The sequence below is a fragment of the Musca vetustissima genome, unplaced genomic scaffold (assembly GCF_032173495.1).
Source record: "Musca vetustissima isolate MV318-11 ecotype Yass unplaced genomic scaffold, APGP_CSIRO_Mvet_v1 utg16719, whole genome shotgun sequence".
NCBI lineage: Eukaryota > Metazoa > Arthropoda > Insecta > Diptera > Muscidae > Musca > Musca vetustissima.
In genome coordinates this window covers 47,753-119,841 of record NW_026889313.1, presented here as the reverse complement: position 1 = coordinate 119,841, position 72,089 = coordinate 47,753, and the positions used below count along the sequence as shown (strand labels likewise).

The window sequence follows — 72,089 nt, the reverse complement described above, 5'->3', positions numbered from 1 at the left end:
AGATTTTCAATGGGCTGGTAAATGAATACAAATGCTTGTTAAGGTTTGTAACTTTGCACATATATAATTGAAGATTTAAAAGAAAAGAAAAATAATTTACAAAAAAATTTGTTATTGTTTTTTTGTAATTAAAGAAAAGTCCTTATTTTTGATGGCGGGCATGATAACTCCTCACTGGAACATCGGAATCCGAAAATTCCAACGGTGTTAGAAAGAGTACATGTCTGGCTCTCGTATGAACTAGGATTATTGACTTCGCTCTAAAATTAACAAAATGGTGGACCTTTGAAAAAATATTTTTGGAAAATCGCCAAAAACCAAGTTAAAAAATAAGGAAGATCTTCACCGATTGGCTTTATCCTAGTTCATACGAGAGCTATACACTCCCAGAGAAACGTTGCAAAATTTGAAACCGATTGGATTATTAGTTTTTGAGTTATCGTGCCCGCCATTCGCAATAAAATGTTTAGAGAAAAACGCGTTTAAAGTTTGAGAAGCCCTTTAGCCGTCACTTGATGCTGACACAATAAATCGGCTATATCTTCAAGAGTTCTTGAGATTTTCAATTGAAATTTTGTAGAGACATTCTTTAATCAGTTTAGATTCGAATTATATCAAAAAAAAATTTTTTGACCCCGAAAATGGGGGGGGGGTCCCTTAAATGCAATACAAATAATTGTGTTCGTCTTTTGTTTTTTTTTTTTTGTAATTTTGGCGCAAATAAAATTGTTTTCTTGAATCAGCTGATTATTTGCTGATACTTACTAAATGTCTGTTTACTTTTCTCAGTATTATCGCTTTTTTTTTGCGTTGATGAAAAATATGAAATAGAAATAAAACCACAATTGTTTAAGAATTTTTTACCAAACGTAGATTTGGTTTTTTATTGATAATTGCTCGTGGAACAATGTGTATTACCTTTACTACAGGATGTTGGGGTTTATGCTTTTTGGTCGTGAACCAAAGAACGAGTGTAAATAAAAGCTAAGATGTCACAAAGCGGCGCTTTGACATAGTTACTCGTTAGATTTTGCTACTACCTTTTGTCTTTAGTACGAAATACTCAAAGACGTATATAAAGGTAGTGAACAAGATATAACGATGGGGACACAATTTACTTTAATTCAAAAGGAATTATTTCAAAATAATCAATCGCAAAAGAGAGTAAAAAACGGCTTACTCTCTGAACTAGAACTTACTGAGTAAATGTTACTGGAAAAGTAACCAGACACACCTTTTATGTCTTTTGAGTGGGGAAATCCTCATCCATTCTCACAACATGACCTAGCCAACGTAGTCGCAGCAGCTCAATCCGTCTGACTATGTCGATGTCCGAGAATAGATGGTATAGCTCATGGTTCATTCGACGGCCATATTCACCGTCGACGCAGATCGGCCCATCGATCTTCCGGCCAATTTTTCTTTCAAACACTCCAATGATTTTTTTTTAATTTTATGATGGATTTTGCTAAAGCTCATGTAGATAAGAGTGTAGCAAAATGGAGAACTGTTTTATTCAGCGATAAGTCTAAATTTAACTTGTTAAGTTCAGATGGAGTTTGCCACGTTCGAATGCCGAATGGTAAACGGCTACATTCGCGATATTCAAAAGCAACAATAAAGCGATAGTGTGGACTTGTTTTTCGGCCAGTGGAGTTGGCCCCTTTGTAGAAATACATACCGTTTACTTACAGGGTTTTAAAATATCCCTTCATATGTTTCAACATGCTGAATGGCAAATGGATGGATGTTTCAACATGATAACAACCCGAAACACTCAGCAATGTTGGTTAAGGACTGGTTATCTGCTAATGGGATTCGTGTTTTGGATTGGTCACCTCAGTTACCAGACCTGAATCCCATTTAGAACCTTTTTTTTAGCATTTTAAAAACAAACATGAACTGCCTAAAATTAAAGTGGGAAACTATACCAACAACATTGCTAACAAATCTTGTAGAACCTATGCCATAAAGAAGTGCAGCAGTAATAAAAAGTATTGAAAGTTGCTTAGGCTTCGAACAGCTGTTTTTGAGTTAATTTTGTTTTCATTTTTCTTTTTTTTTTTAGATTACACTGTGCGACACGAAAATTATTCAGGTGTTCTTATGTACCAATTCTGTTTAGTTGGAGTCCCTGGACCACGATTATTAATATATATATAACAATACACCATGTATTGTTACATGTCCATCAGTAATTAACTTCCTCCAAATCATGTTCCTCCCATATTTTAAACGCCTTATTGGTAATTACCTTATGGTTTGGGTAATTTCCTAAATTATAATTACCTCAAATCACACAGTGGCCTTTAATTATCGCCTAATTTTCGGCTGGTTTATTAGGGTAATGGACACCTTGTTCGGTATTCCTGGTTAAGTAAAAAATAATAAACGATCTTCCACTTCAGTGATGCCGTTGATGGTGGTCACAAGTTGATTTCGGGTGTACCACTTGGTCATTAATCACGATGCAGTTAATGAAGACTGAGTTGACCTTTTTCGGGTTTTTGATTTCTTCATTTTTTGTTCACCATGGTTCCCATGTTGCTGGTTTTGTTTATTTTTTTATTTATTTTCAAAAACAATTTAACGCCAAACGTATGACCAACTGCTGCTGTTTTTGTTGCGGCAACATTTTCCACCATGAAAAGCCTAAAAAAGAACAATATCATCGTTGAAGATTGAACGATTTAATGGCGTTGATGATGATGATGGGCTAACCCAAAAAGAAGAAGTTAAAATAAAACAAAATGGGAATGAATAAATAAAAACGTTATAAGGTCACAACACGGTATTTTACAATGGTCTCTCGAATGTAAATAAGCGGAACAGTGGCTCCAATTCGTAATTCAACATGTCTGATTAGAATGCGTCGTTACATATATATATATATATATATATATATGCGAGGGCTAATATATACATATCTCTGACATTTTCATCGGATTATTTGGGATTTTTTTTGCAAAAACGAACTCGGTACGGTTTGTCGTACGATCATGTGATGCATTGTTTATTTACTTGCTGGTGGTTTATGACAGAACGGTTGTTCCACAAGCCGAGCTTAAAAAAGATTTCGAAGCGCGTTGGTCTTGTGCGCATCTCATCCAATATGAACGACCATTTTCCGAGATGTTGTCTTCTACTTGATCTTTCCATCAGATTCGTAGCCTTTCCCTTTGGCGTGAACCATCACTTGGCTCGCTTTTATATGCCTTTTGAGCTGGGAGATCTTCATCCATTCTCACAATATGGTCTAGCCAAAGTAGTCGCTTCAGTTCTACACTCCAAGAGCTGCCTCATCTGCTTGCGCAAGTACCAATGCTTCAGATCCAACAGCACGGGTAATATCAGCGTCTTGTAGAGTGTGTGAGTACCGAGGTATATACAATCGTTCACTACATTGAAGCTGAATTTTTCAATTTCCACAGTTGGTTCGAGTCTACTGGACGTCTTGAGCGTAGACACCATCAGCTTGGTCTTTTCGCCATTTACTGCCAGTCCCACTTAGGCAGACTCATTCTCAATTCGTTCAGAGGTGGCTGTTACTGCTCGCAATGTTACAAACAATATGTCGATATCGTCTGCGTAGGCGAGTAACTTGTGGTGTTTGGTGTACAGATTGCTACTTCTGTTCAGATTTGCATCTCGTATGACCTTTTCCAGCAGTATGTTAAACGGGTCACACGACAAAATGCACCTTGTCTGAATCATCGTTCGGTATTGAAGGGATCCGAGAGGTCTTTCCGACTTTAACTACTGACATTGACCAGTTAAAATTATTCTGCATAGCCGTATTAATTTTGCAGGAATGCCAAACCAAGACATGGCTTTAAACACCTCTGAACGGATAGGGCTGTCGAATGTGTTTTTATAGTCGACGAATAGGTGGAATGTGTCGATTTGTTTTTCGTGTGTCTTTTCCAGGATTTGGGGCAGTGTGAAAATCTGATATAATAATGTCATTGAATATTGTCTTCAGCCTTTCACACAGCACGGGGGATATCACTTTATATGCGATGAGAAGGAGACAGTTTCCTCTATAGTTGGCACATATCATTTTGCCTCCTTTTTCGTGCACGGAGGATGCTGAAGTTCCAATCATTGGGCATGTATTCCTCTACCCAAATTGTACTAATCAGTTGGTGCTTGCTCCTGACCAGCATCTGAGCACCTGTCTTGAATAATTCGGCTATTCATGACCGGTGGTCTAGTGGCTAGTGGTATACACCGTCATCTCTTATTGGTTCTGGGGCATCTTCCTCACTCCCGCTATTTGATAACAGAAGCTTTTCAAAATGCTCCTTCCAGGTCCTCAACACGCTATCTGTATCTGTCACCAGGTTTCCATCTTCATCTTTAGATGCCGTACCACCTTACCACGGCGGTTTTTGGTACCCAAATGTTGCTTTTGCTGCATTGGACAGAGTGGGCAATTCTTTGCCATTGTGTTTCTATATTGTTATCGTAAGTTAAGTCGAGTAGGTTTCTTCAATCTGTTGTGTTTGCAGCTTTTCGACGACGAGTTTCCGTGTTACATTAGATCGCACCTTTGATGCTACATTAAGACGAGTGCGAAACTTGCTCTATCGGTTCACCCAAATCTGAATTGTACCAAATTTAGTACCATTTTGTTGTACATATTATGCTACATTAAGACGAGTGCGAAACTTGCTCTATCGGTTCACCCAAATCTGAATTGTACCAAATTTAGTACCATTTAGTTGTACATATTAGTCAAATTTTATAAACTACCTAAATCACACAAACAATAGAAATCTTATGTCCCGATTTCAGGATTCTAGTCCTATTGGTACACTCAAATTCAAATTGTACCAAATTTAGTACCATTTCATACACACAAGTACGAATTTCCAAATTTTCCTATATCATACTGCCAATTGGAATCTTATTTCCCAATTTCAGGATCCCAACCCTATCGTTTCACCCAATTCCAAATTGTACCAAATTTAGTACACATTAACATAAACTTTCACATCTACAACAACAATCCAATAGAAATTATAATTTCAAAAATCCAAATTGTACTATTTAGTACGCCAATCACACACCACACTTTAAATTTTCCAGTTCTATCGGTTCAACCAAATTTCTGATTGTGCCAAATTTAGTGCCATTCAGTACACATAGGTACGAATTTCTAAAACTACCTACATATATCAGTTCTAGACTCCAACAGTAATGTTTATTCCATTTCATATATTATTCCCATCCAAATGGTATAAAATGTAGTACTATTTAGTACCCATAAGTACAAATTTCCAAAACAACACCTATACCCCAGTCCTACACTCCAACAGTAATTTTATTTCCAAATTTCAGTTTCCAGCCCTACCGGTACACCCAAATATATAATATAAATTGTACCAAATATAGTACGATTTAGTTACTTTCGTACAGATAAGTGGAAAATTTCCAAAACAACGTTAATATCCCAATCCTACATTCCGACGAGAATGTTATTTGTAAATTTCAGGATTCCACCTGCATCCATTCCTCCAAATTAAAATTGTACCAAATTTAGTACTGTTTCTACACTGCATCAGTGACCATTATTCAAAATTTAAGAATTCTTGTCCTACCAAATTCAAATGGTACCACGTTTTTAGCACTTATTGTGCCGTTCTTCAAAAAGCCCAGCACCGCTCCTTACCCAAAATTTCAATCACTACTAGATTTTTTTTTTTGAGATCCACTGTACAAAATAACGGTGACCGTCGTATTGTTGTTGCTGTTGTGTACACTTTCCAGCCATTCACTGTGCCATAGAATGATGTTGGTAGTATTTAACAAATTTGTAACGATTTATAAGCGAGAACATAAAATATTCCCTAACTAATGCATGGATGGATGGATTGAGTCCAATGAGTACTTGGTTATATTTAGTAGTGCATACAATATTATCATGCTCATATTTTCAATGCCTACGTAAATGTGTTTCGGTTATCTTTAATGGCGTATCGTATCATGTACTTGTTTGTGTGCGTGTGTGGATTGTGTGTGAATGGACTTGGCAGCTGTATTGATGGTCGGTCGTTGCGTCGAAAAAGGTGTCTTAAATAATAACATGAATAATTACCGGCTATTTGGGTTATTAACGCCTCTCGTAATTCAAGTGTAAATAGTATTTTAAATGTCTGTATGTATTTAGGTATGTACAAATAAATATTCACACACAATTATGGTCATTAAGTACACAACCCTAAATATTACGATTTAGGTTAGAGTCGATTTCTACGAATTTCATCAAATGCTTTTGTAGAAAACAGATAATAAATACATCTGCAGGTTTTTTTTCGTGGAAACGTTTTTTTTTTTTGGTCGAACACGAAATAGCAAATTAGAGGCGACCTTCTTGAAAAATTGGGCTAGGTGGGAAAATGGGGTGAAAATTCTTTAAAATATGGAGCTTATATGCCGGAGCTATGCAAACATCATAAGAGTGGTAGAAATTTATATGCAAAATGGCAAAGCTCTATTTTATTTAGCTCCATCGCATAGAGAAAGACGGACATTACTCTATCGACATAAAATTTTATTCTCATCAATAACACTATGGTACAAATCGACAAAAATTCTCGCAATTTTAATAGAGACCTAGTACATCTTGTGCGCCTTAAAAAGCTGAGTAAAACTGCATTTTTAGAATTTTCAATACACCCTCAAAATCTGAAGTTATGGCCAAAAAACCATTTTTTGTGCTTTTGTAAACAATCTGCAATATCTCCGCTAAAAAACTCGATTTGCATATTTTTTTTATTTTACTAGGAAGAGGAAAGATGGGCCTATCCAACGGTATTTTTATACCCTTCACCACACAGTGGTACAGGGTATTATGTCTTTGTGCATATGTTTGTAACAGGCAAAAGGAAACGTGATAGACACATGGTTCCTTTTGAAAATATGCATAGAATCACTTTCTGAGTCGATTTATGCATGTCCGTCCGTCCGTCCGTCTGTAGATGTTAAATTGTAAACAAAGTACAGGTCGCATTTATGATCCGATTTGGATGAAATTTGGCACAAGTCACTTATTTGGCCTAGGAACGAACCCTATTGAAATTGGGAAAAATCGGATCAGATTTAGATATAGCTCCCATATATATTTTCGTCCGATTTAAGGTAAATGGGGCACCAATGTCCCTCTATATCTTTCGATTTGCATGAAATTTGGAATAGTGTACTGAATTAGGTGCAGAACGATGTGTGCCAAGTTTAGAGAAAATCGGTTCAGATTTAGATATAGCTCCCATATATAGTTTCGTCCGATTTAAGGTAAATGGTGCACCAAAGTCACTATATATCATTCGATTTGCATGAAATTTGGCATAGAGTACTGAATTATGTCCAAAATGAAGTGTGCCAAGTTTCGGAAAAATCGGTTCTGGTTTCGATATAGCTCCCACATATACATATATATTCGTCCGATTTTACATAAATTGTGCACCAACCTTCTAATGTTTGTCCGATTAACACGATTTTTTGCAAAACGTATCAAGTTGAGACTTGAATAACGTTATTGCGTTTTGTTGAAATTGAAGTGGATGCTGTCATAGCTTTCATATGTATTTCGAATGGATGTCTGAATGAAATTAAAATTTTAACAGTGCGGCGACCGAATAGCGTGTATTATTTTTGCTATGAAATTAAATTTATCATAGGTTGCAGAAAGACTTGCGTATGTTCCTTGGAGGGGATACATATGTACAATATACCCAAAGTGGTGAAGGGTATCATATAGTCGGCTCAGTCCGACTTTACTGCTTTCCTTACTGGTTATTATATTTTTTTAGTAAAAACTGATGAAACGACAGATGAACGAAATTCAAATTTTCAACTTTTTTTAAAACCCAACTTCGGTATTGTTCATCCAATTTTATCTAGTAAAATCTCAATCGGTGTAAAAATGAATTTACTAGCATCTTGAAATGCTGGCAAAAATATTCACTTATCTATAATCTATATATATAAAAGAGCTTAGTGTTAAGTGAGTGAGTGAGTGACTGAGTGACTGACTGACAGATCATCGCCCAGACGAAACGGCTAAAGCTAGAAGCTTGAAATTTTGAGTGTGGGTTGGTGTTGGTGTGTAGGCGTGAGATAAGGCTGGGTTTTTGGAAATTCGAACTAGAAGGGTACGAAAAGTACTAAAATGTACCAAATATGGTACCCTTTGTATTAGGCGAACGGGAAGAGCTAGAATTCTGAAATTTGGAATGTGGGTCACTGATGTAAAGTTAGGAAGATGTACAAAAGCGTTTTTGGAAATTCGTACTAGAACGGTACGAAAAGTACTAAAAAGTACTAAATGTGATACCATTTGTATTTGGCGAACCGGTAGAGCTAGAACTCTGAAATTTGGATTGGTGGTCGCTGAGTGTAGGATAGATGTACCAACGGGTTTTTGGAAATTCGAAATAGAAGGGTACGAAAAGTACTAAAATGTACTTAATTTTGTACAATTTCGTAGCATGTGAATTGATAGAGCTAAAAACTTGAAATTTGGAATGCGACTTAGGGATGAGATGTAGAGTCTATTTAAGGAGATGGTTTTGAAAGCGTGTACTCATGTGTACGAAAAGTACTATATGATACTATATTTGGTACAAATTTAATTTGGAGATACAAATCGAGCTGGAATCCTGAAATTTGAAATTAACATTAGGAGTTGGACATCTGAGTGTAGGATTGGGAATGTACGTAGTTTTGGAATTTTTTACCCAGTTTCAGTAATTTATATTCATGGGTACTAAATGGTACTAAATTTGGTACAATTTGAATTTTATGCGAACCAATAGAGCTAGAATCATGAAATTTGGAGTCAGGATAACTGTTGGGGTGTAAGATCGAGATATGTAGGAAGTTTTAAAAATTTTTACTAATGTGTACTAAATTTGGTACAATTTGAATTGTGGGTGAACCGATAGAGTTGGAATCATAAATCTTGGATTTAGGATCAGTCTGGGGGTGAAAGTTTGGGTTAAGTGGGACGTTTTGGAAATTCGTACTACTGTGTACTAAATTTGGTACAATTTGAATTGTGAGTGAACCGAAAGAGTTGTAATCCTGAAACTTGGATTTAGCATCTCTGTTTAGGGTAAGTAAGAAGTTTTCGAAATTCGTACTACTGTGTACTAAATATCGTACAATTTGAACTGTAGGTGAACCGATAGAGTTGAAATCCAAAAACTTGGATTTAGGATCACTGTGAGGGTGTAGGATTGGGGTCTGTAGGAAGTTTTGGAAATTCGTACTACAGTGTACTAAATTTGGTACAAATTGAATTGTGGATGAATCGATAGAGTTGGAATCTTGAAACATTGATTTAGGATCACTGTGGGGGTGTAGAATTGGGGTTTGTAGGAAGTTTTGGAAATTCGTACTACAGTGTACTAAATTTGGTACAAATTGAATTGTGGATGAACCGATAGAGTTGGAATCCTGAAACTTGGATTTAGGATCACTGTGTGGGTGTAGAATTGGGGTATGTAGGAAGTTTTGGAAATTGGTACTACAGTGTACTAAATTTGGTACAAATTGAATTAGGGTGAACCGATAGAGTTGGAATCCTGAAACTTGGATATAGGATCACTGTGGGGGTGTAGGATTGGGGTCTGTAGGAAGTTTTGGAAATTCATTATACTGTGTACTAAATTTGGTACAATTAGAATTGGGGGTGAACCGATAGAGTTGGAATCCTGAAACTTGGATTTAGGATCACTGTGAGGGTGTAGGATTGGGGTCTGTAGGAAGTTTTGGAAATTCGTACTACAGTGTACTAAATTTGGTACAAATTGAATTGGGGATAAACCGATGGAGTTGGAATCCTGAAACTTGGATTTAGGATCACTGTGGGGGTGTAGGATTGGGGTATGTAGGAAGTTTTGGAAATTGGTACTACTATGTACTTAATTTGGTACAATTTGTATTGAGGGTGAACCGATAGAGTTGGAATCCCAAAACTTGCATTTAGGATCATTGTGGGGGTGTAGGATTGGGGTAAGTAGGAGGTTTTGCAAATTCGTACTACTGTGTACTAAATTTGGTACAATTTGAATTGTGAGTGAACCGATAGAGTTGTAATCCTGAAACTTGGATTTAGGGTCACTGTGGGGTTGTAGGGTTAGGGTAAGTTGGAGGTTTTGGAAATTCGAACTACTGTGTATTAAATTTGGTACAATTTGGATTGTGAGTGAGCCGATAGCGTTGGAATTCTGAAACTTGAAATCAGGATCACTGTGGAGTGTAGGTTTGGGTTAAGTAGGATTTTTTGGAAATTCGTACAACAGTGTATATAGCTGGAATCTTGAACATATATAGCTGGAATCTTGAGATTTTAAATGGAATACAGGTTGGGTAGTGGTGTTGATGTACGGAAATGGTTTAAGATATTCGTACTTATGTGTATAAAAGTGTAAAATGGTACTAAATTCCGTACTATTTACCTTCAGTTGAGTGTGTAGAGATGGAATCTTGATAATCGGAATTAGCTTTAAAAATTCGTTCTAATTTGTACGAAACGTACTAAATGGTACTAAAATTGGATTTAGGTGAACAGATAGAGCTGAAGTCTTCAAATTGGGAATTAAAATGACTGTTGGAGTGTAGGACTGAGGTAGATTATGAAATTCGTACTTATTGGTACGAAAGGTATATATGGTACTAAATTTAGTACAATTTGGATGTTGCTTGAAATTTGGAATTAAGATTTCTGTTGAAGATTGAGCTATAGAGACATCTTTGGAAATCGTATTTATGTGTACGAAAAGTACTAAATGCCACTAGATGGATTTGGGTGAACGGAGAGAGCTGGAAACCCATAATTTGAACTAATGGTTGATGTTTGAATATAGAATTGAGATATGGAATCATATTACCTATGTGTACTAAATAGTACTATATTTGGTACAACTTGATTACGTGTGAACGGATAGAGCTGCACTCCCGAATTTTTTAATTAAAATTACTGTTGGAGTGTAGGACTGACATATTTTAATTATAGAAACAAAAAGTACTAAATGGTACCGAAAAGCTTACAAATGTGTGAACGGATAGGGCTGTATTCTGAAATTTTGAATTAATATTACAGTTTGAGTGCAGAATTGAGATATGTCGGTAATTTTTTAAAATTCGTCATTATGTGCACTAAATGGTAAACAAATTTGGTACAATTTTGATTCGAGTTAACGGATAGAGATAGTAAACGTAAATTTGGAATTAAAATTACAAGATTAAGGAAGTATTGGAATTTCGTACCTATGGATACGAGAAGACCTAATTGGTACTAAATATGGTACAATTCGTTTTGTGTGAGCGGGAATCCTAATATTTGGACTTAAAAATAATTTGGAACAATTTGGACTTTGGTGGAAGTAAGATTAGGATTGATGGATTGATGTAGTTTTAGAAATTCTTACCTATGAGTATGAGAATTACTAAATGGTACTAAATTTGAAACAATTTGGATTTGGTTGAATCTTGAGATTAGGAACTTAGATTACTGTTGACGTGTAGTATTGAGCTATGGAGACAACTTTGGAAACTCGAATTTATGTGTACCAATAGTATAGAATAGAAAATTCACTAAACTTGGATAACGGAGAGAGCTGGAAACCTAAAATTTGGAATGTTGGTCATTGACAGAGAGTTAGAAAGAAGGACCAAAGGGTTTTTGGTACCAAATTTAGTGGAGGTGACGGTGTTCGAAAAGTTCTAAATGGAATTACATGTGGAACCTGTACGTTTTTGCTAAAGTGTGGATTTCGGAAAATAGTGCTTATGTGTATGAAGAGTAATTAATGGTAATAAACTTGATATTAAATGTAGGAATAGAGGTGGAATTCAGAACTATAGTACAACTAATTATACGGTATTCACCATTTCCATATGAAATATTTTTTTATTCCCTTTCCGCATACGAAGTAGCGGGTACTTTGCTAGTATCTATATAAAGTTAAAATGTTGTCTTTTCTTTCACGTCTGCTTAAATTGTAATAAAATGCCCAATATATGATAATAAACGCCTAATTGTGGTCCTATAGAGTGATTTTTTAAAAAGTTAGTAATGCAGATGATCTTTTCGGGGGAAATTCCAAATGAGAGTGAATGTAGTGGATTTTGATGGACATGTTGCAGTCCATTTCTTCATATGCTTTTAAGAGTTCTGCAACCACTACGCCGATTGAGATTGGATAAACAATACCAATGTTGGGATTATTTTAAGAATTTGCGGCATATGAAAAAAAATTAATTTTAAGAAAACAGTTGAGTATTCAAAATTTTTCCTATCAGTAAAAATCTTAAAATAGCGCCCGCTTGCACAGTTTTTAATTAATTGGAATCAATAAGAATTCATTCGACGCGAAATTAAATTTGCTATTATTTGAATGTGTTACAAGAATAGGTCCTTGAACAAATAATGGCGAAAAAATTGCCTCAAAGTTGGAAGATTTAAAAAAAAGTTGAAAATTTTAATTTCGTTCATCTGCTGTTTCATTAGTTTTTACTAAAAAAATATAATAAAAATACTCTTCCTAGTAATATGAAAAAATATGCAAATCGAATAGATATCGAAATACCTAAGATAGAGCTCACAAATTTTGCACTGGTATTATTATTAGTCCTAGGATGTTTGGTATTGCAAATAAGATATATCTGTCTACGTTTTGGTGTAGCCCTCATATAACGGTATTTCCCAGTATTCGGTATTTTGGGGATTATGATCAAGTTTTACAAACGAATTGACTGTAATTTGGTATTCAGGGTAGCCCTCATATAACGGTACCCCCCAATAGTCGTTATTTTGGGGAATTTTGGACACGCTTTTCAACCGAATCAGCTGTAATTTAGTATTTTCCGTTCTTATTTAGTATTTTGACTTAAGTTTTACGGTAGCACCCACATTACGGTATTTCCCACATTCGGTATTTTGAAAATTTTGGGCATATTTTCATATTTTTTAGCTGTAATATGGTATTTTAAGATCTCATTGTATAGCACATGCCTGTTTCAAAAAATTTTTAATATTAACCCAAGATTAGGGGTGGCCACCAGGTAACGGTAACCTCAATAGTCGGTATTTAGGAGATTTTGGACACGTTTTTCAACCGAATTAGATGCAATTTGGTATTTTAGGATCTCATTGTATAGCTTGTAATGAAAATTCTTGATATTGAACCAAACCTAAGTGTAGCTCCCATACAGGGTGAGATAAAAAACTGCAACAAAGTCAAACGCCATGCTGCTGTTTTCTTCCGTCCTCTTCCTTGATATGTTCCCTATATTTTCATTTCACATAACTATCAGTATACCTATATATAGTGGAGGGTATCCAATGTTCGGCCCGGCCGAACATAAAGCATTTTTTCACTTGTTTCCAGTGTTGCCAAAACTTTGTTGAGGAAAAATGCTAGATTTTGTTGAATAAAATGCTAGAAAGTGCTAGAAATTTTAAAAAAGTGCCAGAAAAAAGTGCTAAAAATTTCTAGAACAAAATTGTTAATATTTAACTATGAAATATTAATCAGAAACCCCATTTATTCTTAACGACAATTCGTTGTCGATTTAGCCATGTCCGTCCGATTGAGGTCGCAATATTGAAGACAGAGCTTTGGAATTTTGCACATACGTTGGTACTACTCCTATGAGATTTGATATTGGAAATGGAATATATCGGTCGTTTTAGGGTACACCATCCCCCAATATTTGTTTTTTAATCTTTTAGGCACATTTTTCAACTTAAATTGCTGTATATTTTATATTGTGTTCTACCTTGGTCCACTTTTAAGGGTAACCCTCATTAATTGAATTGGTTTTAATTTGATTGTTTAAATTTTGTTGAGTAAAAAATCTCCTTATCAAAAATTATTAATATGGGTCCATATTTAGGGGTAGCCCCCAGAGAGCGATACCCTCCCCATTATTCGACATTTTGGGGACGTCGGATACGCAACCGAATTGACTCAATTTTTTCTATTTTTTGTTTTGATGGTGTTTGAAATCTACCTACTAAAATATAAATACTAATAATGTCCAAATTTGGTTAAGGTAAATAACTATAATTTTACATTGCGTACAAATATGAAGACAATTATCAATTTTCGTCCCATTTGCGTACTTTTAAGGGTGTATAATCTCATTCCCAACAGCGACTTTAATATAAAACAAGTGAAAAGCGTTAAGTTCGGCCGGGCCGAACTTTGGATACCCTCCACCATAGATATACTGATAGGTACTATAAATGAAAATATAGGGAACATACCAAAAAGTGGACCTATCCCGACATTTCTAAAAACGGGTTATGTAAACCATTATGTTAACCATAATACAAATTTCAGAATTTTTTAATGGATAATTGTACCCTCAGCCTAATGGCTAATGAGGGTGTATACACTTTAACACGGTGAAAATGTGCCTCATCGAAATATTGGTTCTAGACTCATGTTTCTTTGGACCAAATCCGTTTCCGAAAATTTAGTTTTCATCCAAACTTTTCCCATCTTATTATTTCTGCCAAACTTAGTTCAAATTTGAAAATGGTTAATATCAGTCCACTACCTCTGGAACCTCCACACAGGGGCTAGGTCTAAATGCGGATATAGTTCATTATCGAACCTTACGATCTAATTTCTTATCTCGCTTTCCTCCGCAGGTGAAATGATTAGAAAGAGTCTCAGAACCAAATTCAAAACGCGGAACAAATCAGATTACTATTTTAATATAAAAAAGGGGGTTATACCTCAACTAGGGGGGCGAATATTAATAATTTTTGGTAGGGATATTTGGGGGGAACCCTTATATGGGAGCTATGCCTAAACGTGGACCGATAAAGCTCATCTTCGAACTTGACCTGCCTGCAGACAAAAGACGACCCTATGCAACATTTTGGCGATCTATCTTAATTCTGTTAGACGCTAGAATGATTGCAACAGACAGACGGACATGGCTATATCGTCATAGAATTTAACGCTGATCAAGAATATATAATTTATAGGGTCGGATGAGTTACAAACGGAAAAACAAAATTAATATACCCTCCATACTATGGTGGAGGGTATAAAAAATATGTTTGCCGGAATCTTTCTATTTTGGTCCTTATTCTGACACAATTCCAATATAAAGGGGTACGCACGCCTTTTCGGTAATCTAAAGTGGTTATAACTTGGCATTCGGGATGCCCGCTGAATAAAATACTTGTTTTCAGACAGTTCCAACATAATTCATGTTCATTATTTTTATATTGCTCTCAAATGTACAACTTAATTAGATTTTTCATTTTCCCAAATAAACAATCTACCAACAGACAATGTCATAGTCACCACATGAAGTACCCGACCATTGGAAAATCTAATTCATCGCGTGAAACATAGCGAAAATTCAATGCGTCAATATGAAATCGATAAACGGGATTTTTTGGGTTGAAAACAAAATTTTGTCAAAAAAAATCCTAAGAAATTAAAAAATGCTAAAAAATGTGCTAGGTGCTAGATCAATTTTTTTGGTGCTAAACGAGTTCAAAAAGTGCTAAATCTAGCACTAAAAGTGCTAAATTGGCAACACTGCTTGTTTCTATTAAAATAATTGACTGATTTGTTCCGTGTGTTGAGTTTGTCTCCCTATAGGCACATTCCACCATAGTATGGGCGATATTTGTACTCTACAAAGTACGGATTTAGCCATCTCTTGTAATCATTCTACCTTGGTGGGTCATCGATATAAAAACCTTGAAACATTGACAAGAATGAAATATATCGGCCGGCATTTAGGTCTATCCTCCATATAATGATACCTCCCGATTTTTGGTATTTTTAATATTTAGCATGAAGGGGCCAGGATTCTGACAATATGACTGTTTGTCGTGTTATATTTTTAACATCTTGCTGAAAAGGTTATATGAGAGGCAAAGGTGAACAAAAATGACACTCTGTACGCCAATCAAAACATATTACTCGCCTACGTCGCACTATGTCGCGAGTTCATATAAACAGCAGCCAAAAGTAGAAGGAGTTATCGTAAGGTTATGAAATTTGGTACATGTGCTTATTATTGGCCCAAAGAGCAACTGACAAAAAATTGGATAGGTCAGACCAATATTTGGTATACCTCCCATATAATGGGCCTTGAGAATGTCACCCTTTTTGGCCTATTAAATCTTTAATATTCAAACAAATTCAAATAAAATTGGCAATTTAAATTTAATTAGGCCTATAAAGCAACTGACCAAAATCTGGGTAGATCGGACCAAGATTTGATATAGCTCCCATACAAAGGGTCTTGAAAAATCCGATTTTTGGACCTATAAATAGTTTATTCATCCAAATTCCACGAACAATTTCATGTCTTCGTCCAAATTACATCAAATTTGGGCGAAGACAGTAATAGGTGTTGTAATTTAGTTGTTGGCCCATATTTCAGGTACCTACCATACCAAAAGTCCCTACAAATTTAACTTTCTGTACTATATATTCGTTATATGCAGCTAAATTAAGTATAGTAGTTTTATTTTTGTTATTTTTATTATAAAATAACAAATATTTGGTATCCTTTAATAACTAATAAATTACTTTTTTATCATTCACAACATTTTCAAACCACACACCATATATATATATATATAATATTGTCTTGCCAAATGTACGATTTAGTATCATCCATGTTATAATTTCGGGCCTTTACTTTATGGCTGTTTAAGAATATTACAAGGTCGGATTGTAATATAAAGTACTAAATAAAATCCCTATTTGACTCGACTTTAGCAAAAGTTCGGGCTGCTACTAATTATTTTGTGGCATGACTTGTTTGCTTCTGGTGAAAGTCGCTCAAAAGTATTGTACTGCACTTTGCATATCTCATGTCAAGAAATAATATTTTTCTGTATAAACTTTCCACAAAGGTAATTCATGTGCGACCTCTAAATTTAGATTATAAGATTATGTCTCAAATAATCTGATAAAGAAGTATATTCTTCAAATTGACTGAAAATTTATTTAAAAGCTATATTTTAAAACCAATTCTCCCATATCTCCGCATCGAATAACGTTTTTACCACGTAATTGCAAATTTTATGCCAACTATTGCATGATTACTACGTTTTGAATCCATCGTGTCCTTCCTATTTGGCCCTCAATAACTTATTTAATTGTATACATAACATATTGGTCCATTCGCTTCTAACCATTTCATGAATATGCCATATTTTTTATAAGGTGGTCACCAAAAAAGTTAAATAACTCTTAGGACCGCAGGTCTCCGCAGCTAATTTTTGTTATTCCTTAAATGACACACTTTGCACCACTCAAATAAGAAAACACGAGCTAAACTTTTTTCTGCTCCACTAATTTCAAAATTTTTTTTACAAATTTGATGAACTATGTACTACAAGTGTGGACGCTCTTTACATCATATGATATACATACAAACATACAATATACATACAAACTGCAGCGAATCCTAGTTTTTAACATCCACAGAAACCAAAACAAACACTTTTATAATAACCGTTAATTTGAGTATTCAAATATTTGAGCATCAGCAAAAAACACTCATTTTTCGAAAATATGGTAAAAAATCAGTTTATAAATAATTATCAGATTTGAATCTTTTTAGAGACAAAACTACTCGACATATCGATATAAAATTTCATATTTATTCTAATTGGAATGTTTTCTATCAATACTCATCAAAAAGTTTGTCCTCCGAGGTACTTGGTTTTGACCATTTTTGGCCGCGATCGATATAATGGGTCGGATATTGCGGACGGTAACAGCCAACTTTGAACAAATTGAAAAGGAGTCTGCGAAATGTGGTCTGACAGTAAATACCGAAAAGACCAAGCTGATGGTATAAACGCGCAATACGTCCAGTAGTCTCTGATCAACTGTGGATTTTGAGAACTACAGCTTCGAGGTAGGCAAAGATTTTTTATACCTTGGAACCCTCATAAATAAAACTAATGACATAAGTTTTGAAATTCGGAGAAGGATATTTTTGGCTAACAGATGCTACTATGGTCTAAGTATGCAGTCAAGAGGCAAGGAGACCTCCTGCCAGGCCAAACTCACACACGGGAAGACGCTGATACTACACGTGCTGTAATATGGATCTGAAGGATGGGTACTTGCGCATGCACATGCGGCAGCTCATAGAGTGTTTGGGAGAAAAAATTCTCAGAAAGATCTACGGGCCGATCTACGTCGACGGTGAATTTTGGTGTCGAATGAACCACGAACGCGGACATCGACATAGTCAGTCAGGTATAAACAGTTTGTAACATTTTTACGGTTGGGTCGTCAAGGATAAGTAATTAAATAGTTTATGCTTAATTTTTCACTTTTACTCGATTTCATAATTTTACTATTTTTTTACAAAATCGGACAAAAATAACAAACATAAAATGTAATGACCAGTGAACACCATTATACTCTAAGGCAACTTAAGTCCTGAAATCCTTTATACAATCTGACAATTGGAACAAGATTAATTCATTATAATTATAATTTAGTAAATAATATCACTGTCATGTTTCAAAACCTAAATGAAATTATAGAGGACCTCATAACTGATATGGAATATGATAACATTACGCAACACAATATATTTATTTATATTTATTTACTAGCGGGCCCGGCAAACGTTGTCTTGCCTTAACAATATTGTTAAGAAATAATTTTCAGTATTTCAGATTTGTTTTCCTTTTTGCTTTTTTTACTCATACTTGCAAAAAAAAAATGTTTCTGGGTAAGAGATATATTTCGCCATATACGGATTTTAATCGTTACATTGGAAGCTATAGCACACACGTAATAAATTTAAATAATGTCATAGCGTACTGAATTGAGTCTAGAATAATGCACTAAGTTTCGTGAAAATCGGTTCAAATTTAGATATACCTGCCATATATAGTTTCGTCCGATTTTATGTAAATGATGCACCAAAACCCCTATATATTTTTCGATTTGCATGAAATTTGTCAAAGCGTACTGAATGTAGTCTAGAATTATATGTGCTAAGTTTCGTGAAAATCGGTTCAGATTTATATATAGCTGCTATATACATTTTCTTCCGGTTTCAGGTCAATTGTGCACTAAAGACCCAAAGTTTGTACGATTGACACACAATTTTGTACAATGTGCTGATATAGCTCGACACGAAATTTTGCAACACGTATCAAATTGATTCTTGAATGGCGTTATTACGTGTTGGTGCAGTTCTTTCGACATATGTAGATTATACCCAAAGTGGTGAAGGGTATCATATATCTTCCTTACTGGTTTCACCTTCTAATTGAATTCGTACTTCGCAGTAATTCTATATTTTGGATGATAATTGTGTTGAAAATGTGCCTAACAATATTTACGGTACCCGCAATATTCGGTATTTTGGGGAGCTTCTCTTAGTAAAAATTATCTCCTTAGCAAAAATTATCAATATTGGTCCAAGTTTCCAGATAGCCCCCATATATGGTATTCCCCTTTGTTCGGCATTTTCTCATGTGGTGTCAAATCTTCTTACCAAAATTTCACATTATAGTAGCTGCAATATGTCATTACGGGATATTAGGTCCACGCTTTGATATAGTTCCAAGTAGATTTTCGGTATTATAAAGATGTTGACTGGATGGATGTTAGAATTACAATTCTCTGAATGGACACAACCTCGATTCCGAATGTCTTCTGATTTCCAATTCTTGCATTTGTCCCAAAAAATTCGTGAATTCTTTGGAAAACGTGTGCATACAATGATCGCGTGTACATTCAATGATATACTTCTGAATTATTTTTTGTATTCTCACCTCAAATATTTTCAATACAATGACAATCCAATTGAAAAAACATACATGCATACATACATATTTTGAAAATTTCCAAAAATTGACAAATCATGGCTTAAAGGCTTGATACGCTACCCATTTCGCCCAAAATATCTTCAAATAACAAAAACGAAGGGGTCCTATCAAAATAGCCCCATACTAAATTCGAGGAAATGCAAATATGCTTCATAATATATTTTTTTTTTGCAAATTTTTCGTGGTTTTCGATTTTTTCTCACCTTTTAAACCTTCCCTGAAGCTCCACGAACATTTCAAGACTATGATAAGAAAAATCCGTTCAGCCGTTTTCGAGTTTTAGCGAGACTAACGAACAGCAATTCATTTTTATATACATATATAATATAGATAGATGTTGGTATGTATGTTATTTAATAACATTAAATGTTTCCGATTAATAATTGTTTGTTATAAATATTGACATTTTGAAATTTACACTCAATATCACATCACAGCGAAAATTGCCTGGAATCGCAATATGGCGAATGAATCTAATAAAGTCAATACCGTTTATGAATTTTTACACTCAAAAAAATCTGAAAGAACTTCTTAAATTTAATTAATTTGACACGGATCGTCGATGGCTATATACACAAAAGTTACCGATTAAAACATCTTGATACAATTGTGTCGAATATTTGTACAACCTCTACCATAAGGAGGGCATTGGAAATATCTAAATCACAATGGTCATTTATATGGTGTCTATGAATAGTCGGTAGGTTGTATGTCCTCCGAGAAATCGAAATACAAAATTACAGACACTAGGATTCCAAAGATCTACTACGATCTTTACTTGCTCGAAAATGTCGATTTTTTAACGATTATCAAATAGTGTGGGATCCAATGAGAACACACCGTTTTTATAGTCAGGTGTTCATGCAATGGGTGACGTAAGTACGGGTTGAGGCGTCGTTTAATTGCCAACACTCGGAAAACCCCTCCTACTATGAAAAAGCAACGAAAAAGAAAACCAAACCCCCAATGTTGACGGCCCTCGCAAACGTATAAATGACCACGATCTGCGAATCTGCACTTGAAATGTGCACACGTTCTACTAAACAGATGCAGTTATCGCTTTGGCGGATGTACCCAAGAATTACAAAGCCGATATTATTGCCTTACAGGAAATGCCATGGACAGGAGCTGACGTTAGTAAATCATGAAACCATGAAACAATACATGAATTTGGTTGCAGATTTATGTCTAATATGAGAATAAAATAAATCGTCTCTATATTCACACCAGTAGATGAGCCAATTGCTACAATCTGTATAAAAGCAAAGTTCTTCTACATCAGTCTTATTTGCTCCGACGGAAGACAAAGTTGAACAGACCAAAGACATTTTTTACGACTAAAAACATTCGGCAAGGGCTTGAAGTTGATTGACTTCTCGGCAACATAAATATGGTAGTTAGCAGCACCATATTCAAGCATTTCCTGATCAAAAAACGAGAAATCAAATTGATCATGTTGTGATAGACGGAAGGCATTCATCCAGTGTTTTAGACGTTCAATCGATCCAAAGAGCGAATATCAGCCAAGGTTCGTACCCGCCTTAATATAGCAGCAAATTTGCGATCTAACACGGAAACTCGACGTCGAAAAGCTGCAAACTCAACAGATTGCAGAAGCCTACTCCGTTCAACCTTTCCACTTGCACAATGGCAAAGAATTACCCACTCCCTACAAACTGCTGCCAAAGGAACCAGAAAAACGTGAGCGCAAGCAAATCGAGATGTACATGAGTCATGAATGAAGTCCGGAAATAACAACAGGTAAAACCCCAACCAAAAAGCTTTGGTGCAGGCACATCCTCCTGTAGAGACGGAGAAGGAAACCTGCTGACAGATACAGCTAGTGTGTTGGGGATCTGAAAGGAGGATTTTGCAAAGCTTCTGGTATCAAATAGTAACGGTGTAGAAGATACATAATATAATATGTACCTTCTAATATGTAGAAGGTACATATTATATTCCACGTTGCCAGGATGAGGTCAGAATAGCAATTAATTGGCAGAAGAATGATAAAACAGCAAGTGCCGATGTATTTCCAGTCGAACTATTCAAGCATGCACCAACTGATAAGAACAATTTGCCTAGAGGAATACATGCCCAATGATTTGAACCTCAGCTTCCTATGTCCCGTGACATAATGGAATAAACCTCGTTCCATCGTATATAAAGTGATATCCAGCGTGCTGTGTGAACGATAGAAGCCAATGGTCAATGACATTATTAGACCATACCAATGAGGCTTCATACCTGGCAAATCCGCAATAGACCAGATTTTGCTTCGATATAGCCAATTATTTTATATACCTCTGCTTCGAGGTAGTCAATGATTTTATATACCTCTGTACCGCCATAAATAAAAGTAATGACATCAATTTTGAAACTCAAACAGGGATAGTGTTGACCAAAAGATGCTACTATGGTCTGAGTAATCAATTTTAGAACAATGTCACCTTTCGCCAGACCAAACTCACAATCTACAAGACGCTGATATTACCCGTGCTGTTATATGGATCTGAAGTATGGGTACTTGCGCAAGCAGATGAGGAAGCTCTTGGAGTGTTTGAGAGACCATTTCTTTGAAAGATCTCGAATGTCCACGGATATGACTGTAACACGTTATATAACATGACGATGTAACGTTACCTCATATTTGTCTTCGATCGAGCGTCGTTCGTGTTAAGTTTCTTTAAAACAGTTTTTCACAGACCTATAGGATGGTGGTTTAGCGCCATACAAGTTCATAGATGCGCTCTCTTCGTAAAAATCCTTGACGAAAGTAAAAAAAATATCACACAAAATATTCACGAGTTATTTCCATATTTTTGGCAATTTTATTTTCATGTCACTGTAGACAATACAACACATGATCGTACGTAAAACCGCACTAAGTACGATTTTTTTGGTAAAAAGTGAAAAATCTTTTTAAGTGAAATGTAAATAATATATACAGGGTGAGATAAAAAAAAACTGTAACAAAGTCAAACGCCATAATTTAATTTTAATTTATTTTTATTTTTAAATTTATTTGAATGAAAACAAAAATGTCGGAAATAGCATCAAATTTTAGAAAAAAAATAGATTCGTCACCTTTGGCACGAATTATGGTCTTCAAAAGGCCAATGAAACCGTCACACGCTGCCCGAATGTTGCTCTGCGGTATTTTGGCCAGAGCTCCGATTTGCTCGATTTTACTCGCGAGTGAAAAATACTCCCGAGTGGGAGTAAGTAAAGAGTACGAGTTTTTTAGGGAGTACACTCTCCACTCTTTTATTTTGTTTGGGAGTGCTCGCGGGTACTCCTTGATGAAGAAAAAGAGTGTGAGTCAAAATGTTCGAAATAGAGTATGAGTTCACTCTAAGAGTGAAATCGAGTGGACAAATAAATTTGGTTGTTTGGTTATTTGTGTGTGTGTGTGCAGTAGCAAACATTTTTTGATGTTGATCTTTTGTGTGCTGTGGGGAGATCGATTATTTTGCTTACTGAAAATGTAAAATACAAATAAAAATCTTATACCATATAAGATTTTTATATATTTTTTATTTCAATTTATAAAATGAATTCAACCGTGTGATTTAATTAATTCAATATTTTTTTAAAAGCATAAACACCTCCAAACAAATTTTTAAAATTGTATTCATTAAAAAATGTGGAAAAGTATTCTCCAAAAAAAAAAAAAATATTAAAAGCGCTGGTTTGAAAGAAACCCCATGAATGCATAAGTGGTTCATTATTTAATTTTAGTATCAAAATATTGTCGAGGGTTTCAATTTGGAGGCTGGTTCGTCTTGCTGTCACTATTTCAGACTTACATAAAGTGAACGCAGAGAACGAGCTTGTTGATGCATGCTTTCCCAGCAGTACAGCAAACCAAACATCACAAAACAAACAAACAAACAATGCACACAAACAACATCAAGTAAAACAACGGTATCACAACAAAAACATAAATTAAAATAAAAGAGTACTCGGCAAGAGTGTAATCTGCTCGATTTCGAGCGTATTTCACTCCCACTCGAAAACGAGGGAAGCACTTGCGCTCTTATTTGAGTGGCAGAGAAAAATAGAGTATACTCTATTTACTTTTTCTACTCGCAAGAGTACTCCCGCTCGAATTCGAGTAAAGAGTGAAACTCGGAGCTCTGATTTTGGCCCATTCCCGGCGAAGCGCTTGCTTGAGGTGATCGACACTTTGGTATTCTTTAGTGCCAACTTTGCATTCCAAAACACTCCACACACAATAGTCCAACGGATTGGTATCCGGAGATTTTGATGGCCAGTGTGCGCTGGAAATGAAGCGAGACAATCTCATTTTGTAACTATTCATGGGTGGCGCGTGCTGAGAGCGATGGTGCTGAGTCCTGTTGGAATGTCCAAGATCTGCGGCCAAAATGTTTGTGTGTCCAAGGCTTTAATACAACCTCCAGAATATTTTCGCTATAATATTCGGTATTTATTATGATGCCACGGTCGATTAATACGAGCGGAGAGCGACCATCGGCTGTTATGGCGGCCCAAACCATCACCATGAGTTCTGGTGGCTAACCGAAGCTGCACATTTTCAGCTGACCTTTTGGCAAGAAAACACGATCATTTTGTTTGTTTACAAACTGCTGGACAACGAATGTTTTCTCAGCGGAGAAAACCAAATTCGAAAGTTCACCACTTTCGGCCAAGCGAAGCAACTCTTTAGCTTCTTTCAATCTATTTTCTTTCTATTGCGGTAATGGCTTTATCCCGAGCTATTTTTTTAATAATTGCCGAATGGAATATTGCGATATGTTCAGCTCACGAACCATTTTTCGGCCACTGCGACGCTGGTTTCGATCAAGTCGCTTCTTTACTTTTCGAATCATTTCTGCTGATGTTGCTGTTTTCTTCCGTCCACTTCCTTGACATCGGTCTACGCAACCAGTATCACCCTATCGAGCGATGGTGCTCTAACGATAGCCACTTGTGGGTTTCCAGCCAACTATAAAGAAATCACGCTATCACACTTGAATTCCATCACGAATAACTTTTTTCTGGAAAATTTTCATAATGAGCTGTCACTAGAATAATTTTAACAGCTGTCGGATGAGTGGCTTAGAAATAACAGCAGTCTGAAGTTGGTTGCATTTTTTTCATCTCACCCTGTATATATATATATATATAGGGGAGAGGGGGGCACCTTTGAACACTTTTTGCTTTCAAGCCTTATAAATTTTTTTTATTTTATCATTTTTGGTTTCTTATAAATTTTAACTAATAGGTGCATATGTAACCTTTAAAATGAATATACATATGACATACTATAAGCTTGATAAATATATTTTATTACTGTTTTAATGGACGAACTCAAAGTGTTCAAAACTGCCCCCCCAGGGGGGTACCTTTGAACAGGGGTTGGCATTTTCGAAAGACATGTTTTTTTTACAGTGTTTATGTTCAGATATGTATGTATTTTATTCATACATATCATAAATGCATTAATACATTAAAAAATATATAAAAATGTTCAAAATTTAAAAAATTTAGATCAAAAGTTATTAAAACGTAAAATGACTTAAAATAGAAATTAATATGGTGAAAAATACAGTTAATTTCGTAATCTTATCAGCCCATGTGAAATTTTGAGAAATCGAAGCCAAAAGTTAAAAACTCCTTTTTTTACTCGAGTTTAATGGGCATGTTCAAAGGTGCCCCACCCATGGCATTTTACGGAAATTTAAAATTACTTTTTTTGTAATAAATATATATGAAAGAAATTACATTAGTTATGTTTGAAATGATTGTTGGAATGCAAAAAATTTGTTTGACGAAAAAAAATATCACAGAATTCTTCCTGCGCCCTTACAACCAAATGAATAAAAGTTTACAATGACACTGAGAAAACATGGTCACCCATAAACAATTTTTCGACAACTGAAAAAGCAAGCCAAAGTGGTTTACGCATATAGAGAACAAGATTGCCATATACAAAAATGTGGTTGCGGGTCGGAAAAATATTAAACCAAGATTTTATGAGCGCTGTTCAAAGGTGCCCCACGTTCAAAGGTGCCCTCCTCTCCCCTATATATATATTAGGGCGGGCCAAATTTTTTGTCGATTAAATCCAGTCCATAGGATGATTCTATGGCCAATTTTAGGGAACTTTGGTGAAGGAACCATAGGTGTACTTGGTTTTCGAGTCTCCCACAGGGGAAAATAATTTTTTGAAAAGTGAGAGACTCGAGGATAGATATAGACCTATGGTTCATCCACAAAAGTTGCTTTGAATTGTCCATAGTCCCAAAAAATTGTATGAACATCTCTCAACTTTGCATGAGTGTAACACATAATGTCGGTTAGTCGATGTACTCACCAAACGTACGTGTGTAAAATGAACAGTGCAAAAATACCGTTTTTATGAACGTAACAAAATACCTGTTAAACCTCATTCACACAAGTGTAGATTGTACACCACGCCATTGGCATCGATGTCGATATATGATATCTTGTGAATATGCTTTATTGTAGATATGTATATACATATCGTATATACATACATGTGTGGTTGTGGCGCATAAATGCCGTCGTCAAACATACTTCATACACTGCATCTATTAACAATTGATAATGCCGCGGCAGCTGATTGTGGTGTTGGAGTGATATGATGACAATGCCGCTGCTGTAACCTGGCAACACTATATGACGTTGAATGTTTGCATGTTGACCATAATCCAAAAACCACAATAACAATATATAAATACAAACAAAAATCAAGTTTCAACTACTGGCAATGGCATACATGCATACACACATACATATCGATAAGTTACCAGTACAACTAAAATGTTTATCTTTGAAGTGTATTCAAAAGTTTGTTTTTATAGATTGCTTGGAGTGGAACAAAATGGTACTGGCAAAACGCCTAGTTGGTGCGGCCTGTAATACTCTAAAATTTAGTCAAAGCTTTACACACCAACAACAATCACTTGATGTGACGCTCTGAGCCAAACAAATAACTTACGCCTTACAATACAAACAATTTAATGTTGCAGACAAACAGACAAATCGATTTACACAATTTATACCACACACTAGCTGGCCGGCCGACCGACCAGCCCGATCCACAAAGACCCACCGATATGCTCTCATCTTAGTGTAAGTGCTGGTTGTGTTACCGTTTAGTTGGTTTGGTCTGTTCCTCAGCTCAACCCAGTCAGTCAGCCTGTCTAGCTTCCAGCAAACATCAAGCAGTCCATACAACATTACTGTAAATATTCTATGTGGGAGTACTTAAATCTCTCTTCGTATCAAAGACAATTTTGAACAATTGTGAAGTTGGTTTTGTTGAATATGACAACTCTGTGGCCCAAATAATGTAAACTAATGGTGTTAGTCTACTTCTTGTGGATGCCAACACAACACTGTAGAAAAATATATAAATATGTTTGTGTGTTTCTTGATTCAAATTAAGGTCAAATAAATAGAGTATATGAATAGCAAGAACGTATAGCGGGACCGTCCTACTGTTAAAATTTTGTGTCCTAATTTTTATACCCTCCAACATATATTATTCCGTTTGCAACAACGCGAAGTATACATCCGAGACCCCATAAGCTATATATATATATATTCTTGACCAGAATAAAATTCTATGCCGATTTAGTCATGTCCGTTCGTCTGTTGAATTCCTGACAGAGCTTAGAGCAATATTTAAGATTAAGCTTTGAAGATCTACACAAATATGGCAAATTTATCGATTCGGACCACTATTTTTTTATACCCTAAATCCCAAGGGTATAAAAATATAAAATTAAATTTGTCATTCCGTTTGCAACACATTGAAATATTCACCGCAGACCCCCATAAAATGCATTCTTGATCAGAATAAAATTCTATGTCGATTTTGAGTATCCATCTATCGTGATTTCAACAGAGTTGAATGCCTCAGAGTCTTGTGGCAGAACGTTTGTTACGTTACATAAGCTGTTAAATAAGCTCATAGAACAAGGTTCCCAGGCGCGTCGGTCTTGTGCGCAGCTCATCCGATTCGAAAGACCATTTTCCGAGATGTTGATGTTTCTTTCTTCCTTAGATTTAGTTTTCTCATTCTCACAACAACATGACCAGGTCGATCCGTTTGACTATGTCAAAGATCGAGAATAGATGGTACAGTTCATGGTTCATTCGACGACGGAGAATTTTTCTCTCAAACACTCATTCACGAAGCTGTAGTTTTCAAGTTCTACAGTTGGCCCGAGTCTACTGGAGGTCTTACGCGTTGATACCATTAGCTTGGTCTTTTGGCCATTTACTGCTAGTCCGACATTGACAGACTCCTTCTCAATTCGTTCAAAGTTGGCTGTTACCCATCGCAATGTTTGACCCATTATGTCGATGTCGTCGGCGTAGAGGACTAACATATACTTTTTGGTGTACAGGGTATCATTTCTATTTATAGTTGCATCTGGTCTGTGTTGGATGTGCCAGGTCTGAAGCCGCATTGGCGTGGTGCAGTAATGTCATTGTCTTCAATCGTTCACATAGCACTTTATATGCGATGGGAAGGATACTTATTCCTCTATAGTTGGCACATATCGTCTTGTATCCTTTTTTGTGCACGGAACACAGGATGCTGTGGTTTCAATCATTGGGCATGTATTCCTGAATAGTTCGGCTGGTAATCCATCGGAAATTGCAGCTTTATTATTCTGCGCCCGTTGGTATTCTGACCTCAGATTGGGTAGATGGTATGCAATCTATACAGTCTTCTCTTGTTGGTTCTGGGCAGTGTTGCCAAAACTTTGTTGATAAAAAATGCTAGATTTTGTTTAAAAAAGTGCCAGAAAGTGCTAAAAAATTATAAATAGTACCAAATTAAAGTGCTAAAAATCGTATGAAAGAAATTAGTAGAATTGGCTGTAATTTAATTTAATTTAATAATATTAGACGCATTCTGTGGGTTCTTGTAGGGTAGGATATATTTTTCCGGACAATTTTCTACTTAGGTATAGTCTGGGCATATCCCCCATATAAAGGTTTCATCCTTCTTCCCTACGTTTATGGTTTAGAACCTTTCCCCGCCGAATTGTCTGTAATTTAAAAATATGTTTTCCGAAATGTTTTGATGTAGGTCCATTTTTTGATTTAACCTCATTATAAAGAGAAACGCGACCCATTTTCTGTACTCTGAAGTGGCTATAATTTGGCATTCCGAATTCACAGTGAATAAAAAAACTCCTTTCCAAAAAGATTTAGTTTATTTAGTTTCATGATTTCTACATCACTCCCATACAAAGGCACTCTTAATCTGGTTTTTCATTTTACTAAATAAACAACCTACTAGCAAGCGATGCTATAGTAACCATATGAAGTACCCGACAATTTTTTGAGAAAATTTTAATACACTCCACATGGTGCAAGGTATAAAAAATTCTGACCGGCCGAACTTGAAGGTTTTTTAATTGTTTACAGATATACTTCTTCCTCAACATGCTGTCTGTATCTGTCACCAGGTTTCCTTCTTCATCTCTACAAAGCCTTCGGTTTGGGGTTTTACTCATTGTAATGCTGAGCAACCATGGGAACTGGTGCCCGTGTTTTGCATTTATCAATAAGCTTGTTCTCTGCGTTCTCTTTTTGTAAGACATTTCATATGGCGGTTTCTCCTTTACACTCCTCTCTTTTTGCACACCGCTAACTCATTGATAACATTTCCGGATATCATTCAGATTCCTGTACATCTCGATTTATTAATGTTCACGTTTTTCTTGTTCTTTCTTCTTTCTTTTGAAGATACGTTTCTCCTCTCTCCTTTTATCCAGATAATTCTCCATCGCATTACATGTTGCTACTGTCTGTAGGGTAGCCCTATACGCTGAGTTTTTCATATCAGTAACATTACGACACTCCTTATCGTACCTAGGGTTTCTTAATGGTGGCCTTTGGTACCCAGTTGTTGCTAGGAAGTGGGAAATTCCTTGCCATTATCGGGACAAGGAGTGTTTTCGACTATAAGTGGCAATGGCTCAATTATAGGAAAGATGTGGAAGCGATAGAAATATAAATTTGATAGATTTTCATTCATGTTTTTCAAATTTTATTTGGAGTATTCAAAAATATTTCATTTTCAAAATAAATATAATTTGTTTGCTTGTTTACATTTTTCTGTCAAATGATGTTGACACTAGTAAAACTTACAAACAACAAATTTCCATGTGGTTGTTGTACAACAATACTTGCTGTTACCTTCTATTATTATACCATGGCTGCTACATTAAGACGGGTGCGAACCCCGGCTACTACAAAGTAGTGGTCCAAATCGATATTCGATCCTCGGATCGATCGAGCGTCTAAAACACTGGATGAATGCCTTCCGTCTATCATAATATGATCACTTTGATTTCTCGTTGCTTGATCGGGAGCAATCCCGGTGGCCTTCTGAATACTTTCCGTTCCGATTTCTGCATTTAAATCCTCTAGCAGAATATGCGGTTTGTAGGCGCTCGTAAAATATATTTTTGGTCTGTTCATGTTTGTCTTCCGTCGGAGCATGGGCGCTCGTAAAATATATTTTTGGTCTGTTCATGTTTGTCTTCCGTCGGAGCATGGGCACAAATAAGAATGATGTTGAAGAACTTCGCTTCGCTTCGGATTATAGTAATTCGCTCATCTACTGGAGTGAATCTGGAGACGAGGTCTTTTATTCTCCTGTTAACCATAAATCCGCAGCCAAATGCCATTTCTCGTTTCATGACAGCTATAATACAGTGCGTAATCTAGAGCTGTAAAAGCATCGATATTCCAAACATTATATAGTTCCAATATTTCATTTCAAACTCGATTGCTATCAATATTATCGGTAATTTTCCACCACTTTAGGAACGAAAATGATGGCAGATTGTGTGTTTGTTGATATTTTGCAAGAATATAAAGAAGAAAACAACATATTAAGAAGAAATAATTTATTAATAAAACCTTAAAGGCGCAGCACAATTAATTCAAAAAACAAATGCCAAATCCACAAATACAAAATTGAAGATATGTATATTTTTGGCTTTTATTATATATATAAATATATATAATTTTTGTAACACATTGTAGACATTTTCCTGGTTTTGAACATTTGGTTGTGTGGCAAATTTCATTTGGGAATGAAAATAAATCACATAATTCTTCTAAATACCTACGTGGGGATGGTATATGAAAGTAAATATCAGTAGCCCCTGTCTCAAAGAGAACCACCGTCAAAAACAAGAAAGTTCCATGGTCCTGTAGGTGTGGAATTTAGAATGATTATTTTGGAATTCTTCAGAAAATCCTCAACAATATGAACTCAATATCGCCGTTTTTGGATTGTCTTCTTCGAAACTGGTGTAGCTGCTGGCCACCACTTCAAATCCTCATACAGGAGTTTAACCCGACATATGGCTCTAATATAAATGCAATTTTATTATACCCTCCACCATAGTATGGAGGGTATATTAATTTTGTTTTTCCGTTTGTAACTCATCGAAATAATAATTTCCGACCCTATAAAGTATATATATTCTTGATCAGCGTAAAATTCTATGACGATATAGCCATGTCCGTCTGTCTGTTGTAATCACTCTAGCGCCTAAACGAATTGAGATAGATCGGCAAAATTTTGCATAGAGTCGTCTTTTGTCTGCAGGCAGGTGAAGTTCGAAGATGGGCTTTGTTGGTCCACGTTTTGGCATAGCTCCCATATAAGGGTGCCCCTGATTTTCGGTATTTTGAGATTCTTGAGCGCGTTTTTCAGCTGAATTCGCTGAAATTTGGTACATTGAGTTCTTATTGGGTAGCAAATCTCTCCACTAAAAATTATAAATATGGCTCAATATTTTCGGATAGCCCCCATATAAGGGTACCCCTAATTTTCCGGTATTTTGGGAGGTTTGATCGTATTTTTAGACCACATTCGGTACTTTGAGTTGTTATTGGGTAGCAAATCTCTATACTAAAAATTATAAATATAGGTAAGTTTTTTCGGGTAGCCCCATATAAGGGTACCCCCCCCCCCCCCAATTTTCGGTATTTTAGGGTTCTTGAGCTCGGTTTCAATTGAATTCGCTGAAATTTGGTACATGGGGTTCTTATTGGGTACCAAATTTCCCCACTAAAAATTGTAAATATAGGTCCACTTTTTCTGGTAGCGCCCATAAGGGTACCTCCCAATTTCCAGTTCTTGGGGGGTTTTTACCGGATTTTTTCACCGAATTGGCTGTAATTTAGTAATTTGAGTTCTTATTGGGTAGCAAATCTCTCCACAAAAAATTATAAATATAGGTCAATATTTTCGGGTAGCCCCCATATAATGGCACCCCACATTTTCGATATTTTGAGGTTCTTGACCGTGTTTTTCAACCGAATTCGCTGAAATTTGGTATTTTGTAGTCGTATATGTTAACATCTCTCAACCTCTTCTCCCATTTTAGGGCTAGTCCCCATATAACCCCCTTTTTTATATAAAAATAGTTATCCGATTTGTTCCGTATGTTGCGGTTGGGTAGTCGTTGCGGGGAATAGTCAATTTTAACCCTACAAAGACTATTTAGCCATCTGTTGTAAGCATTCCGCCTTCTAAAGATATTGTGATAAAAAAAAAAACTCAAACACAAACATGACTATAATGAAATATATCGGCAGACATTTAGGCATCTCCTCAATATAGTGAAGGAAAGAATTGAGATAAACAATTAAAATATTGGGTTCAAAATTGGTATATACCGATCATTAATTAGGCATAGCCCTCATATAATGATATCCCAAAATATTCACTATTTCCTACACTATGTAACAAATATTGGTCCCCCTTTAGGCATACCCTTATATAACATTGTAATCTAAATTACAGTAGTTTGAGGATTTTATATTCTACCATGAATTATCAGTACCAGTCCACTTTTTGGATCTTACAGATTTTAGGAAAAATGCCCATTAAAAATGGCTGAAGTTTGTATTTGGTGTACATAAATCGGTTTGTAGAATTATCGGCATATACCCACATTTTGGTATGTTCCCTATATTTTCATTGTATGTATCTGTCAGTATAACTATGGTGGAGGGTATCCAAAGTTCGGCCCGGCCGAACTTAACGCTTTTTCACTTGTTTTCTTACTTTAATCGAAATCATTTTCGATGTACCGTTTATAAATTTGATAAGTTTTACTAAGGATTTTATGTATTTTATTTTTATGTATTGCCGTGATACGAACCTTATATCGAAGATTTTATATGGTCTGTTCCCCTATTCATAATGTGGTGAAAACTTTGCAAATTTATAGAGGGAGAATCGAAAATGATTTCGATTAAAACTGATGAACTGAATATATAAATATGTCTCCTGGTATTGAGATTACAACATTCAAACTTATAAACGCATATAAAATAATAACGTAGTATGTATAGTATAAAATAATAACGTAGTATAATAATAATTTCCGATAAATCCGATCATTTGCCCGCCTAAGTAGTTGATATCTTAATACGCATGTTTAGTTCTCATGAATATTAACTACACGATACGATAATATTAGATGAGTTTGTTTTTTATTAATGTGGATGTCCGACTTTACATGATTTGTATGATCATGTCTGCACACATATATGTATACATACATATGTATTTTGTTTTTTTTTTTTGCCAGTATTAGCCATTCCACATTCCGCCACAAACAAAACCGCACTCGTTTTAATTAATTTTATGTCGTCATTGACGTCGCCACTTGTAAACATTTTCATGATCTCGAAATGACGTTGGTATTTTCGATGCTGTTGCATTTGTTGTTGCTTGGTTTGCTTGTTTGTTTGGGCCACAACTAAAGTTGGTGCAGCAGAATGCTTGAGCGGTGGCATTAGCACAAGTGTCAAAACATATTTATTTTATGGTCTATAATTAATGTCTTGTTGAGATTTGGAACATAAAATATGACTGTGTGCGTGTGTTTGTGTGCCACCAAACGAGGATTGGTAACAAATGACATAATTCGATTGGAGATTATTGTTTTTCGTATTTTTAACCAAATTTTTAAAATGGATAGGAAGAACTTTATTTGAAATTAGAACTGAATAAATAAAAATAAGAGTCATACCGGGTGAGATATATACAAAATTTCTGAGTGCCACATTACTGGCTTGTCAATGCTTTGGTATAGTCTTTAATTGGGTTTTAGAGTTGGTTGTGCATTGTTCAAAGTTTTTCGTTTATTTTTTGTTTGATACCAAACGTCTAGTTTTACCACGTTTTTAATTTGTTGTTTATAAATTTAATTATGTTTGGCCCTAACGTAAATACACTGAAATAAAAAAGTTTGATTTTCTTAGAATTAAGAGGATGAGAGGATTGATAATGAAAATCAATATCATGACCAAATCACAAAAATGATTGCCCTATATCTTCGAGAGACTAGCGAATTCTATCTAGGGTCTTGAATTTAGGCAGGGCACTTGGTGCAGACCTTATCTTAAAAGTGGTCCCAAACAAGGTTCTTTTATATGAATATTTTGTCATTGGAAATTGTCCAGTAATACAAAAAAAAAAAAAAAAAAACCTTAAAATTGTCGTCAATAGAGCGGGAACCAGCATATGGGCCTCATGCCAAAGCAGGGATCTATGTCTAAACTGGTCCCTCGTTGAATTCAGTAATATTGTCAAAATTAAAGAATAACAAGTGAAAACGCGTTAAGTTCGGCCGGTCTGAACTTTGGATACCCTCCACCATAGATATACTGACAGGTACTTGAAATAAAAATATAGGGAACATCCCAAAAAGTGTACCTATATCGACATTTCTACAAACCGATTATGGTTCTAAAGACCCCATGTTTCTTTGGACCAAATTTGTTTAAAAAAATTTTGACTTCATCCCACATTTACCCATCTTATTATTTCTTCCAAACAAGTTCATGTTCGAACATGGGGAACATCGGTCCACCCCTTCTGGTACCACCCACACAGGGGCTAAGCCTGAATGCGGGTTAAAGTACATATATATATATATATAAGGTTAATTATCAAACTTATGTTCTATTTTTTTCGTATCGTAACCAACCAAACCCAAACATGGAACAAATCAAATCAAACAAAAAGGGGGACGACCTCAAGAAGGGGGCGAATATTAATCATTTTTGGTAGGGAGATTTGTTACCATATACGGCTACAAAATACCAAATTGCAGCAAATTTGGTTAACAACGCGCCTTATATGGGGGCTATCCGATAAAATGGACCTATATTCATATTTTTTTGTGGGAAAATTTATAACCTATTATGAACTCAAAATACTAAATTACAGCTAATTCGGCGGAAAAATACGATCAAACCCACCAAAATACTGAAAGTTAGGAGGTACCGTTATATGGGGACATTTAGTGCCAATAAGAACCCAATGTAGCAAATTTCAGCGAATTCGGTTGAAAAACACGCCCAAGAACCCCAAAATACCGAAAATTGGGGGGTACCATTATATGAGAGCTATGCCGAAACGTGGACCGACATATCCCATCTTCGAACTTGTCCTGCCTGCAGACAAAAGACAACTTTATGCAAAATTTCAGCACCCTATCTCAATTTCTTCAGAAGATAGCGTGATTACCACAGACGGACAGACGGACGGACAGACGGACATGGCTAGATCGTCTGAGAATTTTACCCAGATCAAGAATATATATACTTTATAGGTTCGGAAATGAATATTTCGATGTGTTACAAACGGAATGACAAAATTAATATACCCTCCATACTACGGTGGAGGGTATAAAAAGGAAGAAAAATAATTTACAAAAATAGTTTGTTGTTGTGATTAAAGAAAATTCCTTTTCCCAGAGAAACGTGTCAAAATTTTAGGACCGATTGGATTATTAGTTTTGGAGTTATCGTGTCCGCTTTTCGTAAAACACTGCTTCGAGAAAAATTTGTTTAAAGTTTGAGAATCACTCTTGCCGTTACTTGATACTGACACAATAAATCGGCTATATCTTCAAGAGTTCCTGAGATATTCACTTGAAATTTTGTAGGGCCATTCTAGAATTAGATTCTAGAATAGATTCGAATTTCATCAAAAAAATTTTGACTCCGACAATGGGGGAGGGGGGTCCCCTTAAGTGAAAGTGTTGGCGAAGTTCCGAATATGTCGATTGTTCGCCGTTATCAGGAATTGTGACAGTATTACGGCGCTTTACGTTAGCTTATGGAAAAAATGAAACAAGTTGATCATTCATAGTGTCGTAGCGACTTCAAATCGGTGCTTGAACAATAGGTATGTTCATATGATAACCGATTATTTGCGTGTTATTAAATACGAATACGACTTGGAAAATAATTGCTTTCGACATAAGGGTGCAACACAACTCAAGCCAATGTGGCTTTATTGCAAGAGACATTTCCTGAATGCATAATTTTCAATATGAATAGCTCGGCTGGTAATCCATCGTCACCTGCTGCTTTATTATTCTTTAGCCGATTAATTGCTCATCTAACCTCACCTGATCGTACAATGGATTTCTTGATGGTGGTCTTTAGTACCCAATTGTTGATTTTACTGCAGTTTCTAAAGATTGGGCAATTCTTTGCCATTGTGCTTCCATATTATTATCGGGTCAAGGGGTGTTTTCGACTGGCAAGTGGTTAAGTTGAGCGACGTCCGTGATTAGATCGCACCTTTGCTGCTACATTAAGACGAGTGCTGCTACAAGGTAATAGTTAGAATCGATATTCGCTCCTGGAATCGATCGAATGTATAAACTACTGAATGAATTCCTTCCGTCTATCACGATCAATGTGATTTCTCACTACTTGATCTCACTACTTGATCATGGTCAGGGCAGCGGTCATGTGCTCTTTCTAGGCGCTCGTAAAATATGTCTTTGGTCACTATTTCAACGGATGATGAAATTATATTTTTACAGGTGATCTCAAGAAGTTTATTCCAACTTTTGCCCATTCTAGAGCGCCCAACAGACCTTTTCACATGTCCTGCAATGGACACGTGGTGGTGTAAACACCATCCTTTTCATCCTAACGTACTTGTTATACCCTTCACCACACTGTGGTACAGGGTATTATGTCTTTGTGCATATGTTTGTAACAGGCAAAAATAATTCCAACTTTTGCCTTTTGAGAATATGCATGGAATCACTTTCTGAGTCGATCTACAGGTCGCATTTATGATCCGAATTGGATGAAATTTGGCACAGCCCATTAGTTTGGCCCAAGGACGAACCCTATTGAAATTGCAGAAAATCGGTTCAGATTTAGATATAGCTCCCATATATAGTTTCGCCCGATTTTAGGTAAATGGTGCACCAAAGTCCATGAAAATCATTAGATTTGCATGAATTTTGGCATAGCGTACTGAATTAAGTCGACAATGATGTGTGCTAGATTTCGCGAAAATCGGTTCAGATTTAGATATAGATCCCATATATAGTTTCGCCCGATTTTAAGTAAATGGTGCACCAAAGTCCCTGAAAATCATTAGATTTGCACGAATTTTGGCATAGCGTACTGAATTAGTACCCAATTGTTGATTTTACTGCAGTTTCTAGAGATTGGGCAATTCTTTGCCATTGTGCTTCCATATTATTATCGGGTGAAGGAGTGTTTTCGACTAGCAAGTGGATAAGTTGAGCGACGTCCGTGATTAGATCGCACCTTTGCTGCTACATTAAGACGAGTGCTACTACAAGGTAATACAGTCGACTCTGCTTTACTGAGACGGAACAATTTTGGATGTTTGTTTCCGATGAGGAGGAGTTCGGTTAACTGAAAATAATTTCAGTTTACCGAACTTCTCATAAGCGAAAAAAAAATTTTCAGTTTTAGGAATTTCAATAATTTATATTTTATATCAAATTCGTAGGTCTCGAATTTTATGAACATTTTATGAAAAGACAATAGAAATTGAAACTGGTTGACATGTTCACTGTTTAAAGGATTTTATAATGAACTGTCTTTTTATGCGTAAGGTTTCATACTAGCCGATTTAAGTCTTTTGAATAGTTGACTTGCCTGTAATATGGAGTTGTGAACAAGTAACAAACTTCCTTGCAAAATTTGTTCATTATTCACATTTTTACATTATTCCTATTTAAAATTTGGTTATCATCTTGAAGGCCTTAATAATATCTTAGAGTAGTTAAAAGTGGACGATCTCCCCAAAAATTTTGATAATTATTTCCCCTATGCGGAACGGAGTTTTTTTTCGAATTTTCCAAATGGTTTTAAAAGTTTGACCGAACGAACTTAACGTTCTTCGACGTCATATTATATATATTTAACACACACGTTCCATACATCGGAAAAATCATTAATTGCAGATTTGTTAGGATGTGCTGTGAAGATGTGCATTCCTCAATGCAAAATATTCTGTCATTATTCTTCATTCTCACGATTTTCAGTAAAAAAAACTATTTCAGTTATCCGATATTTTCAGCTATGCGAAGTTTCACTTATGCGATGTAAATTGTGAGCGATTAACCTAAAATGTAATGGTGCAGGAAATCAATTTCACTTATCCCTTATTTTTCAGTTAAACGACTTACAGTAAAGCGGAGTCAACTGTAGTCAGAATCGATATTCTCTCCTCGAATCGATCGAACTTCTAAAATACTGAATGAATGACTTCCGTCTATCACGATCAATTTGATTTCTCGCCACTTGATCAGGTGAAATCCAGGTGCTAGAATCTGGTGCTGCTAACTACCATGTTTTTTGCTGCCGTGAAGTTAATCAACTTAATGCCATTGTCGGATGTTTCATCATGGAGGCTGAATTTTGCCACCGTGGGGTCAAAAATATTTTCCCTTTCGATTTTTGCATTAAATTATCCTAGCAGAATTTTAATGTCATGGCCAGGGCAGCGGTCATGTGCTGTTTCTAGGCACTCGTAAATTATGTTTTTGGTCTGTTCATCTTTGTCACCCGTCGGAGCATGGACGCAAATAAGACTAATGTAGAAGAACTTTGCTTTTGGGGCTGTTCAGTGCAAAGTGCGCACATTCCAAGTGCAGATTAGCATATCGTGGGGTTTGGTTTTCTTTTTCGTTGCTATTTCATAGTAGGAGGGGGTTTTCGACGCCTAAACCTAGTTTTTATACCCTCCACCATAGTATGGAGGGTATATTAGTTTTGTTTTTCCGTTTGTAACGCATCGAAATAATCATTTCCGACCATATAAAGTATATATATTCTTGATCAGCGTAAAATTCTATGACGATTTAAGCATGTCCGTCTGTCCGTCTGTTGTAATCACTCTAGCGTCTAAACGAATTGAGATACATCGCCAAAATTTAGCATAGAGTCGTCTTTTGTCTGCAGGCAGGTCAAGTTCGAAGATGGGATATATCGGTCCACGTTTATGCATAGCTCCCATATAAGGGTCCTCCCCAATTTTCGGTATTTGGAGGTTCTTGATCTCGTTTTTCAACCAAATTCGCTGAAATTTGGTACTTTGAGTTCTTATTGGGTATCAAATCTCCCAACAAAAAATTATAAATATAGGTCCATGTTTTCGGATAGCCCCCATATAAGGGTACCCCCTAATTTTCGGTATTTTGGGGATCTTGAGTGCGTTTTTTAACAGAATTCGCTGAAATTTGGTACATTGGGTTCTTATTTAGTGCCAAATATCTACACAAAAAATTATAAACATCGGTCCACTTTTTCTGATAGCCCCCATATAAGGGTACCCCCAATTTTCGGTATTTTGAAGTTCTTGAGTACGTTTTTCAACCGACATCGCTGAAATTTTCTACTTTGAGTTCTTATAGGGTAGCAAATCTCCCCACCAAAAATTATAAATATAGGTCCATTTTTTCGGATAGCCTCCATATATAGGTACCACCCAATTTTCGGTATTTTGGAGTTCTTGTGCACGTTTTTCAACCGAATTCGCTGAAATTTGGTACATTGGGTTCTTATGTGGTACCAAATATCGAAACCAAAAATTATAAACATCGGTCCACTTTTACTGATAGCCCCCATATAAGGGTACCCCCCATTTTTCGGTATTTTCGGGTTCTAGGGCGCGTTTTTCAACCGAATTTGCTGTAATTTGGTATTTTGTAGTCGTATATAGTAACAAATCTCCCTACCAAAAATTATTAATATTCGCCACATTTTAGGGGTAGTCCCCATATAACCCCATATGGGCAAAGTTTGAAATCTAAATTTTCTGAAACGGATTTGGTCCAAAGAAACATGGGGTCTAGAACCAATATTTCGATGAGGCTCATTTTCACAGAGTTAAATTGTATAATTATGTGTATAATTATCTATTAAACATTTCTGAAATTTGTATGGTTTACATTATGGTTTATATAATCCGTTTTTAGAAATGTCGGTATAGGTCCAAATTTTAGTATGTTCTCTATATTTGAAGTACCTGTCAGTATATCTATGGTGGAGGGTATCCAAAGTTCGGCCCGGCCGAACTTAACGCTTTTCCACTTGTTTTTAGTTCTTATGGGTAAACTCGCAGTACATACAAGCTCACTATTTCAACGGATGATGAAAGTATATTTTTACAGGTGATCTCAAGATGTTTATTCTAACTTTTGCCTTTTCTAGAGCGCACAACAGACCTTTTCACATGTCCTGCAATGGACATGTAGTGGTGTATACACCATCCTTTTCATCCTAACGTACTTGTTTTCAAATATGTAAATTGCTCCAAAGAAATCAAACATGCTTTCCCAAATATAGTATTTTTTCTGTGTATATGTACGTATATTTATAGTATGTATATCACATATAATTTAACGTATAATTGCGATGTTCAGACAATATATTTGAGACAAATATTTATTTTTAATTTTTTTCTGTTTTGTTTTTGTGTTTTTCCGCTCAATGTGGGGAAACATAACATTTTATTTTGTGATTTTGTTGTCGACTAAATTAAATCCAAAGCTGTTGTTATTGTTTTTCCATTACCTGCCCGCAGACATTAACATTCACTTTTCATGGTAATATTTCTTGTTTATTTCGTTTCGGTTCACTTGAAGCTGTTGTTGATTGTTATTTTGTCGTCGTTGTTGTTGTTTTTCCCGTCAGTAGCTCCTCCTGTGGCACCCTTGCCACCTGCAAATTCCTTGGCTGCAAATTTAAACTTTTTTTTATTAATTTTACCAATGTTGTCTGTCGGTTGGTTTGTGGTTTCGAACGTAATTCAGTTGTAATCAAATTCGCGTTTAATTAAAACTCTTTCACAGATCTCCATTGACACACTCAGAAATACGAACGAGTACATGTCATGAATTCATTAGGAGATTTATTAGATTTTTATAAGATATGAATGAATGGACGAATAAACGAACGAACGGATTGTGGTGGCGCATTATGGACCTTCGGAAAATTGATCTGTTATGCTGTTGATTTTGGGGTCGAGAGTGTGATTAAATATGTGTGTGTGTGTGTGTGAAATGATATTAAGGTACATTCTCGCCAATTCACAACATATTACATGCTGATATCTTTTTCGATTTATAGAGGATTGGTAGGTTGTACTGGAATTCATTAAATTTTAGACGGATCATGTGTAGAATGTAATTACGATCAGTTTGTGATAAGTAATTTGTTTCGAGTCGTGCTGTCACAATTTTATTTTTCAATTGCAATTGTTAGAAGCTAGAGAATAACAAGTGGAAAAGTGTTAAGTTCGGCCGGGCCGAACTTTGGATACCCTCCACCATAGATATAATTACAGGTACTTGAAATAAAAATATAGGGAACATACCAAAAAGTGTATCTTCCAAAATTAGTTCAAGGTCGAAGATGGGGAAAATCGGTCCACTCCTTCTGGTACCTTCCACACCGGGGCTAGGGCTAAATGCGGGTTACAGTTCATATATATGAATATGTATATATATATATATATAAGGTTAATTATCGAATTAATTATGTTCTAGTTTTTTTTCGTATCTTCCGCAGATGAAATGATTACACCAGAGTCTTAGAACCAAACCCAAAACGCGGAACAAATCAGATAACTATATTAATATAAGAAAGGTGATTATATGGGGACTACCCCAAAAATGGGGGCGAATATAAATACTTTTTGGTAGGGAGATTTGTTGCCATATATGACTACAATATATCAAATTGCAACGAATTCGGTTGAAAAACGCGTATACCGAAAATTGGGCGTACCCTTATATGGGGGCTATCCGAAAAAATTGACCTATATTTATAATTTTATGTGGAGAAATTTGGTACCTATTTAGAACTCAAAATAATAAATTACAGCCAATTCGGAGGAAAAATACGATCAAAAGCCTCAAAATACTAAAAATTGAAGGTACCGTTATATGGGGGCTACCAGAAAAAGTGGACCTATATTTATAATTTTTTGTGGAGACATATAGTACCGAATAAGAACCCAAAGTACCAAATTTCAGTGTATTCGGTTGAAAAACGCGCTCAATAACCCCAAAATACCGAAAATTGGGGGGTACTGTTATATGGGAGCTATGCCTAAACGTAGACCGATATATCCCACCTTCGAACTTGAACCTACCAGCAGACAAAAGACAAACCTATGCAAAATTGCAGCACCCTATCTCAATTCCTTCAGAATATAGCGTGATTACAACAGACAGACGGTCAGACGGATGGACATGTCTAGATCGTCTTAGAATTTTACCCTGATCAAGAATATATATACCTTTTTGGGTCGGAAATTAATATTTTGATGAGTTACAAACGGAGTGACAAAATTAATATACCCTCCATACTATGGTGGAGGGTATTAAAAATGCGTTTTATACCAAAGACTTGTAAGACATGACAAAATGCTGTATGAGGCAAGAGTTTTTTGGTGGAAAATGGTTATATTGAAACCGCTATGGAAAGGTAGGAAGTCGTAAGGGGTTGAAAATATGTTAACCTATGCCACTTTAGACATATGGAAGTCTTGCTCTTCGGAATCATATCATAATCTAATTTTGTGAAGAACACGACTTCGTCCGTATGGCGAGCATGGTTGAAAAACATGTCCAAAATCTTCAATACTGGGGGTTACCGTTATATGGGACCTACACCAAAACGTGGACGGATATATGCCATTTTTAATACCAAACATCCTAGTAAATCTACATAGAATTTTGTATCGATTTCTCTTGGTTTTCAGAAATTAGGACTGTCTTACGGTATATTATGGAGTATTTTTATACCCTCAACCATAATGCGGAGTGAATTTGTCATTCCGTTTGCAACACCTCGAAATATTAATAGGAGACCTCATAAAGCATATTTATTCTTGATCAGAATAAAATTCTATGTCGATTCATGCGTGTCTGCCTGTCTGTCCGTTTGTTGAAATCACCATAGAGCTTAGAGCAGTATTTAATTTTTTACATTACTAGAACCATTAGAATGTTTCGTATTACAACTGGGATATATCGGCCCACGTTTTGCTGTAGCCACATATAATGTTACCCCCAATATTCGGTATTTTGGGGATTTTTGACACGTTTTTTAACCGAAATGGCTGTAATTTGGTATTTTGTGTTCTCTTTGTATTGCACATGTCCGTACCAAAAATTATTCATATAACGGTACCTTCTTCTAATTCGGCATAGGAATTTGGGACACCTTTGTCAGTCGAATTGGCTGTAATTGTGTACCAAAAATTATTAATATAACGGTACCCCCTCCTAATTCGGCATAGGAATATGGGACACGTGCATAAATCAACCGAATTGGCTGTAATTGGGTATTTTGAATTGTCTGTCCGTTCATGTATGTTTGTGATCCAAATTGGATGAAATTTGGCACAACTCATTTATTTGGCCCAAGGACGGATCATATTGAAATTGGAGAAAATCGGTTCAGATTTAGATAAACCTCTCATATATATTTTCGTCCGATTTTATCTAAATAGTGCGCCAAACTTTCAATATTTGTCCGATTGAGACAAAATTTGACACTGCGCCAGTTTGTCCGGTCCAGTCCAGTTTGATGTCGGTGAAGTTTTGTAAAAATCGATGCACAAAACTACACATTTTTGGCATAACGTTTGGAATTGAAACTAGAATAAATGGGTTAAGTTTCATTGAAATCGGATCAGATTTATATATAGCTCCTATATATAGCTTCGTCCGATTTTATGTAAATGGTTCATCAAACTCCCAATTTTTGTCCGATTGAGACAAAATTTGTCATAATGTATGTAATTGAGAGTAGGATAGAGTGTGGTAAGTTTCATTGAAATCGGATCAGATATAGATATAGCTCCCTAATTTAGCTTCGTCCGAAGTAAATATAAATGGTGTACCAAATTCCCAATTTTTTTGCGATTGTGATGAAATTTGTCATAACATGTGGAATTGAGGCCACAATAGAATGTGATAAGTTTCATTGAATTCGTGTCATATATAGATATAGATCCCATATATAGTTCGTCCGATTTAGGTAAATTGTGCTCCAAACTCCCAAGGTTTATTCGATTGAGACAAAATAGTTTCGTCCAATTTCATGCAAATGGTGCACCGAGGAGCTTGCGTTTGGTGGCGTTACAAAAATTATTAATATTGACTCAAGTTTCAGGGTAGCCCCCATATAACGGTATTATTTGGAATTTGGGCAGGTTTTTCAATCAAATTGACTGTAAATTTGTATTTTGGGCTCTCATTGTATATCACATTCTTGTACTAAAAATTATTAATTTCGAATCAATTTAGAGTTTTGGTATAGCCTCACAAAACGCTAGCCCCACTATTAGGTACGTACATCCAAAAGAAAGAACAGGAAAAACGTGGGCGTGAGCAAACACATCAGGAGTCAGAATGAAGTAAAGTAGTCATAATAAAGTCCGGACATTTTACCAACGAGTAAAACATCAAACCGACGGCTTTGGTGTGTGCGCATACTCCTGTAAGATCCCCAAGAAACAATTAGATGTGAAGAAATAGATTGTATACCACCTAGCCAAGATGAGATCTCAGAGTAGCAATTAATCGGCTGAAGAACAATACAACGGCACGTGTCGATGGATTACCAGCCGAGTTTTTCAAGACCGTTGTTCAGGAGCATGCACCAACAGATTAGTAAAATTTGGCTAGAGGAATGCAAGCGCAATGATTGGAATCACAGCATCCCGTACACAAAAAGGAACCAACTTTAGAGGAATTATTTTCCCTCCTATCGCATATAAACTGCGACTGAAGTTAATGGTCAATTACAGTATTGGATCATACCAATGCGGCTTCAGACCTGGCAAGTCTACCATAGATAACAGTCCAACTTTGGCCGAAGGAGTCAGCCAATGTGGGACTGGCAGTAAACGAGAAGACCAAGCTGATGGTATCAACGTGAATGATGTCCAGTAGACTCAGACCAACTGTGGATCTTGAAAACTACAGCTTCGAGTTAGTCATCAGTTTTGAAATTCGCAGAAGTATAGCGTTGTTCATCAGATGCTACTATGGTCTGAGCAAGCAATTCAAAAACAAGATCACCTCTCGCTAGACCAAACTCATACTTTACATGACGCAGATTTTACCCATGCTGTTATATATATATCTGAAGCATGGGTACTTGCAGTTGAGGCAGCTCTTGCAGTGTTCGAGAGAAAAATTGTACGGAAGATCTATGGGCCGATCTGCGTTGACTGTGAATATCCACCGAATGACATAGACATAATCAGACGTATCGAACTGCAGCGACTGCGTTGGATAGGTCATGTTGTGAGAATGGAGGAGGATGCTCCAGCACAAAAGGCAAATAAAAGCTAGCCATCATCATCTTTTTCTTACGTATTTTTCGGTATATTCAAGAACCGTTCATAAAATGATTAATTTTACATATTTTGAATATCATCCTCCTGGTGGAGGGTATAAAAAATTCGCCCGGGCTTACTATCTTTACAGGCAATTTAGAATAAATGTTCCGACCGATTTTATAAATCTTTTTTGTGTACTCCATGGTGGAGTCTATTTAACGACGGTCTGGCCAAATATTGCGATGGTTTCATTTCTATGAATAATTATGGTAAATTTATATAGTATTGCATAAATGTGTCATAAGTTGTTCGGGTATACACAAAGAAAGAGGTTAACCGGTAGTTGATCTTTGACAAGTGTAGTGTGTGGCGCCCAATACAATGGTATATCATGTTACATAATTTAATCGACTCGGACTATTGCAAAGTATTGCACTCTGATTGACAAAATTAATCTACACTACATTATATACGTGATTATAAAACACACACACACGCACACACGAATAACATACATCCAACAAACATTTATGTTTTATTAATGAATTTATGAAACCGAAATTAAGTAATCCACAGTCTATTGAATTTATTACCAAGATTTATTGATTAAATAATGTTACACATAGTCACAGGTAGTTGTGTTTGATTATGTGTAACTTGTTGAAAGTTATGGTTATGTCCGTAGGGATACAAACATTAACATTTGTTATAATGGATACTTATAATGTATGTATGTTTGTGTGAACATTCGTATTCTATGGTTGCATCGTTGAATTCTAACTGTCAGGAGTATTTGATAGATTAGCATTTGGAAATATGAAATAATGAATAATTACGTTTCAAAATAAAAATTATTATTATTATTATTGTATATAGAAGACCAAAATAATTTGCTTGTAAATGACGAGAGAAACAATGTGAATAGAAAATAAAAATAGGAATCATTTATCACCAAGAGGGAAATGAAGAAAAAAAAAATAGTTGGAGTCGACAATAATTTTTGTTATATTTAAGAGATTCTTTGCTGGGATTTATAAGGACTACCGTAAAATGATATTAATATTCTATGAACCTTAATAATTAATTCAATAGTTCAATGATTTAACCATGAATCGTCTTACGAACGAGTAAAGAGGACGAGAGGAAAGGGGCTGAATGTGGCTGCAAATTTATGGTAAACAAAAGTCTGCAGATTTACTCCAGTAGATGAGCAATTTGCTATATTCCGTATAAACGCGAAGTTCTTCTACATCAGTCTTATGTGGGTCCAAGCTTTGACGGAAGACAAAGATGAATAGACCAAAGACATATTTTACGAGCCATGACATTAAAACTCTGTTAGGACATTTTAATGCAAAAATTGGAACGGAAAATATCTTTGGCCCCACCGTCGAAAAATTCGGCTCCCATGAAGAAACATCCGACAACGGCATTATGATTATTGACTTAGTGGCAGTTAGCAGCACCAGATTCAAGCATTTCGATATACAGAAGGCCACCTGGATTTCTCCTGATCAATCAAGGATATATCAAATTGATCATGTTGTGATAGACGGATGGCATTCATTCAGAGTTTTCGACGTTCGATCGATACGAGGAGCGAATATCGATTCGGACCTCTACGTTGTGGCATCCAAGGTTCGGACTCGTCTTAATTTTGCAGCAAAGGTGCGATCTAACATAACACGGAAACTCGACGTCGAAAAGCTGCAAACACAATATGTAGCAGTAGACTACTCCGCTTAACTTACCCATTTGCTTGACGAAAGCACTACTTGTCCCGATAATAAAATAGAAGCAGAATGACAAACAATAGCCCACTCCTTACAAACTGCAGCCATAATAATACTTGGGTACCAGAGACCAGGAGTATCGTATGTTACTGATGTGAAAAACTCAGGGTATAGAGCAACCCTGCAAACCCATCACATTACCAAGACGTAATGTGATGGAGAATTATCGAGAGAAAAGGAGAGAGGAGAAACGTACATTCAAAAGAAAGAAGAAAGAACAGGAAAAACGTGGGCGTGAGCAAACACATCAGGAGTCAGAATGAAGTAAAGGTGTCAGAATAAAGTCCGGACATTTTACCAACGAGTAAAACATCAAACCGACGGCTTTGGTGTGTGCGCATCCTCCTGTAAGATACCCAAGAAACAATTAGATCTGAAGATATAAATTGTATACCACCTAAACGAGATGAGATCTCAACGCAGGGTATAGAGCAACCCTGCAAACCCATCACATTACCAAGACGTAATGTGATGGAGAATTATCGAGAGAAAAGAAGCGAGGAGAAACGTACATTCAAAAGTTGGTGTGTGCGCATCCTCCTGTAAGATACCCAAGAAACAATTAGATGTGAAGAAATAGATTGTATACCACCTAGCCGAGATGAGATCTCAGAGTAGCAATTAGTCGGCTGAAGAACAATACACACGGCACGTATCGATGGATTATCAGCCGAGCTTTTTAAGACCGTTGTTCAGACGCTGATCAGGAGCATGCACCAACTGATTAGTACAATTTGGCTTGAGGAATGCATGATCAATGATTGAAATCACAGCATCCCGTATAAAAAAAGGAGCCAACTCCTATCGCATATAAACTGCCCTACCAATGCGGCTTCAGACCTGGCAAATCTACCATAGATAATAGTCCAACTTTGGCCGAAGGAGTCCGCCAATGTGGGACTGGCAGTAAACGAGAAGACCAAGCTGATGGTATCAACGCGAATGATGTCCAGTAGACTCAGACTAACTGTGGACCTGGCAAATCTACCATAGATAATAGTCCAACTTTGGCCGAAGGAGTCCGCCAATGTGGGACTGGCAGTAAACGAGAAGACCAAGCTGATGGTATCAACGTGAATGATGTCCAGTAGACTCAGACTAACTGTGGATCTTGAAAACTACAGCTTCGAAGTTGTCAAAGATTTTACATACCTCGGTATCGCCATAAATAAAACAAATGACATCAGTTTTGAAATTCGGAGAAGGATAGCGTTGGCCAACAGATGCTACTATGGTCTGAGCAAACAAATCAAAAAGGAGGTCACCTCTCGCTAGACCAAACTCATACTATACATGACGCTCATATTATCCTGTTATATATATCTGAAGCATGGGTACTTACGTAAGCAGTTGAGGCAGCTCTTGCAGTGTTCGAGAGAAAAAATGTCCGGAAGATCTATGGGCCGCTCTGCGTTGACTGTGAATATCCGCCGAATGACATAGACATAATCAGACGTATCGAACTGCAGCGACTGCGTTGTGAGAATGGATTAGGATGCTCCATCACAAAAGGCAAATAAAAGCTAGCCAACTGATAGTTCACGCAAAAGGGGAAGGCCGCGTATTCGATGGAATAATAATAGGGGAAAGCTATATTTCCAAACATGGCATTTTAAATTAGAATAGCTGCACACAAGATCGACACACCTGGAAATCTTGTTCTATGAGGTTGACTTATGTAACAAACGTTCTGCCACAAGTCAGCTAAGTAAGTAAGTTTAAGTCTGGAGCCCTTCAAAATATAGCTGATGCAAGCAGAACGACCTAGCGCAACGCAGAATTTTGGGTGAATGGACTCTTGGTAAGTTGGTCGAACCTCCACTCTATGAGAGTATTATTAAAATTCGTGTTATTGTTGGATAAAACATATTGAATATGCGACATAGTCCCAAAGTTACTCTCCAACTTTGGAGAATAAAATAGTTCACAATAGATCACACTTTGCATAGATTAAAATTTTTGTGCAAAAAAGTTTGAAGGTGGTCTATATCGGTCGATATTTAGGTATAGTACAAATATGCAGTATTTTGATTATTTCGATCACGATTTTCCTCAAATTTTCTCATTGAAAAAGAAATTTTCCAATCTATATTGCTTAACAATGTTTCGCATTTTTAAGATTTGTTTGGGTTCTCAGCATCGAAGAACCCATAATACAAAATTATTATAAAGGCGGAAAAAATTCTTAAAAAATTCAAAAATACTGAGACCTTTATATGGAGATTATTTAAAAACAAAGATAGTTTTCACTCTCCATGTATTATTGTTGTATTTTTGGCGGTCTTGGTCTAGTTTTCCATTTGATTTAGATGTAATTTGATATTTGGTGTTCTCAGTTTTCATTGGATAAAAAATGTGCCTACAAAAAACTATCAACATTGGTACATATTCGGGCAATTTTCTCTATAATTTACCACATTGGATTCTTATCGTGTACCAGTCAATATCGGTCCTCCATATAAGGGTATAGTCGGACGGGGCCGACTATATGATACCCTACACAACTTCCACGAAAATCTAACATTCTGTGGCAATATTTCCCGATATTTGCACTCTCTTAACCGATTAGAGGTCAACCAATATTATTATTATTCAGTACAACCCTTCTAATTTCTTGGGAGTATTCACCGTCGGTTGTGTTACAATGTCCGGCTTTCAATTGTGGACTACAGATATAAAAAATTAAATTCTCGGTCCAGTCCGGTCCTCATGGAAAATTTCAAAGCGATCAGAGCCATATTTCCGCCCTCTAGTGAGGTAATGGGTTACTAAATAATATCTGAATACGTAAGCACCTGTAAATATTTAAGTGTAACCCTCACATCCGAGTACATACAACAATATAATTGGTATCAATTTAAAGGTCAACCACTCCTCTTGGATATACTATCAACTTGTCGGGTCTATGTCCTTCGGTAGTTAATATATACGCCATAGAATACAATTTTGTTAATTTTTCACACAAAAGTCAGGGTCCATTTGACCCGCTAAATATTGACCAATCTTTATCAAAACAGGCATGCTCATTCTTTGGCCCCACCCCCTAATCCATTTAAAATTTCAAGACGTTCGGGACATAATTGCGGCCTCTGGAGCGACCAGAAAAACCGACAAAAATTTAGTATTTGGTCCATTTCATCCCCTAAATATTAACCGATCTTTACCAAAAACAATAGGGGTCTTCATTGACCAGAACCCATTCTACAAGCAAAATTTCGTGAATATTGGTCCACAACTATGGCCTGTATCGTGTTTACAAATTATAATGGACAGAAGGACGGACGGACGGACACACATGTCTAGATCGACTCACCTAGTCAAGATATGACGATCGGTATACTTGAAGGTGGGCCTAGGACCAAAATTTCGCGGCGTTACAAACTCTTGGGGCTGCACAAATCTATAATAATCTGGCAACATAGTTGTGTAGGGTATAACTATTAATATTCGTCCCCTTTTTTGAGGTAGTCTCCATATAACACCTATGTATACCCTCCTTGATCAGCGTAAAATTCTATAATGGTCTAGCCATGTCCGTCTATCTATTGTAATCACTCTAATCTCTAAAAGAGAGATAGATCGCCAAAATTTTACAAAGAGTTGACTTTTGTCTGCAGGCAGGACATGTTCGAACATGAGATATATCGGTTCACGTTTAGGCATAGCTCCCATATAAGGTATCCCCAATGTTCGGGGTTTTGGGGTTCTTCAGCGCGTTTTTCAATCGAATTCGATGAAATTTGGTACATTGGGTTCAAATATTTTCCACTAAAAACTATAAATATAGGCCGACTTTTTCGGGGAGCCATCGTATAATCGCACCTACCAATTTTCAGTATTTTGGGGGTTTTGGGAGTATTTTTCAACCGAATTGCCTGTAATTTAGTACTTTGAGTTCATATTGGGCAGAAAATCTCTTCACTAAATTATATAAATATAGGTCAATTTTTTCGAGTAGTCCCCATAAAAGGCTGCTCTCAAATTTTCGGTATTTGGGGGTTCTTGGGGGTTTTTTCAACCGGATAAGATGATTTAGCAATTTGAACAACAGTGGATAACGAGATAAAAAACTAAAACGTAAGGTTCGAAAATTAATGAAATTGGAGAAAATCGGTTCAGATTTAGATATAGCTCCCATATATAGTTTCGTCCGATTTTTTGTAAATGGTACACCAAACTCCCAATATTGGTCCGATTGAGACGAAATTTTGCACAGAGTATTGAATTAAGTCTAGATTGATATACGCCAAATTTTGTTGAAATCGGTTCAGATTTAGGTATAGCTGCCATATATAGTTTCGTTCGATTTCATGTAAATGGAGCACCATACTGCCAATATTGGTCCGATTTGCACAATGTACTAATTAGGTCCAGATTTATGTATGTGAAGTTTTTTTGAAATCGGATCAGTTTTAGGTAGAGCTCCCGATTTTATGTAAATGGAACACCAAATGTAAATGAAATTTAGGCCTATTGGCACAAAATTTACAGGATTAGGTCCAGATTGATGTATGCAAAGTTTTGTTGAAATCGGTTTAGATTTTGATAGCTCCCATATCATGCAATTTTATGTGAATGATGAACTAAACTGCCAATATTGTCCGATTGAGACAACATTTTGCACAGCGTACAGAATTATGTCCAGAATGATGTATGCGTAATTTTGCGAAATCGGTTCAGAATTAGATATAGCTCGCATATAGTTTTGTCCAATTTTTGTAAATAGTCCACCGCACTCCCAATATTTGTCCGATTGAGACAAAATTTTGCATAACGAATGTGATTGAGGCAAGAACGATCTGTGTTATGGTTTGTTGAAATCGGTTCAGATTTAGATATAGGTCTTATATATTTTCGTCAGATTTTATGTAAATGATGCACCCTAAAGCCCGTGTTTGTTCGATTTAAATGAAATTTGGCAGAGCATATTAACATGAGTTTAGAGTGATGTGTATTACAGATGCAAATTTGCAATTTTTGATTACTATAAACATGAAATTTGAATGTTTGCGGTGGGGTGGAATATTGGCCAATCATTTAATATTTTATTCTTCAAAATTCTTCGTTCACAAAATAGCTAAGGCTACATAACGTTTGTTGGGTCAATTAGTTATATTTAAATTACAAATGTACAAATACTATTTGCAAACAATCGAATACATACATATGTATCCAGATATTGAACGAATAATACCAAACAATGGTAATAATACCTGTGTGAATGAACCATTCCGGCCGTCCAGCGTTTTTAAGAGAAACGTTAAATGTTAAAGTACCAATGCCGGCTGTGCAATGCAAGTGAATTAATGGTCAAAGTGAACAGTTTTTTTTTTCAATTTTATTCCCATCTTATTCCCATCTCTAAACTCTGCTAATATTCGCAGTGGTCGTCGATTGACGATGGCTGGTTCGATTACACAGAAATTGTTTTGCAGTTAGTTGTTTGGGTTTGAGGCATATTTTGCTTCGTTTACAGTTTGTTGTTGTTATAGAGGTTGTTTTTTATATTTTTTTTTCATAGAAATTTATTGTTTATATTCAACATTTTTTTTTTGTGATTATAATATTTTCTTGTGTTTTCTTTTATGATATTTTCTTTGAGGTTGTCAAGTGTCTTTAAGAATAATAAATCGTAGGCGAGAACAATGTGAGTACAATTTAAGTACATTGAAAAATTCTCTAGCAATTATACAATGCCAATTGAAGTGGACTGTGGAATCGCCGTACTACTGTTTAGACGACGAATTTAAACACATTTTAAGATATTTAGGTCAATTGAATTGGATTGTTTTACATTATTTTTAGCATAAACGTATTCTGTGAGATTTGAAGTACTGTCCCCAATTTTATCTCGTGTATATCGAAGAGACGTAGGCTCATCGGTGCACCATTTACATAAAATCGGACGAAAACATATATCGGAGCTACATTTAAATCTAATCCGATTTTAGCACCTTTAATAAACATCACTCTAAAATCACCTCTGCCAAATTTCGTTTAATCGAATGAACTCCACAGAAATTAAACTAGACTTAATTCAGTACGCTGTGCAAAATTGCGTCTCAATCGGAAAGATATATGGGGTTTGGTGCACCATTTCCGTAAAATCGGACGAAACTATATTTGGAAACTATATCTAAATATGAACCGATTTTCACAAAACTTCGTATACATTAATATGGACCCAATTATGTACGCTGTAAACAATTTTGTGTCAATCGAACAAATATTGGGTGTTTGATGCACCATTTAAAAAAAAAAAAACCAACGAAAATGTATATGGAAGCTATATCTAAATCTGAACCGATTTTCTCCAATTTCAATAGGATTGTCTAGCTTTATAACTCGGGAACTACTTAAGTATATGAAAAAAAGTGAATAGTTTTGGGTTAATTGATCTGTCGTTGCAAACTGTTCATGATATTGACATCCAAACTTTATTTTGGTGGAAGCTGTGTCTACTTTAATGTAAAAAAATGTGTAAAAACACGTTGAGGCGAACCAGTTTTTTAATGTTCTCTATCGATTTGTGAAAAATTGCACGGTCTTCGTGTCAAAATAAAACTAGAAGCCAACAAAATGGGGACTGTGGTATCATTTTTCAAAATTTTCACTGCATCTACCTTTAAATGATGCTGACATTTTGAAGCTCGATTTTGAGTATTTTTTTTTTTTTTTTTAATTTTACTTCTAGCTTTAATACGCAAACAGGAATTTCTAAAAATCGATTATAAGATTATTGTAGTCGCGAATCTGCGTAATTTGATATGCACAGCTTCAGAGTAATACTCATCCGAAGGTGCGAATTTTGTGCGATCAAATTTCTAACAAACCTATTTTTCAGGCCAAATTTTTAGATCTGTCAACTGAATGATATGGGTACCCGCGATCAATACGGTTTTTTACGTTTCGGATGATATAAAATCTTCTTCGTGAAAATCCATCTACTAGAACGGCGGGACTATTTGGCAAAAAATGTTTTTGAAAATATCGCGGATTTATTTGCGTTTTCTGTGTATCATTTCCGCTTCAGTAAATGACCTCATACGGATTTTGATCTTTTTCGAAAAGAGAACTTTAAAAACTTCAGCCGAAAGAGAGACGTACGCAATTTATCTCAAAAATATATTGTGCTGGCACATCCATGGTTCTTAATGGACCACATTGAAATCGGTATAGATAGATGTATTTCTTTAGGGCGCACACCGAAATCGAATGCGCGTTACTGACATATGGAGTTTCCGGAAATTATTCGCGTTTTACGATTTTTTGGGTACTTCAATGTAACGTGTGGCACATCTTAGCCGTCAAATGAAATTTCGCAAAATATATGTATATGGATTGGAAGAAAAGTTAGTTTTGGGAAACCGATCGCATCAAATGATTTTGAGAATTACGCGATTTAGACGCAATTTAAATTGTATATTTCATAATATTATTTTATTTTAAGATTTATTCCTATTTATAGAATTCTAAGATTTATCGGAAGGGTCTTGATATAATCCGCAAGGCGTATACTTATACACAAAAAGTGATTATTATGTATGTCAATTTTTCGGCGAAATTCGGGTAAAATAGCAGAATAACTCCAACATTTTTTTCTGAAATTTCTTGTATAAAATTAAAAAAATAAATATGATGACATTATTTTTTTGAACCAAAAACAGATATTTTTCCTCAATATCTTGTTTTGTTGTCGCTGTGATTTAGAAACCGCTACACGGACTTGTGTGATTTTGATATCATTTGATTCATCATGGTGTTTAGATTATTTTTTAGGTGTGTGTATGTCATTCATATAATGAAAATATTGATGTAATCTGACATTTTTTTATTTTTCTCATATTTCGCGAATATGTGCAACTTTATCGTGATTATTATATATTCATATTCTTATTTTGCAGAGGAAGATATATATCAACGTTTTTGGTCAATATAATAAACGGCGTAATTTTAAGATTTTTTTCTTATACCCAAAATTAAAACCTCGATAACTTTTGCGCGCATCAACCAAAAATTTGATCGCGAACGGTTTCGCAGTCAGAACATTTTTCTCTACAAAAAGCTGATTTTTTGAAAATGGAATATTAAAAAATTGGCAATATTGCCCATATATATATATATATATATAACAAAGTCAATGCCATAATTTTTACATATTTTGTTTGTTTTAATTTTATTGAATGAAAGCAAAACATGTCGAAGATAGCATCAAATTTTAGAATAGGTTTAGGTTTGCTCGAATTGGTCACCTTCAAACGACCAATGACCAAGTCACTCGCTTCCCGAAAGCTGCTCATAGGGATACGTAGTCGAAAGTAAAAGACGATTTAGACTTTTCGATTTTTGACTCTGGCCAAAAAGTCAATTTTTTAGACCTTTCGATTTTAGCCTTTGATTAAAAAGTCGACTTTTCGATCTTTCGATTATTCAAAATCGATTTGCGACTTTTACTAACTGCAGCATAAACGACTAAAAATTTAATATTTTATAAGAATTGTTGTCAACAGATGAAATAAAGTTCTGGAATGTGTAATCGTTGGGCAATTTCGGCTTTGTGATAATAAACAAAGCATTTATGGCGAAAATCGATAGTTGATCTTGAAAAGACGACTTTGCGATTTTCTCAAAGATCAAAAGTCGACTTCGACTTTTAGACGCGTGCTGAGTGCGATTGTGCTGAGTCCTGTTGGAATGTCCAAGATTTGCGGTTGAAATGTTTGCGTGCCCAAGGCTTTAATACATCCTCAAGAATATTTTCGCGATAATATTCGGCATTTATTCTTAGGGTCGATTAACACGAGTGAAGAGCGACCATCGGCTGTTATGGCGGCCCACACTATCACTATGACCGGCGTTTGAGTTCTGGTGGCCAACTGTACAAAGCTGTACATTTTCAACTGACCTATTTGACAAGTAAACACGATCATTTTGTTTGTTTGCTGGACAAGGAATGTTTTCACATCAGCCAAGCGAAGAAACTCTTCAGCTCTTTTGAGTCTATTTTCTTTCTGTTACCGTGTAAGTTCTTGCACTTTTTGCAATTTCGTTTTTCAATATCTGCCGAATGGAATATTGCGATATGTTCCGTCGCTATTTCACTTTTCGAACAAATTCCGTCCACTTCCTTAACGTCGGGCTACGCTACCAGTTTCACGATAACGATCTATGGTACGAGACACAAAAGATTTATTTACATTTAAATACTGGAATGCTCTAACGATGGTCACTTGTGGTTTTCCAGCCAAATATAAAGAAATCACACTATGACGCTTGAATTTCATCACGAATAACTTTTTTCTGGAAAATTCTCACCAAAATGCTTTGGTACAAGCGTACAATATAATGAGCTGTCCAAGATCTATTAATAAGGCCACCAAGATAGCAATCGAAATGGGAAAACAGCTGTTTTTTCTCAAGTCTAATATCAAAAATTTCAACTTTGTTTACGTTTTCATAATGGAAGCCAATTCACAGTAATGCATTTTGACAGCAAACTTGAGAGGTATCGATTATCAGCTGGTCTACCTTGGTGACCTTATTTATAGGCCATGGAGCTGTCAATCAAATAATTTTAACAGCTGTCGGATGAGTGACTTAGAAATGAAATGACAGCAGTCTGAAGTTGGTTGCAGTTTTTTCATCTCAACTTGTACGTACACTATCGGACAAAATAAAGAGCAAAATACGAAAATATATGTTAATACATGAATTTGTTTTTTGTTTTTATAATTTCTAATTAAACCACATTTATTTAAGTCGCAGTGTATAGTAGATAAAAAATATAAAACGATTTTTGGTAGTTCATTCAGAAACAGAAAAATCATAGAGTTAGACAAAATAAAGTGTAAATTAATTTTTTGTTTTAATAAAAATATAAAATATATTTTGTTTTCTATCACAGCTTTAAGCCGATTTGGCATACTTCGGACGACATTTTTTAAAGTGTTATTCGGAATTTTTTCCGTTCTCCTTGCATTGCTTCCCAGAATGTTGTAAAGTTTGTACGCGATTCCATCGGTATTTTGGCATATAAAATGGCCCATAGATGTTCGATGGGGTTAAAATCTTGGCTCTGAGGGATTCATTCCATAACTTCCATAGGTTTTTCTTGAAAATTGTTTTGCCGCTCGGCTAGTATGTTTAGGATCGTTATCCTGCTGAAAAATAAACGATCCCAATTGCATTTCTCGTGCACCTTCTATGATATTTTCACTCAAAATCTTTACGTAGTATTTTAACTGTTTAACTGTATGAATAAGATTCTTCGGCCTCAGCCTTTCTGAGGGTTCGCACAATACCCGCTTCCTCCTTTTTTCATACTTCAATTCAAATTTGGATTCGTCTGTCCAAATAACTCTAACCCAAAATGTTTCTGGAATATTTATGTACTTTTTGGCGAACAAAAGTCTATTTTTATATTTGCGACGCGCAGTGGTTTTTTTCTTTGCGAAGAAGCTTCTCATACCCCTTTCATTAATTCTTCTCTGAACCGTTCTTGATGACACCCTCAAATTTAAATCTTCTTTTATAATTCTACAGGATCCTGATGGATTTTTCTTCACTTCTATTGCAATGTGATCGTCATCCAGTTTAATTCTACAGGATACTGATGGATTTTTCTTCACTTCTATTGCAATGTGGTCGTCGTCCAGTTTAGAGGTACCGCGCCTCCTTCCACAAAGATATTTAAAGCTATCATTAGATCCAACACTTTTATATATTTCATATATTTTTTTGCACCTGATACCTAAATTTTATAGTTTTTGATAAATTATCATAAGTCATGCATTCTGATCGATCGTGGACCAGTAGGTCCCTTATGTCCTTCGAAAAAGGTCTCATGATTTTTTTTTAAATTTCTGGAAATAGCGATTTATTTTTATTATTTTTTTGCTATTACATACTTGCCGACACATTTTGCATATGCCCAAGAGAATATTATTGATCTTACTACATAAATTTAAACGACATTTTTTTATAAATTTCTTCTAATTACTACAATATGCACTTTATTTTGTCACTTGTAAAATCGAACTGTCACCTGTGAACTACAGACACTCACCACATTGAGTTAGCGGGATTTTTGTTTTGAGAAAAAGACGTGAGGAGAGTACTGTTATAATAATCACAACAAAAGAAAATTTGCTTTTGATAAGAGGAAAAAAATTAGGGAATACTATAGTTGCAGTTTGTTTGCACTTTATTTTGTCCGATAGTAGTTGTATATATGTCATCCTTAAAACATTCATACATACATACCTTTATAACAAAATACAACCATATCTGCAGGGATATATCGGTTAAAGGTTAACCAATGTTCATAATTATTGGTAGGGAAATTTGAGACCTCATGAGAGCTTGAACAAGTAAAACCGATGTTATGTTCAGTCCAGCCAAACTTTTTATACCCTCCAACATGAGGATGTAATTCAAAGTGTAATATTCCTGATGCTGTCGGATACATTCTTGCATCTGATGTGCCAAAAATCAAAACATTAAAACAAAAGATACTCTTCAAATTGTCAAATGACATAGCATATACCATTCATGATCAGTGCAGTAAAACAATTCTTATTTTTTATAAAAAAAAATAAAATAATATCCTTATATCCTTGAAATTGTGTATTTTTAACAATAAATTTCTTTTAATGACAGTCATTTAAGATTCTTCATTCACAAAGGTATTCATTTGTGTACTAAATGACATTTGATACCTGTCATAAAATCTGTACTCTGTTCTGGAAATTTAACAAATTACGTTTCCACAGATATTGACTATCTTTATATGTAGATTGCAATGACCATTTTATTCCTACCAACTGACCAATACAAACAAACACAAGGATATCGTCTGGCTGACTGTGTGTTGGGTCGTTATATAGTTACGGTTTACTTTCATGCATGACATGACATAGATGGCAACAAAAGGATTCAATTTTGCAGAATAAATTGAGAAATTGTCTCTGAGATTTTATATACGATATATATATATATATATATATAAGATTGCATTGGATTACTTTAGTAAAAGCCAGAAAGGATATTACTTACGTTTATGTTGTATTCCGCCTACATTCATATTTATGTACAAATCTTTTATGTATGTTTACATTGGCTTTCTGAGAAAATATGTAAATATGTTTGTTTTATTTTGAAGATTGATATTAAATAGATATATTTACTGCAACTTAAGAATATTTACAATATTTATAATCAGAATATTGAAAATATAGAGATGACGCCTTTGAACTACAAAATTATTAATATTTATTATTAATATTGCTATTTCGGATTCTAAATGAGTAGAAGGAATCTCCCAACCATAAATTATCAATATTGACCCATGTTTCCGGCTTGCCCCCCATATAAAAGTACGCTCCATTATTTGCAAATTTGGGGATTTTGGGAAATATTTTCAACAGAATGATGGATATACACTTTGTTACAGTGAAGATGTGCCTCAGCGAAATATTGGTTTTAGACCCCATGTTTCCTTGGAACAAATCCGTTTCAGAAAGTTTTGTAGTCGATTTACAAATGTCCATCCGTTGTCCGTCAGGCCGGTTGGTGCGCACGATAACTCTCGAAAGGAATAATCGAATTCATCCACACTTTGCACATTTTATTTTTTCTTCCAAACGTAGTTTAAGTTCGAAGATGGACAATATCGGTCCACTCCTTCTGGTACCTCTCACACAGAATGGTAAAAATTGTGCAAAAAAGATATTTTTTATAATGTCATGCGAATTCATCCACACTTTGCACATTTTATTTTTTCTTCCAAACGTAGTTTAAGTTCGAAGATGGACAATATCGGTCCACTCCTTCTGGTACCTCTCACACAGAATGGTAAAAATTGTGCAAAAAAGATATTTTTTATAATGTCATGCGAACGATTGGAATCAAATTTTGTACAGCCTATTTATTATCTTAATCAAGCCTATATAAAGTTTGGTCCACTCCTTCTGGTACCTCACCCACAAAGGGTCAAAATTTTCAATAGTTATACATCCAAAATAAGGCGGATGGAATGTCCGATTTGAACCAAACTTTGCACAACGTATTATTTTTACGAAGCCTAGATCATGTCCGACGTTGACAGCCATCTGCCCTCTCCTCCCCCAAAAAGAGTCAATATTATATAATCTTGTAAATTTAATTTATATAACCGACTTGATAAACGTTAAATCTGAAATATCGTTGATAAAAATATATAGAAATTCACTGAGATAACGGCTATTTTTAGCAGTTAAAACCCGATATAGTCAACTTGATTAAAAATTTAATTTTGTATCTCAAAAAGTAACTTCATGCTAAATATGCTTCATGCAAAACCTAAAATCTGGTTGGGCCAGTCCCAAATGCGGGCCGATATATTTCATTGTAGTCAGGTTCGAGTTTTTTTATCTCGATAACCCACTAAGGTAGAATGATTACTGCATATGGCTAAATCGACTTAGAATTCCATTCTTTGTAGGATACAAACTGATAATTTCGAATAATGAATATTCCCCATGCTATGGTGGAATACAACCCCAAAACATGTAACAAATCACTCAACTCTTTTAATATAAGCAAATAAAAACGCCGTTAAGTTCGGCCGGTCGAACTTTTTATACCCTCCACAACGTGATGTTTATTCAAAATTCCATTTATATGGGGACTATGGGACCTATACCAAATAATATTTATGAGGAAGATTTGATGCCCTAACGAATTTAAAAAAAAAACATGCCCAAACCCCCAAAATACCGGTGAACCATTATATGAGAACTAATCGGAAACTCAATGAGATGTTCTACTGAATTTGATACCCCACAAGAACCTAAGAAATCAAGTTAGAGCTAGTTTGTTGGCACCAAAGGCACCAAAATACTTAATAATGGGGGTTACCATTATATGTGGACTAGCCGGATACAGGGTGCCAATGTTGATAATTTTTGTTATGTACAATTTTACTCTATCAGAATCCAAAATATTCAATTGATCTCAAAATAATTGAAACACGAACTCAAGCTTGCCAAAATACCGATCTTTGGGTTGCAGCGTTAAATGGGAGATTCCACAAAAGCTGGACCAATATTTATAATATGATTAGGAAGGAAGATAATTTGGCTAGAGGAATGCATGCCCAATGATTGGAACCTCAGCATCCTGTGCCCCTTGCACAAAAAAAGGAGACAAGGCGATATGTGCCAACTATAGAGGAATTAGTCTACTTCCCATCGCATATAATGTGCTATCCAGCGTGATGTATGAAAAACTGAATCCAATGGTCAATGACATTATTGGACCATACCAATGCGGTTTCAGGCCTGGCAAATCACTCTGCGCCAGAAAAGACCCACGAAAAACACATTGACACATTCCTGCAAAATTTATATGGCTATGCAGGATAACTTTAATTGGTACCAGGTCAGCAGTTAAAGTCGGAAAGAACCTCTCGGAGTCCTTCAATACCGAACGAGAATTTAGACAAGGTGACAGTTTGTCAAGTGACCTGTTTAACATCCTGCTGGAAAGGGTTATATGACACGCCAAGGTGAACAGAAATGTCACTCTGTACACCAAACAGCATATGTTACTCGTCTACGCCGACAACATCGTGGGTCGAACATTGCGACCGGTAACAACCACTTTCGAGCGAATTGAGAAGGAGTGTGCCAAAGTGGCATTGACAGGAAATGGTGAAAAGACCAAGCTGATAGTACCAATGAGCAAGATGTCCAGTGGGCTCGGATCTTAGAGCTTCGAGGTAGTCAAAGATTGGTATATACCTTGTTATCGCCATAAATAAAACTAATGACATAAGTTTTGAAATTCGGAGAAGGATAGTGTTGGCCAACAGACGCTACTATGGTCTGAATAAGCAAATCAAATGCAAAGCCTCCTATCGCCAGACCAAACTCACACTTTACAAGACGCTGATATTGTCCGTGCTGTTGTATGGATCTGAAGCATGTGCACTTGCGCGATGAGGCAGCTCTTGGAGTGTTTCAGAGAAAAATACGCCGTCAATACGGTCTATTCTCGGACATCCGAAAATGGTCTTTCAAATTGGATGAGATACGCACAAGACCAACGCACTTGGAAATCTTTTAATGTGGAGACTTTAAGCTCGGCTTATGGAACAACCGTTCTGTCCCAAGCCAGCTAAGTAAAGTAAGTAACCTTTATATGGGGGCTATACCAAAACGTGGACCGATATAACTCAGCCTAGGTCTGTGGAAAATTTCAATACTCTATATCAAATATTGCGATCTCTATTGCGATAATTTGAAACGCAGACAGACAGACTTTAAAAATAAAAACTGGTTAAAACGATGTTAAGTTCGGACCGGCCGAATTTTTTATACGTTCTACGGTAAGGATAACAATCAAATTATCGTTATATAGAGGTTTCTTCGAATGAGGTAATCAAAATAATGAGGTCCCAAAATATAAATATCAACCAGTTTGGTGGAAAAACGTGTCCAAAATCCTCAAACTGCCGAATACTGCTACACTAAAATGTGGACCGATATACATATGTCATTTGCAATACCAAACAACCTGGAATTACTAGCAATGTCTGAGCAAAATTTCAGAGTTCTATCTTAACATGCGTACATCGAGTTCGAATTTTATTCTGATCAAAAATATATATACTTTGTGGGGTCTCCGTTTAATATTTCGAGGTATTGCAAACGGAATGACAAATTTAGAGCCTCCACCTTATGGTGGAGTGTATAAAAACATTGACATTTTTCAGGGAAATGGGAGCCATTAAAGAAATGTTATCCCTACATTATTTATCACCACTATTTATTGTTGTGTGAGGGCATTTGTGTAAATGATGGAATCCTTATTGGCCGGCCAGAGAGTGAGTCAGTGTGTGAATTGTCGCAGTTCGTTTCATTTGGATGACCCACCAATTTCAATGGATTTGTTTGTATTTATGGGCCGTTTCGATTTACTTGAAGGAGTTGGGGGGGTACAGTGAATACGATTTTGTGGTTTTCTCTGTGTGGTCATTGCTGCTGAATATTTTTGGGGGAATCGTGGAGTTGCTGCCCTTTGTCGTCGCCAGCTTTTTTCGTTCATTTTTATTTTTTGTAAGAATTTGTGGTTTATTTTTTTAAGTTATGAGCTTTCATTTTTTTATCTCACATAAAATGCCAATAAATAAATGATTGTATCCTTGGATGGCTAAAGAAGACTGATGAAGCCGTCGAGGGGGCGGGGGAGGTGGTCATGTGTAATCACATTAGATTATTATGGTTATTGTGGTAAAGGAGGGGGTCTATGGATAGAACATTTCTGATATTGATGTTGTAGGTCATGCCAAAAAGGGCGTGTGACAGATTGCAAATAAATACTGTGAGAATGATTTGATTTGCTGTGCGCCCCAACTGATGTTATAATGAACTTTATGTACATATGTATGTATATATGCCCATATTTCAGTGTGAGAATATCTCATATTCAATAAGTCTAATGGAAAGGGTGTATGTGTGTAGTCATATATTGACTGTGATGAAATTGTATTAAATGGAGAAATCGATTAGTGGCTACAATATAGACAGCTAAGTGACTCTGCTATATAAATGGCCTGAAATATTTATTAACAAGAAAAAAAAGTCATATTTCAAAATACCTAAAAAAGCAATACCAAACTACAGACCTTGAACATACCGTAAATGATTCGCCACGTTTGAAAAAGATGTTCGCAATGCTCTAAATACCAAATGGGGACTATACAGTGTGGCCCAAAAAAAGACTGAGGAATTAAAAATGGTAATATCTTTTTTGTTTGTAATAATTTTTATACCCCTCACCACACTGTGGTACAGGGTATTATGTCTTTGTGCATATGTTTGTAACAGGCAAAAATAATCGAGATAGACCCATGACTTCTTTTGAGAATATGCATTGATTCACTTTCTGAGTCGATTTATGCATGTCCGTCTGTCCGTCCATGTATTTTTGTTACCAAAGTACAGGTCGCATTTATGATCCGATTTTGATGAAATTTGGCACAAGTCACTTATTTGGCCCAAGGACGAACCCTATTGGAATTGGGAAAAATCGGTTCCGATTTAGATATAGCTCCCATATATAGTTTCGTCCACCAAAGTCCCTATATATCATTCGATTCGAACGAAATTTGGCATAGAGTACTGACTTAGGTACAGAATGATGTGTGCTAAGTTTTGAGAATATAGGGTCAGATTTATATATAGCTCCCATATATATTTTCGTCCGATTTAAGGTAAATGGGTCTCCAAAATTCCTATATATATTTCGATTTGCACGAAGTTTGGCGTAGGGTAATGAATTGGATCCAGAATGATGTGTGCTAAGTTTCGTGAAAATCGGTTCAGATTTAGATTTAGCTCCAATATATATTTTCGTCCGATTTAATGTAAATTGTGCACTAAAGAAGCAATGTACTAAAGTTACTGTAACCTTTCGTGTGACAAGTTTTCTTGAAATTGGTTCAGATTTACATATAGCTCTTATATATACTTTCGTCCGATTTTAAGTAAATGGTGTACTAAAGACCCATTGCTAGGCCGATTGGCAAAACGTGCTGAAATTAATATAAATTAATCTCGGCCAAGTTTCCTTGAAATCGCCTCAGATTTAGATATAGCATATATATATGCAAGCTAATCAGAGACGTACGTAGGGGGGAGGGCGGTCTGGGGGCCCGGGCGTCCCCCACCCCCCGAAATGAATTTTTGTCACAGTAAATTTATGTTTGCAACAGCGAATTTCATTTTTCATTTTGTACTAGGTTGATCTGTGCGCAATGAAACAGTTGTGCAGGCTCTCTCTCTACTCGTCGTCGTTGTACTCTATTGGGAATCTCCAGAACATACCTGCCAAGAATTTTTAAGCGGGATCTTCAAATGTTTCAGTATAAAATTCAAATGGCACAGCAACTACTCCCTCAAGACCATCAGGCACGCCCGCAATATGCTATTCGAATAATTTCCAGAAATTGTGATTTTGCAACCACGTTAACCAGATTTGAGCGTTCCAGTCTTTCTTTTGTGGGGCTATTTGAAGGGGGTTGCGTATATCAAAAAACCCCAAACAATTCAAGAGCTTAAGCACAACATTCAAGCAGAAATAAGCAACTTGGAACTAGAAACTGTACGGGCAGTAATGGCAAATGCGGTTAAAAGAGCCAATTTTTGTTTGCAAGAAAATGGACACCATTGGAGAGATGTTATATTTCACGTAAAAATGTACATGAATTAAATATTTAAGAACATAAAAAAAACAATAAAAAACCAGTAAGGAAAGTAGTAAAGTCGGACGGGGCCGACTATATGATACCCTTCACCACTTTGAGCATATTCAACAGATGAAATAGAAGCTATATCTAAATCTGAACCGATTTCAACGATTTCAGGAAACTTAACACACATCATTCCAGACCTCATCCATAACGCAGTGCCAAATTTCGTGCAAATCGAAAGATATATAGGGACTTTGGTAGACCATTTACATTAAATCGGACGAAAATATATATAGGAGCTATATCTAAATCTGAACCGATTTTCAGGAAACTTAACACACACCATTCTATAACTAATTCATTACGCTGTGCCAACTTTGGTGCAAATCGAAAGATATATAGGGACATTGGTGCACCATTCAGATTAAATCGGATGAAAATATATATGGGAGCTATATCTAAATCTGGACCGATTTTCAGGAAACTTAACACACACCATTATATTCCTAATTGATTACGATGTGCCAACTTTCGTGCAAATCGAAAGATATATAGGGACTTTGGTGCACCATTTAAATTAAATCGGACGAAAATATATATGGGAGCTATATCTAAATCTGAACCGATTTTCAGGAAACTTAACACACATCATTCTATACCTAATTCAGTACGCTATGCCAAATTTCGTGGAAATCGAAAGATATATAGGTACTTTGGTGCCACGTTTACCTTAAATCGGACGAAAATATATATGGGAGCTATATCTAAATCTGAACCGATTTTCACGAAACTCAGCACACACCATTATGGACCTAATTCAGTACACTATGCCAAATTTCGTGCAAATCGAATGATATATAGGTACTTTGGTGCCTATATCGGGCGAAAATATATATGGGAGCTATATCTAAATCTGACCCGATTTTCACGAAACTCAGCACACATCATTTTGGACCTCATTCAGTACGCTATGCCAAATTTCGTGCAAATCGAATGATATATAGGTACTTTGGTGCCTATATCGGGTGAAAATATATATGGGAGCTATATCTAAATCTGAACCGATTTTTCCCAATTTCAATAGGGTTCGTCCTTGGGCCAAATAAGTGACCTATGCCAAATTTCATCCAAATCGGATCAAAAATGCGACCTGTACTTTGTTCACAAAAATACATGGACGGACAGACAGACAGACGGACGGACGGACAGACGGACGGACAGACGGACATGCGTAAATCGACTCAGAAAGTGATTCTATGCATATTCTCAAAAGGAACCATGTGCCTATCTCGTTTCCTTTTGCCTGTTACAAACATATGCACAAAGACATAATACCCTGTACCACAGTGTGGTGAAGGGTATAATAAAGACAAAAAAATGACAGTTATTTTCAATCCTTCAGTCCTTTTTGGGCCACCCTGTAGTAAAAAGGGGACCGATATTGCTAAATTTTGCTTGTGAGATATGGAATGGAAGCCAGATTCGACACCCAAATGGAATCCAAAATATATAGTTACAGACAATTCGTTCGCTATACATTGCGAACCCAAAATATCATATTACAATCAATTCGGCTTAAAAACGTACCAAACATTCACAAAATACCGAATATTGAAGGGTATGTTATATGGAAGCTATTCCGAGACTTGGGCCAATATTAATAGCACTGTGCGACAAATTTAATTTTTTTGGTAACGCCGTGCTACAAAAAAAAAAATATATATATATATATAAATAAATAAAATAAAATCAGTAAGGAAAGTAGTAAAGTTGGACTGGGCCTATATGATACCCTTCACCACTTTGGGTATATTTTACATATGTATCCAAACAGACGACGCGTTTTGTTATAAATAAATGAACCGATTTCAGGGAAACTTGCCAGAGACTCATTTATATAACAACAGTACGTTGTGTCAATCGGCCTTCAAGACTTATATAACAAACTTCGTGCAAATCGAAATATATATAGGGTCTTAATTCAGTACACTATGCCAAAATTCATGAAAATCAAAAGATTTCCAGGGACTTTAGGGGACTATTTACCTAAAATCAGGCGAAGCTATATATGGGAGCTATATCTAAATCTTAACCGATTTTCACGAAATTTTGCACATATCATTCTATACTTAATTTAGTACGCTGTGCCGAATTTCGTGCAAGTCACAAGATATCCAAGGACTTTAGTGGACTATTTACCTAAAATCGGGCGAAGCTAAATATGGGTTCGTCCTTGGGCCAAACAAATGAGCTGTGCCAAATTTCATCGAATTCGGATCATAAATGCGACCTATACTTTTTTTTACAATTTAACATGGACAGACGGACGGACAGACGGACGGACATGCATAAATCGACTTAGAAAGTGATTCTATGCATATTCTCAAAAGGAACCATGGGTCTATCTCGATTATTTTTGCCTGTTACAAACATATGCACAAAGGCATAATACCCTGTACCACAGTGTGGTGAAGGGTATATAAAAAACATATTATGTCTATGTACATATGTTTGTAACAGACAAAAGGAATCGAGGTAGACTCATGGTTGCTTTTGAGAATATGTATAGAATCACTTTCTGAGTCAATGTATGCATTTCCGTCCGTCCGTCGTTGATGTTAAATTGTAAACAAAGTACAGGTCGCATTTATAATCCGATTTGGATGATATTTGGCACAGCTCATTTATTTGGCCCAAGGACGATCCCTATTTGCACGAAATTGGGCATGGTGTACTGAATTGCGTCTATAATTATGTGTGCTAATTTTCATGAAAATCGGTTCAGATTCAGATATAGCTCCCATATATATTTTCGTCCGATTTAAAGTAATTAGTGTACCAAAGGCCCTATATATTTTTCGATTTGCACGAATTTCGTGAAAGTTGGTTCAGATATATTTTCGTCCGATGTTAAGTAAATGGTGCAATAAAGATCCATAGCTAGGCCGACTGAAACAACGTACTGAAATTAATTTAAATTAATCTCTGGCAAGTTTCCTTAAAAACGGTCCAGATATAGATATAACATAGCTCCAAATATATATATATCCGACCCATTCATGTTAATTGCACACCAAGTAATCAATGGATGTTTGATTGAGATTAAATTTTAAACCATGCATCATACCAAATAGCGTGGACCAAGTTGGCTTTAAATCGATTTACAAAATTTAGCAAAATATAGTCGGTTTAGATATAGATAAAGGTCATGTCAATGTTGCTTCAAAAAGGCGACGTCTGTTAGGATACATATGTAGAATATACAACCCGACTTTACTACTTTCCTTACTGGTTTCACCTCAAGTCTTGGGAAAATTTTGGCCAACGAACTAGAACAGACCAATCTGGAGCTAGGTCTCACACACCGTCTTAAAACAGTGACTTTTTGACCAGGCAAAAAAGAGAATTGATGGGTCCCCCGCCGTGATTTGACATTCAATGGCATCTTTTTCCGCGAATTAACTAAAAATGTATGATCAATGATTTGAAGACGATGTTGAAGCTACTTTTGGGTTGTGCATCGCTTTGTTCGTTAATGGGCTTATTAATGGGATATTAAATTTGTCATTTAGTTTGCAAAAATTAGAAGAATTCACCCGCAACCTTGCAGTACCTTAAATCCTTCAGGTTTTTCCATTAACAACTCCTTAGGTCGGTTATTTCACGAAAGTTTTGATTTCCTATTGGATTGGGTTCGGAAGCTTGAATGTTCTAACGTTTCGCTGTCTTTTCCACACGTTGTACAACAGTTACTTTCCTCGCATCCAATCTTGTGTAAATGGGCCTGCAGGCTGTTATGTCCTGTGAGGAAAGTATAGCCTAGCTCTCACGGATCCTAAAATAATGTTTCTTCCAAACTTCCATTTTATGTATATTAATGGCCTCATTTTCAATATCTGTGACTATACTTAGGTATTTTAAGATGGTGAGAGGCCTCTTGATTTCGTGAACATATCGTCCTTTTTGTTAACATTTAATGGCAATCTAATATCAACAATGTAAGATGTCCAAATATTCTACAAATATAGCGCACAGAAGAAGATGTACTTTCATATGCTCACCAAGGATGTTCATGCTCAAAAAGAAATATTACAAACGCATCCACTCTGCATTTTATTCAAATGAATATTTTATGTAATTTTTTTATTCATTCAAACGAAACTTTAAAATTAATTCTCTCCCAAATTCACTTTGTTGAGATATGACAGTTTCAAAAAAAAAAAAAAAAAAAAAAAAATCAACGGATTTATTTGCACCTTGGTATATTTTTCTATGATGGTATTTTTGTTTGTTTTATAATTTGTTCTGCAGTATTTACCCGCCTTTGAAGTTCACAATTAATTGAACCGAAGACGGAATATGAAAACAAATCACATACGATAGACGACAGACAAATGTTGCCGTCTGACTGCCTGACTGACTGAACGTTTTCCACTTTGGGTTGATTTTCATAAAAGTTTAATTTTCATCGTTTTGATTGATGTCAACAGTGTTTCTTCGTTTAGAATTCATTTGATGAAAACTTTCAAAACAAAACAAAAACAGAAGATGTGCAACAGCAGCAACAGCAGCAACAACAACAACAACCAGAAATGTCATGTCAAAAAACAAGTTGTTGTGTTTTTAGACATGACAAACTTGTTGTTGTTGTTTTCCTTAAATTGCCCTCCCCCATTTTCATTTCTTCTCATCCACAGTTTGTTTATCTTTGGCTAAGAACTTCAGTGCAAACGTTGTCATTTGAATCGTTTGCATTTTGAAATACAGCAAAAAACGCTCCATGGACTAGAGATCTGAGCAGTTCCGTACTTTGTTTTTGTAACGGCTATGCACAAATTTCTTTGTCAAGCAGAATTTAAGACCCATAGTTTTTTTTTTATTTTTTACGATAATATCGTAATATGATGGCATTGCTAAATTCAACGATGTTTTGTATTGTAAATAGGATATATCGGTCCATGTCCACGAATAAAAAAATCTTCCAAGAAGGTTTTAGTCACATCCAATTGTTTTTGTTACATCCAATTGTACCGGAACCCTTGAGGGTGATTTTTTTGGAAATATCACCAAGTTTTTTTGTGAAGCCGCCACATAACTTTTTCGCCTCATTTGCGATAGTTTGAAACACTTAGTCTCAGAAGGTTAGCAAGCCTTGTTAAAGGTCCCGGGCCGAACTTTCCACATTTTACATTTATACAGTCTCCATATAAAGATTCTGACACTTTTTTCAAAATTCGAATGTCCGGTCCATTATAACTTGGTTTTGACTTATTCCACTAATTACAAAACTAATTATGAGAAATTCCAAAGAATTATAATAGAGAGGCTAAAAATATAAGGAAGTATCCTAAAAAGAGGGCAATATTTCCCATATGTCAGACATTTGACAATATTCGTATTAGGATTTATCGAAATCCTTCCACTGTAGGTCTATGATGTATTTAGCAATATTACGGATATATACATACGTGTTCGGAATGTTTTTGTCTGTGCTAAATTTTGTCTCAATCGGACAAAAATTGACAGTATAGTTCTCCATTTACCTAAAATCGGACGAAACTATATATGGGAGCTATATCTAAATCTGAACCGATTTCAACAAAACTTGGCATGTATCAATCTAGACCTAATTCAGTACTCTGTGTAAAATTTTGTCTCAATCGGACAAATATTGGGAGTTTGGTGTTCCATTTACATAAAATCGGACGAAACTATATATGGGAGCTATATCTAAATCTAAAGCGATTTCAACAAAACTTGGCATGTATCAATCTAGACCTAATTCAGTACTCTGTGTAAAATTTTGTCTCAATCGGACAAATATTCGGAGCATATTTGTATATATCTAAATCTGAACCGATTTTCTCTTTCAATAGGGTTCATTTACATAAAATCGGATAATAAATAGACGAAACTATATATGAAAGTGATTCTATGCCTATTCTCAAAAGGAACCATGGGTCTATTTCGATTCCTTTTGCCTGTTACAAAAATATTCACAATGACATAATACCCTGTACCACAGTGTGGTGAAGGGTATAAATAACAATATTGATTTTCAAAATATTGACCCTTTGTGCGGGAGATACTAGAAGGAGCGAACCGATAGTCATTCCCGTCTATTAACATTATACAGGCATGATGATGCTCGGTTCGCTTTATCTAGCTTAATTTCGAACCTAACAAGTTCGTTTTGTATCACAATATCTTCCTTCACCCTATTTATTAAGTCGGTAGGTATTTTTATATAGGGTATAGACTATTTAGGCTATTCTACAACACAACTCCAAAACGCGGAACAAATCAGTTGACTATTTTAATATAAAAAGGGTGTTTATATGGGGACAACACCCAAAAGGGGGCGAATATAAAAACATTTTGAGAGGGCGATTTGTTACCAAACACGATTACAAAATACGAAATTACAGCGAATTCGGTTGAAAAACACGCTCAAAAACCTTAAAATACCGAAAATTGTGGGAACTCTTATATGGGGGC

At 35.8% G+C, this 72,089-nt stretch overlaps 1 long non-coding RNA gene across 1 annotated transcript; it reads right to left on the bottom strand.

The window, feature by feature from the left end:
* Window positions 1–24,292: 24,292 nt before the first annotated feature.
* LOC133337063 (uncharacterized) lies at window positions 24,293–56,433 on the bottom strand. The gene is made up of 2 exons (XR_009754569.1): window positions 56,323–56,433; window positions 24,293–24,492 (listed from the first exon to the last, which is right to left on the bottom strand). It is a non-coding gene; the product is annotated as an uncharacterized LOC133337063 (long non-coding RNA).
* Between the last annotated feature and the right edge of the window lie 15,656 nt (window positions 56,434–72,089).